The sequence below is a fragment of the Pinus tabuliformis genome, chromosome J (genome assembly GCF_031772625.1).
Source record: "Pinus tabuliformis cultivar Carrire ecotype Pingquan chromosome J, CPIR1, whole genome shotgun sequence".
Taxonomy (NCBI): Eukaryota; Viridiplantae; Streptophyta; class Pinopsida; order Pinales; family Pinaceae; genus Pinus; species Pinus tabuliformis.
The window spans coordinates 117,524,005-117,596,093 of record NC_142295.1 but is presented as its reverse complement, the minus strand read 5'-3'; the positions used below and the strand labels follow the sequence as shown (position 1 = coordinate 117,596,093).

The following is a 72,089-nucleotide window of genomic DNA, read 5'->3' as shown; positions in this document are numbered from 1 at the left end:
AAAATAATTTGTTTTTAGCTTGTAATATGGCTGAAGAAAAGAGTGAAGATGTATGGTTCCTAGACTCTGGTTGCAACAACCATATGACAGGAAACATAGCCCTGTTTTCTATGTTAGATTAGAATGTGAAGTCACAAGTCACACTAGGGACTGATAATAAAGTTTCTGTTATGGGAAAAGGAGAAGTAAATGTCTTTACAAGGAAAGGTGAAAAGAAAACGATAGCAGATGTTTATTATGTTCCTGGAATGAAATGTAATCTCTTAAGTATTGGACAGCTTGTTCAAAATGAGTACAATGTTTTCTTTGTGAATGATGTATGCACCATCATGGATAGAGCATCCAACAAACGATGTATTGCTGAAGTGAAGATGACAAGGAACAGGATGTTCCGTCTCAGAATGAAAGCAGATTTGAAAAATAAAGAAGAAATAGCAGCAGTGACTCAAGAGGCTTTCCAAAGCGAACCAAAAGATGAAAATTGGTTGTGGCACTTGAGATTTGGACATCTCAACCTTGGAAGACTTAACTTATTGAGTAGACAATGAATGGTAAAAGGATTACCATTGATAGAGAAACCAGGCAGCCTTTGTGAAGGTTGTATCTTGGGGAAACAACACAGAGAAAGTTTTCCATCTGGGAAAAGCATAAGGGCCAAAGCACCCTTAGAAATTGTCCACTCAGATTTATGTGGACCGATGCAAACTCCATCACTTGCAGGCAGCCACTATATACTAACATTTATTGATGATTTTACTAGAAAAACTTGGGTTTATTTCTTGAAGAACAAAAGTGAAGTGTTTGAAAAATTTTGCAATTTCAAGGCACTTGTAGAAAACCAAAGCGGGCTGCATATCAAAGTTCTAAGAACTGATAGAGGAGGTCGATATATTTTTTGAGTTAAATATAGAGTTATTCCTTTGATTTTTAAAGGGCACTTCGGTTCGAGGAAAAAATTGGCCTGGAAGCACATGCCGAGAGTCAATCGTTATTTTTCCGACGAGTTGGTTTTGTTATTTGAGCAATACATGTATGAGATTATCAAGTACCAGACTTCTACTAGTGATTTTGGCTGTAATACCGTGATTTCCTAGACTGTTCGGAATGTCATAATACAGTACTTAGTTCTTAATTGGTTTGCTCGGTTATATTGAATAACGAAACTACCCTTCTTGGGTCAATGCATCTATGGAATATAATTATTCTTTCTTATGTTTAATTATGTAATACAGTTTTTCTATTATGCCTTGTTTTTCTAAATTACAATTCCATGCGTGGTAGCAGGGTTTCCATAATTACCAATTGGCGTTTTCTGTTCTTTAATTCCTACTGAATTTCTCTATTGTTTATTAAGTAACAAATGAATGGCTTAATAACTCTCACCTGAGAGGTATTTGCTCGTCTCACCTTGAAATTTAAAATTACAGTCGCTCAATCATATTTCTTTTGTATATGAACTGTGTCGATTACCCAGTGAATACATGTGACAGTAAGTCTCAAACGAGGTTATGGTCACTGGGGTATAAATACCCTGAGCCGTCATGTATCTGTCTTAGAGCCCTAAAGTAAGGTAACTGATTAAATTACTGCTATTGTTTTTCTTTAATTTGCGCTCGGCCACCTATATACCCGGTTTGTTTTCTGAAGTGTGTTGTATGCTATAAACTAACAGAGATGGTGTAGCCACCCTATCTATGGTTTTATCGGACAGTGGGTCAATTCCAACAGCGGTCTTTCCTTGTGAAGGTGGTTTTGGCTTCATTCTCGGCCATAGTTAATTCGTGGAATAATTCCAGAAGTAGTACCCTATGCCTAGGGTTCCAGGAATACTACCCTTCACCAAGGGTTTGGGAAATGGAACCTTGCCTAGGGGCTCTGAGCATAAGTACTGTATACATTATACACCCTTTTACAGTCAGCAATTCAAATTTTACCATCAAGCCTACAATAGAGTTCTCCAACTATTATCTAATTGGCATTGTGAGCAGAACCCCGTTACCTTATTTTTAAATAAATAACTACAGCATTACAATCATCTAATACTGCATGCCTACTCAAAGCTTTAGAGTTTCTTTTTTTAGAACAAAAGAAAACAGAGAACAGTTCGGTCCTTACCTCGGTCACTGTTGCTTGTTAAATACTTGAAAGCTAAGATTACCTCTACGCATCTCTGTTCACCTGCTTTCAATCTGCCACTCGTCCATGAGATTCGTCCTCTGGGACCAGAATCTCCCCCTTGCTTTCTTGCAAGACCACCGTCCCCAAACAAGATGTCCGCACTTAGTGCTAGGTTATCTGGTCATCACCAGACTTACCTAATCTCAGTTGCTTGTTTCCTTCCTCTGTCTGTCCCAACAGCACAGAGCCTTCCCTTTTTCTCCCTCTTCTATTTTCCTCTTTCTCTGTCTGTCCCCATAGCACAGAGCCTCTTTTTCCCCCCTGGAAACCTTTCCAGTCAGGGGAAAAATAACAATTAGGGTTGGGAATCATGGCAACTGTCTTGTCTCCAACTTCCCCCTTGAGAAGTGGCCAGTTTCTTTTTATAAAAAAAAGAAAGAAAGAAAAAAAACCTTTTCTTTTAGCAAAAATCCTCTTTAAAAGAAGAGAACTAATATTATTTAAATTCAAATAATAAGGTTGTTAATCCAGTTCATCATTTACCACAGTAAAATTAATAGTTACATTTAACCTAGGGCATTACATAAAGTAATTTAGTATCCACTATATTTTAAGACTAGGCATAAACTACCATCTCACCCTTCATAAATCTTTATTAATAAAAGTGTATTTATATTTAATGGGATGAAATCTAATTTAAATCTATATCATTCATTAATCTATTAACACTTAAAATTATAATACAAATTATTTAATATAATAATTATTAAAATTATAATACAAATTATTTAATATAATAATTATTATTTTAATTCTTATTTATTGATACTTTGAAAATAAATTAAATGTCTATAATGTTTTTAAATATGAAATAATAATGGGATAATTGGGTGAAAAAATAAAAAAATAAAAATAATATTTAAAAAAAAAACAATTAAATAATTATAATTATTATTAATTAAAAATAACATAACCAACTAAAACAAAAATATATATAAATAAAAAAATAGTATAAGGAACATAAAATGAGACTAAATATTATCATTAATAATGTATGAAATCAAAACATATTGAACATCATCATTAATAATGTTGAAATCAAAATAAAGATTAATATAATTTTATATATATATAATTTAAAATTATTACTTCAAAATTAAAGTAAAGATGTCATTATTTTTCTTATATGATTTTTACTGAAAGACTTTGCTTAACACATTAATAATGTTGAAATCAAAACAAAAATCAATTTAATTTCATAAATATAAAAAACCATAATAAAAAATTAAAATTATTATTTCAAAATTAAAATCAACACATCTCTATCCATTAAAATACAAATAAAATGGTATAAACAACATAAAAAAAGAGTGAATATCCCATTATCTCATTATTTCTCTTATATGATTTCCGTTGGAAGACTTTGCTTAACGCATTAATAATATTGAAATCAAAACAAAAATAAATTTAATTCAATAAATATAAAAAAATAATAAAAAATTAATATTATTACTTTAAAATTAAAATCAACACATCTCTATCAATTAATATACAAATAAAATAGTATAAACAAACATAAAAGAAGAGTGAATGTCCCATTATGTCATTATTTCTTTTATATGATTTCTACTGGAAAATTTTGCTTAATACATTAATAATGTTAAAATCAAAACAAAAATAAATTTAATTCCATAAATATAAAAAACATAATAAAAATTATTACTTCAAAGTTAAAATCAACACATCTTTGTCAATTAAAATACAAACAAAATAGTATAAACAACATAAAGTAACAATTCCATAAATATAAAAAACATAATAAAAATTATTGCTTCAAAATTAAAATCAACACATCTCTATCGATTAAAATACAAACAAAATAGTATAAACAACATAAAGGAACAATGAATATCCCATTAAAAATGTTGAAATCAATCAAAACAAAAATTAATTTAATTCCATAAATATAAAAAAACATGATAAAAAAATTAGAATTATTACTTCGAAATGAAAGTCAACACATCTCTGTCCATTAAAATAACCAGCGGATAGTTGACTAACACTCTGCAAACCAAATTCTTATCCAAACCATCAAATACAGTATGTAACATAAAAGGAATATATAAATCTTGATATTAGATGCCTCTGCCATAACATGAATGCCTTCTTATTATTACAGAAAAGGTTGGTTTTGCATTAACTTGGAATTACAATTTAGCAAAATCTCTCCTTTTATTTATTTATCTATCTTGAAAGAAGTCATCACAGGGAAGTAATCATGTTGAAATTGGCACAACTGGTTAGCTGCGGTAATGAGAGCAGATTGGGAGAGAAGCCGACTGTTGAGTTGTCCAGATCGAAATGGACGAAATTCTCTTGCATCTGATGAGTCCCGATTACAATGGATGCGATTGGAGTCTCGCCTCCAGGAACAAAAGCTAGACACGCCACATTCGGATTGTAGAACAGCTCCATCGAGTTAAATCCAAGCATCCTCCAAATAGTAGGATCGATACCGTTGCCCTGCAAAACAAAGTCGACCGTGGGCACGTTGAGCGCCGGATTAATGCTCCCGAAATAAGGCGGCTCCCCCGTGTGGCTTGCGTTGAAACACACACCAGTCTGACCCACGGGAAGATAGGGCACCTCAAAGGCAACTTGCTTGATTTTCATTTGCGCCGCCATCTTAATGTAGAGCGCCGCGAGAGCGTTGTAGATGGGGTTGGCCAATTGCGTGTAGCGCACCACGGTGCTCAGCTTCGTGCCGCCGTGTCCGCTGGTGTTGATTCGCAGCTTCTCGGCGTCTATCGGCACGTCGACGCCATTGACTTTGATTCCCTGGACACCGATATAATAGCCGTGGGTGGAGTAGAGCATCTTGATGGGGTTCCTGATCAAGGGAGTGCGGACGAGGTCGCCGGAGAGGTCTGTAAGGTCTTCGCCGCCTTTTAATGGAGAGAAGAGGCGCTGGACGTCACCAAAGGAGAGATACCCCTCTGAAAACGCCCGCGGCAGACAAATACCAAACTTGCGACTAAAACCCTGTTTAGCAGAGAGCTGTGCTGGCAGTGCCAGGGTGGACGAGCTCATGGCGGCAACGCCGTCGAACTTCGGAAGCAAATCGGCGGGATCTCTTCGTTCGGTACAGGCGAAGGGTAGTCGGAAGACAGAGTATTTTCGACCGTCTCTAAGGAGAAGCGCCGCCACGTCCTGCCCGAGTTCGTCGCGTAAGTCGGACTCGCCTGGGTCGGGAACGGAGCAGCTGTGGTTGTTACACCCGGGGGCAAGGGGGCCAAGGCAGGTGAAGCAGGCCGAATAGTCATAGGACCTGCACAGCTGCGTGCTGCAGTCTAACGGCCGGTAAGTGGAGGACACGTAGGTATTATTGTAGCATCTTACCCACGTGAAATCTTGCTCGATGTCTAACATTAGTTGCAGGAGCTGCATCGGGGTTCTCTGGCCAATCTTCACCATATAATTCAACGACTGGGAATCTAAGGTGATCGGCGTGATGAGGGCAGTTGGGGATATCGGGGACGCAAATGCTGGCAATTGACATAAGCACACCAGGACCGCTGCAATCAGGACGAGACGGACACTGAACGAAGGCATCGCGTGTAGTCAAGGCCAATTAGAGTTCCTAATAATCATTTGGATGGAAATTTGCGCAATAAATAGGCGAATTGGGGAGGAGGATTCGAGCCCCAACTTGCTGCACATCGTCGAGTTGGGGAGAATGGGTTAGAGCCGTCAACATTGACTTGGTTTGAGTGACATCGAACTCCCCAAAAATAGCCGGGGAATCCTAGGGTCACTTTATCAGAATATACTTGTTCATAAACTAAAGATAATCTTTCTATCCCCCTAGAAAATTGGGATAACTATCTTAAGAAGTTGTATGACTCTCTGGACACCATGGGAACCATCTTAAACACTCCTATTAAGGATGATATTTTTTTCTCTGGAAGATGTTGAGTCTGCAATTAATAAGCCCACTAATGGGAAAACCAAAGATATTGAAAGTTACTAAGTTGAGATCTTTAAAATGGGAAAATCTATCCTCATTCCTTATCTCCACAAGCTTCTCAATTTGGCTGTAAAGTATGGCTTCCCTAAGCTTTGGATGCAAAGCCTTATTGTGCCTATCTTCAAAAATGGGGACAAAAGCGTTCCCTCTAACTACAGGACCATTATGATTAGTCGCACCCTAGCCAAGCTTTATATGCTCATTCTAGAAAAAAAGCTCAGCCTTTGGCTTGAGATCCAGGGTAAAAGAGCTAAACGGCAAGCTAGGTTTAGGAGGCATCACTCGATCGTCGACCACCTTGTCACTTTTAGGATCATCGTAGAGGAATGTCACAATAGTAAAACTTATCTCTTCTATTGTTTTATGGGCTTTAGAAAATATTTCCACACTGTCCCCCGAGATAAGCTCTCGAAGAGGCTTGAAGAGATCATGGTTCCTCTTGAACTGAGGGTTGCTGTGATTCACCTCTACGAGACTGTCATTTCTAAGCTTAAGATCAATGAAGGGTGGTCTAGAGATATTAAATGTAATATCAGGGTTAAGCAAGGATGCCCCCTTTCCCCTACCCTTTTTGGTATTTACATCGATAAACTAGAGGAGTGTCTAGAAACTGTGGGCTGCAAAGGCACTGAGCTCGCTAGTATTATCATTACTCTTCTCCTTTATGATGATGATATCATTCTTCTTGCAAGGAGCCATGATGACCTAGACAAGCAGCTTAAGACTCTTCATGTATACTGCTCCAAGATGGGTATGATAGTTAATACCGATAAGACTAAAGTCATGATCATTAAATCCAAAAAGATCACCCACAGTAGCTTCGTCTATGATAACCATTGTCTTGAGTAAGTTTCTTCTTATAAATATTTGGGTATTGACTTTCCTCATCAGCTCAACTGGAACTATAGCATCGAGAAAAGAATTCTTGGGGGTTGGCAAGCTTATTATGAGCTTGAAAACAATTGTAAGTCAGTCAATCTTTACATTTGTAGTAGAAAAAGGTTCCTCATTGAAACTCTCATCAAACCTATTATCTTATACGATGTGAAGTTTGGGGGTGCAATATATCTAGGGAGTCATGGAGAAAGATTGAGATGATCCAGAAGAAATTCATAACCTATAACATCAAGATCAAGGGAAATACTCCCTATCCTATCCTCTTGATCGAAGCTGGCATGTACCCCATTGAAAGTGCGGCCATATTTAGATATCTCATATAAGAAGAAGCTTCACAATATGGAATCCAAGAGTCTCCCAAAAATTGCTTCTAATTTTAGTTAAAACCCCCACCTATACCTTAAGCACGGGTGGCATCAAGATGCTTAGTCTTGGCTCAACCTTTGGGGGATCAAGGAGGAGATCATCATGGGAAGCAAGGACAATATCAAAGATGTTATTACCCCTAGTTTTAAGAACGAGATGTCAGATGCTAAGGAGTTGGAGGGTAAAAAGAATCTAAGGTACTATAAGGAGGTGATCAACCCCACCCTTCATAACTAGAATTATTTCTCTATATTGACTAGCATTAAGAAGAAAATGAACATCGCTAGGATTAGAACTAACTCTCATGAACTTTGGAGTGAGACCGGATGGTGGTAATTTGTGAGATTTGTGATACTAAGAAGGCGAAAGATGAAAAGCACTTCCTTTTAGATTGTCCGGCTCTTGCCCACATCCGCTCTCAATTCTCTATCATTAGTGACACCTCTAATCTTCTTGACTTATTAAGGCAACCCAACTATAACAATCTTGGAACACATCTTTCCTTTTCTTTGATCATAAAAACTAGATTTTGAAGAATGACAATTAGACTCTCTTTTCTTGAGGTCCAATAAACCACATTGGTCTTATTAGAGATTAATCATCATCATCATCATCATCGATAATAAAAATAATCTTAATTTAAAAAAAGAAAAATTAATATATATAATATTTTATTCACTCTTTGTTAAAATTCATAATATTAACTATAAATTTTTAAACAAAATAATATATATATATATATATATATATATATATATATATATATATATAACTCTTCATTAAAATAATATATTATTTATAAAAAATTAAATAATATTTAATATTGTGTTGATCGAATATTATTAGAAAAATGTTTTATTAATTATCACATTTACATCAACATATTTATATAAAATATTAAATAAATTACATTAACATATTTATTTAAATTATTTAAATATGGATTATTAATAAAATTTTAATGGTAATTGATTTGCAAATTTGATTTTCACCAAAATTCAATTGATATTTTTTTCCATAGTTTGAAAAAAATATGAACATCAAAATCACTTTAACTATTTTTTAATTTGGAAAATGCCAAACTATTTTTTAATTTGAAAAATGCTACTCATGTTAACACATTTTAAAACTTAATAATTATATAAAGTTAATGCAACCATATTTTCAATCACTACGTTAAAAAGCCCATGAGTTCTAGGTTAAATCTTATTGAAATTGAACTTTATCTAATAGTGAATAACTCCAGGGTTTCCACTATTAGATCTAACCCCTTTAGATAAAAACAAAAACAACATTATTATAACATCATATATAAAAAATAATCATTTCAAATCCACACTTTCATATTTTAAGGATTTCTATTAAAATTATATGTGAAATTTGTCTATAAATAATGTTCTCAATTAAAATTTTCTCTTTTCTAAATGGATTTCTTTATTATTTACATTTAAAAATCTATTTCTATATTATTTTTTTTATAAATTATGTTTATGATATATATTTATTAAATTTTTTTATTAATTATAATTTATTTTTAAATTTAAATTTGCTCCATATGTGTTTTTTTTTCCATATTTTTTTATTTTAGGAATGAATACATTTTAACACTAAATTAATTTTAATATTAAATATAAAAACAATATATTAAACTTTTTCAACAAGTTACTAAATCAAATAATAATAACTTACCTAATCTTCTAACACAATATTAAAATATATAACTATATTATTATAATTTCAATTATAAATAAACAATATATTTTTTTTGTTAAGTTACAATTACAAAAAAATATATATATTTCATTTCTTATTTTTTAAGCTTAACATTACTTTTAATTATAGACTCTAATTAAAAGTAACTGTAATTGATTTTTTTAAATATAATTATCTTAAAAAAAATCCAAATAAATTATTTAAAAAAATTAAATTTTATTTATACACAATAATTTTATTATCAAATAATTATATAAACACATTATTTCAAATCAAAGAGATTTAGAATAGTCGGTGAAGGAGCTTGTTGTTAAGTCCCTCCGTCATTTAAGGTCACTGGTTCTAGTCTCGACGATACCAAAAAGTCACTGGTTCTAGTCTCAACGATACCAAAAATCCAGCCTGCCTATGACTTTGACGGCTTAGATGCCTTGAATTGTGGTGTCTCAACGGCTATCAACAAAAAAATAAACACATTATTTATTTTTTATTATATCAATAATAAAAACTGACATAATAAACATTTAAATATAATAAACTTTATTTTAACTTAATTAAAATTATTTTTTTGATAAAATTCGAAATATTTTCCCACCCCTCACAAATTATAAATAATGTCACACTATGCTTACCATAATTGGAAATGACGTGGCACTAAAATTACCAAAGGTTGGTAACTGACACAATGGAATCATCGAGCTTTATGGCCTTTATGTTGGGGATTTTTCTGGTAAAATCCCCAAAACACACAAATAAAATTCAACACAGAGGCAATGCTCTGTTTCTCTATCCACGGGATCTTTAACACAAGGAAGCTAATAAAATTTCTGAGAACAGAGATTTTTCACACCCATAATAAACTTGTATTAATTCATAAAAGGCCTGATTATCTTCCTCTTTCACTCAGAGGGATTTACCAAAAAAAACTTTCACCAAAACAAATTACTCTGTCTCTCTTTTACAAAATGATTTTTTTACACTGCTGTGTAAAATCTTCATTCACATTTTACTGCTGTAAAAAGCATTTTACATATACTGCTGTAAAAATAATTTAACATATGCAGTAAAATTTTTCATTGCATTCACAAAAAAAATTCTTTGCTCACACCATACAAATCTTCATTCGTTCTTCCTTTTTTTTGAGCAACCAACAAAACTCAGGTTTTTATATTTCGCACTGCTGTGCGTTCATCTCCTCCTTGCTTCACACGCTGTTCAATTCATAACTTATGCACTGTTGTGCACTCCTCTCTGTTCTCTTTTGCTGCCCCAGGCTCACATATTACAATGGTCAACACCAAACAAAAAACATATTTCATATACGATACATATGCAACCAAATAAAAAACTTACGTGCTTTTCTTACCCATACCTCCGTAAGTTTAAAAAACAATAAAATTAAAAGTTTCTACCTAAAACTATGACTAAGCATTAAATGCATTAATTAAAAGCCAGCGGTAAAAGTAAGATTAACGTTCTGACAGATTGGAGTGAATCCATATGCGTTGACCTGATCGGACGCAATTCGCACACCAACCTCACACAACTCAAACGACTTTTAATGGCCGGGGAATGGGCGGTTTCATGGTTGTACACTGGACGCGTGTCTCGTGCTGATTGTGTCGGAGCCCTCCTTACGGAAACAACCTTTTGCGAATGGTGGTGCGGGGAAGATACCGGTGGTTTTGATGACGCGCAGATGAAATTACAACTTCAACACTCCCCTTTAATTTCAGCTGCTGGGCATTCAGTCATACCCAAACACTTCCTCAAAAATTCAAAGCTTTTCTGGTCCAGTGGCTTGGTCAAAATGTCTGCAACCTGTTCCTGAGTCCTGCAATGTTCTAGAACAATTTCTCCATTGCTCACCAATTCTCTGATGTAGTGAAACCTTGTATCAATGTGTTTCGTTCTCTTATGAAACACTGAATTCTTTGACAATGCAATAGCTGAGCTATTGTCACAAAAAATCACTGTCGCTTTTGCCTGCTCTTGGCCTAAACTCCTCAACATTCTTCTCATCCAAACTGCTTGACATGCTGCTGCTGTAGCTGCCACATATTCAGCCTCTGCTGTAGACAATGCTACAATGGACTGCTTCTTAGCAGCCCATGAAATGGCTCCTGAACCCATATGAAAAACATAACCGGAAGTGCTTTTCCGATCATCGACACTTCCAACCCAATCACTATCAGTGTATCCAACTAAATCTGAATGTTCTGAGACATTATATAATATGCCAAACATTTTGGTACCTTTGACATACCTTAAAATTCTTTTTGTTGCCTGCCAATGTGCCTCCTTTGGCCTCTCCATGAATCTGGAGATTAAACTAATAGCAAACATAATGTCAGGCCTAGTTGCTGTTAAATACATAAGGCTGCCAACAATACTCTTGTACAAACTAGGATCAAAATCCTTGCTGCTGTCCTCTCTGCTGAGTTTTAATCCCATTACTGTGGGAGTGGTCGCTGCTTTGCATTCTTGCATGTTAAATCTGCCCAGCACTTGATTTACATATCTAGCTTGTGAGATAAAAATTCCTTTTTCATTTTGATCTACTTCTATGCCTAAGAAGTATCTCAAGAAACCCATGTCAGTGATTTCAAATTCCTCTTTCATGACTGATTTAAAATTCTCAATGAGTTGATCATCATTTCCTGTGAAAATAACATCATCAACATATAAGACAACAATTAAAATTTTACCATCCTTTTCTTTGATGTAGACAGTGGGTTCTCCTTCACACTTGTCAAATTCATTATCCAATAGATAGGAATCTATCCTGCTGTACCATGCTCTTGGCGCTTGCTTCAGCCCATAAAGAGCCTTCTTCAACTTGCACACTTTGTGCTCTTCACCTTTCTTCTCATAGCTTAGAGGTTGCTCAACATAAACCTCTTCCTTTAACACTCCATTTAGGAATGCTGACTTCACGTCCATTTGGTAGACTTTCCATTTGTTTTGTGCTGCTATAGACAACACTACTCTCACGATTTCCATTCTTGCAACCGGTGCGAAAGTCTCCTCATAGTCTCTCCCATACTGCTGCTTGTACCCTTTGACAACCAGCATTGCCTTGTGCCTTTCTATCTTGCCTTTAGCATTGCACTTGGTCTTGTAGACCCATTTAACTCCTATGACCTCTTTACCTTTTGGTAGCTCTACCAAATCCCATGTTTTGTTTCTCTCTATGGCATTTATCTTGTCATCCATAGCTTCTATCCATTTCTTATCCTTAATTGCATCTTCGAAATGAATAGGGTCATCAACATGACAATACAAGGCAAACAATGAATTCATTCCTTCATCATAAATATCACTTAAGTTTCTGAATTTCTTACCTATTTCATTCGGTGTGCAAGTGCTTGAAGATGCACTTGAATTTCCACCTTCTGGTGTGCTTGGAGAAGTACTTTCATTTATCCTCAATGGTGTTCCTTGCTGTCCTTGTGTTGGCGCTGCTGTTTGGGGATGTATTTCAGCCACCTCCTCCTCATCTTCATCATGAGACAAACAGCTTTTAACATTCACTGTTTTCTCTATGCTTCCATCCCAAGCTTCCTCCTCAATGAACTGAACATCTCTGCTGACAAAAAACTTCTTGGTGGATGGGATATACAACCTGTAGGCTTTGGATTCCTCACTGTATCCAATGAAAATACATTTCTCCCCTTTGCTGTCCAACTTCCTCCTTAGCTGATCCGGAATGTGTGCATAGGCCACACGTCCAAAAACTCTCATGTGGGTGACTCCTTTCTTTCTCCCACTCCATGCTTCTTCCGACGCTTTGTTCATCACTGCTTTTGTAGGACACCTATTCAAAATATAAACTGCACAATGTACAGCTTCAGCCCAATAATCATTTGGCAAATGCTTTGCCTTCAACATGCTCCTCGCCATATCCATGATGGTCCTGTTCTTCCTTTCAGCAACTCCATTTTGCTGTGGGGTGTACCTAGCTGTAAACTGTTTATGAATTCCATTTTCTCTACAAAATCTTAGGAATTCCTTGGAGATATACTCACCTCCTCTATCAGTTCTCAAAACTTTAATGTGCAGCCCGCTTTGGTTTTCCACAAATGCCTTGAAATTTTGGAATTTCTCAAACACTTCACTTTTGTTTTTAAGGAAATATACCCAAGTTTTTCTTGTAAAATCATCAATGAATGTTAGGAAATATTGGCTGCCTGCTAATGATGGAGCTTGCATCGGTCCACATAAATCTGAGTGAATGATCTCTAAGGGTGCCTTTGCCCTTATGCTCTTCCCTGATGGAAAACTTTCTCTGTGTTGTTTTCCCAAAATGCAACCTTCACAAAGGCTGTCCGGTTTCTCTATCAATGGTAATCCTCTTACCATTCCTTTCCTGCTCAACAAGTTTAGACCTCCAAAATTGAGATGTCCAAATCTCAAGTGCCACAACCAATTTTCATCCTTTGGCACGCTTTGGAAAGCCTCTTGGGTGACTGCTGCAATTTCTCCTTTGTTTTTCAAATCTGCCCTTATCCTGAGAGGGAACATCCTGTTCCTTGTCATCTTCACTTCAGCAATGCATCTTTTGCTGGGTGCTATATCCATGATGGTGCATACATCATTTTTAAAGAAAACATTGTACCCCTTATGGACAAGCTGTCCAATACTCAAGAGGTTACATCTCATTCCAGGGACATAGTAGACATCTGCTATGGTTTTCTTCTCACCCTTCTTTGTAAATATTTTTACCTCTCCTTTTCCCATAACAGAAATTTTGCTATCAGTTCCTAGTGTGACTTCTGATTTCATATTTTTATCAAGGGCAGAAAAGAGAGCTATATTTCCTGTCATATGGTTGCTGCAACCTGAGTCTAAAAACCATATGTCCTCACTGTTTGTTTCAGCCATGTTACAAGCTATCAACACATTATCTTGACTGCTGTTTTCTCTAGTGACATTTGCATTTTGTCTATTACTCATATCATGCTGCTTCTTCCTACATTCACTGGCATAATGCCCATATTTTTTACAATAATAGCATTGGACATTGGATTTTTCATACCTTTGTCCTTGAGCATGATGTTGTCCTCTTTGTTGGCTGTTGCCTTGGCCTTGGTTCTGATTTGGATTGTTGCCTCTTCCTTGAGCATTTGTTGGGCTGTTCCTTCCACCTCTGTTCTGGCTTCTGCCTCTTCCTCTCTTGTTTCCTCTGCCTTAACCTCTTCCTCTTCCAAAAGACATCTGGGTCTTGAAGGCTTGCTCTAGAGATGAGTTTTCATTCCTACTCAACCTCTGCTCATGTGTTATCAGTGATGCATGTAGCTCATCAATTGAAAAATTTGAGAGATCCTTTGTCTCTTCAATGGTGGTGACAATCGCATCAAACTTTGAGGGTAAGACCCTCAATATTTTCTCCACAATCCTCCTTTCTTCAATGGTTTCTCCATGAGTCCTCATCTGTGTGATCAGACCAATTACATGTGTGAAGAATGAGTCAATGTTGTCTGACTCCTTCATGTTCAGATTCTCAAAATCCTTCCTCAGCAATTGTAGTTTTGCTGTCTTCACTCTCTCCATGCCTTGATAGGCTGTCTTGAGAGTTTGCCATGCTTCATTGGATGTCTTAGCTGCTGCTATCCTTGGAAATACACTCTGGTCCACTGCTTGATACAACAATACAATGGCTTTTGCATCCTTCTTCCTATTGCTCTTCAGCAGATCTCTCTCTGCCTGAGTTAAGTTGTTAAATTGATTTTCATCTGCTGGTTCTGCAAACCCAGATTCAACTAATTCCCATAAATCTTGAGAGATAAATAAAGCTCTCATGGTTATTGACCAGTAGTCATAGTTCTTCCCATTAAACTGTGGGAGCTGGGTGTTAAACATACCCATGCTAGTGCTGGTGCTAGCCATTCCTTGCATCCTCAACTATGCTTCAATTTCTTGACTGTGTATTTTAAAACAACTGACTGTTTCTTCAGCAACACAAAAAAAACTTTTGTGAAATACCTGAATCCTTTGTTGAATGAGTCTTCACTTTGCTGGAAAAGATTTACCGCTGCAACAGAACTCCTTTCTTCAGCTTCTTGAACACCTTCAAAGAGCCTAAGCCTGCTCTGATACCATTGTTGGGGATTTTTCTGGTAAAATCCAAAAAACACACAAATAAAACTCAACACAGAGGCAATGCTCTGTTTCTCTATCCACAGGATCTTTAACACAAGGAAGCTAATAAAATTTCTGAGAACAGAGATTTTTCACACCCATAATAAACTTGTATTAATTCATAAAAGGCTTGATTATCTTCCTCTTTCACTCAGAGGAATTTACCAAAAAAACCTTTCACCAAAACAAAATACTCTGTCTCTCTTTTACAAAATGATTTTTACACTGCTGTGTAAAATCTTCATTCACATTTTACTGCTGTAAAAAGCATTTTACATATACTGCTGTAAAAATAATTTTACATATGCAGTAAAATTTTTCATTACATTCACAAAAAAAATTCTTTGCTCACACCATACAAATCTTCATTCGTTCTTCCTTTTTTTTGAGCAACCAACAAAACTCAGGTTTTTATATTTCGCACTGTTGTGCGTTCATCTCCTCCTTGCTTCACACGCTGTTCAATTCATAACTTATGCACTGCTGTGCACTCCTCTCTGTTCTCTTTTGCTGCCCCAGGCTCACATATTACAATGGTCAACACCAAACAAAAAACATATTTCATGTACGATACATATGCAACCAAATAAAAAACTTACGCGCTTTTCTTACCCATACCTCCGTAAGTTTAAAAAAACAATAAAATTAAAAGTTTCTACCTAAAACTATGACTAAGCATTAAATGCATTAATTAAAAGCGAGCGGTAAAAGTAAGATTAACGTTCTGAAAGATTGGAGTGAATCCATATGCGTTGACCTGATCGGACGCAATTCGCACACCAACCTCACACAACTCAAACGCCTTTTAATGGCCGGGTAATGGGCGGTTTCATGGTTGTACACTAGACACGTGTCTCGTCCTGATTGTGTCGGAGCCCTCTTTACGGAAACAACCTTTTGCGAATAGTGGTGCGGGGAAGATACCGGTGATTTTGATGAAGCGCAGATGAAATTACAACTTCAACACTTTACTCAATTGGAGAATATCATGACGATAGCTGAATTAAAAATTGCAATGGGAGGAGATCGCGGCATAGTGAGAGCTGACCCATTTTCTTTGAAATCACACTTCCAATATATCAGTGCCGCGTGTCCCGTATCATGTGGCAATTACGTAACAGAGAATCCCATTACAGAAAACAGAAGCCGTGGTGCATAAAATGAGGAAGAATGAAAGTAGTGGCCACGCCCTCCTCTCAGTTTCCATGCACTTAAGCTTTGCTTTATTTGCTTTCGCCTTCACGAGTGCCCCACAAAGAAAATGGCTGTACGCGTGGATCTGATTCCTCATCGAATCATGGCACCTATGATTTTCGTTGTGAGAGTAACATGAGGCCACTTGTAATATTTTGGGTGAGGGTGACTCCAGCAAGATCATGACAACTTACTGATCGGATACTGTGCAGGTCTAGTGGAATAGCACATTATTTCCTATATAACATTAGTGGCCGTCTGATCCTCAGGCGCTGGATAAAGAATGTACACAATTCCACCTTTTCTTCCGGCGTGGGCTGGAATTCGAACTCGTTTGAATCAATTTGACCATTGATCATGTGTTTATGTTTTGCAAAGGTCAAGGGGGGACTTCCAGAGTCTCAAATACTTAAAAATCAGCGGAATTTCAATATTAAATTCAATATCAACGTTTGCTTTTTTTAAACTTCACATAATAAATATATCATTGCTGAGTTTTGCTGGTTATATTAATAATAAAGATAAAAAGTAATTCTAATAAAATAATATTATTTAAAATTATTATTTTTTTTATTTCAAAATGATATTATTATGTTAAAATTATAATTTTTTTTTCCACTGGAAAAATCCGTAATATTTCATTATAATATGAAAAATTACATATGTAGATGCTTTGAAAGCATATGCCAACTGTTCTGTACCTTTTTTCAAAAATAGCAGTTCAATGCTATATATCTGTCTGTTACATTTACAAAAATTGTGCAAGATAGGTGCCATTTTTGGCAATCCGCAATCTATTGCATGATATATCATGATGTGCAGTCAAAAAACATAAAAACTGTTTTATTATATCGCCCCTTGACCCGCAGTAGGATATGTCGGGTCTATATAAGGCCGGTGGTAGTACTTCTGCTCCTGCTGATCCAAAAATTCTGTGATTTCCCATAATCCATGCTCCATCACCGCGGCCTCCTTGGAAAGCTTGTCAGCAGTCTGGTTATGTTCTCTGTATATATGAGAGATGTGAAATAAATTAAAAGCTTCCTTTAGTATAAATACTTCATCAAGCAGTACATTTAGGGTGTGTGAGTGACATGTGGTAACTCTATTGACCCAGTTAACGACAATCTGTGAATCGCCCAAAATGTTGATGTTGGTGCATTGGTGACTGAGTGCAAAATGTAGCAAATGACGAAGAGAAATGAGCTCAGAGTAATTGTTTGTGCCATCCCCCAATCCAACTTTGATGTGGTAGAAGTGCCTCGAGGATTTGTGGATAATGATGCCCGCTCCGCAGCCATGTTCGTTTGCAGCCCCATCGAAGAAGGCCCATGGCGAGCTCATGTCGATGGTGGGAGGAGGGGTCGATCGTCGCTGTTTTAAGAGAGGAGGATTTGGTAATTCGTTAAAAGCTGTAATGATTCCAGCTTCAACGAGAGGCCACCTGGCCTCCCATCCATCAAAGATCATTCGGTTCCTGACCTTCCAAATAGTCCAGTTAACTATGATCGGAAGGTTTACAGCTTTCGAGCCACTGTGTTTGTTTCCCCAGTCGATCCAAGCGTCGATGAGGTCTGTACCAGACCAATCCCCAGAGAACTGAATATGGAGTTTGATGTTATGCCATAATTGAAGAACAATGGGGCATCTTAAGAATAAGTGTTCGGTGGTCTCTGAGTCTGTTTTGCATAGTACACATCGCGAGGGACCGGATACAGCTCTGCGCTTTAGGTGTTCATCAGTGGGAATGCGATTGCGTAGGACACACCAAGAGAATAATTTTGACCTGGGCGATGCATTTAGCTTCCAAATCTGGTGCCACCATCGATCAAGCACTTCCGGCTTCCTGTGGGAGATGATGACTTTATATCCTTCACGAGGAGAGTATATCCCACTGTCAGCCAACTGCCAGATGAGTTCATCCGGCCCTTCCACAATTCTGATATGGGATTCTGAGAGGGCATCGCAGTATGCTTTCCAAGGTTCGTGCCATCTGATAGGGATGTCTAATTGGGTGCCCGATTTCCAAGCCTGATGTAATATGTCAGAGCCCTCAGTATCAGCGATCTGAGCAAGCACCCTAATGCCTCGGGAGTTTAGGAGGGCAATCAGGTCTGGAGGAAGCCTGTGTCTACCTCCACACCCGCTCCATGGGTCCATACCTATGCGCACTTTGTTTCCACTCTTGATACGCCATACGATATTGCTTCTGAGGAGGGGGAGGGAGTGAAGGAGGGCTTTCCATATGGAAGAGATGCCCGTTCTGTTCCAGCTTGGGAGTCTAGCCCAATCGATGATGTCAAGAGGCCAGATGTACTTATGGTATGTAATGTCAGTCCATAAACTGTGGGAAGTCAACAGCGCCCAACCCATCTTTGCAGCAAGTGCTTTTGCAAAAGATGCCAGATCCTTTAATCCCCATCCCCCCCATTTCTTGGGGAGAGCAATCTTGTTCCAGGAGATCCAAGCAAAGGTGCGCTTCTCTTCCTTTCCAGCCCACAGATATCTGTTGCATAGTCTCTGAATCTTAGAGAGGATGTTCCGGGGTATCCATGCTAGAGCCATCCAAAAAACAGGGGTCGCTTCCAGCACGGATTTGATCAGAGTTAATCTGCCTGCTCTGGAGAGATATCTGAAGTACCAACATGATATTTTCTTCTCAATCTTGGTGACAAGCCACACCCAGTCAGCTATCTTTTGGGCTGTAGGCTTTAGCCAGTATCCAAGGTATTTAAGACCTCGATCCAGAGGTTGAGTGATAAAAGGGAAGGCCCGCATAGCTGATTGAGATTCAGCTGCAGAAGTACCAACCAGAGTGATGGAAGACTTCTCATGGTTTACCACCATCCCTGTGGCATGAGAAAAAAGATTTAGGATTCTGTTGAAGGATGAGGTATCCCTGATGCTTCCATCAAGGAGAATAAGGACATCATCCACGAACAGAAGGTGAGTTAGGAAACAAGCATCTGAGATCTTTAAGCCTCGGATGGTGCCATCCCTCCTTGCGGAAATGATGAGTCGACTGAGCGCTTCAGTTACCAATAGGAACAAGAGGGGGGAAAGGGGGCATCCCTGACGAAGTCCTCTTTCAGAGTGGAAGAAATGGGATGCAGCTCCGTTAATCAGAATACTATAAGTAGGTGAGGTGATGCATGCCATAATCCAAGTGATAAGCTGATGAGGGAAGCCCAGGTGGATGAGAATCATTTTGATGTAGAGCCAGCTGACTCTATCAAACGCTTTTGAGAGGTCAATTTTGAGAAGAATGCTCTTGAGGTGCTTGGACCAAATAGAGTGAATGGCTTCCTGAGCAGAGCCAATGGCTTCATGAATCTGCCTATTTTCCAAGAAAGCGAACTGCTGAGGAGCGATGTGTTTGGATAGGATGGGTCTGATCCTATTGGCAATAATCTTGGATATGATCTTATAGAGAACATTGCAGAGCGAAATGGGACGAAAATCAGCGAAGGATGATGGAGAGTCTGACTTGGGAATGAGAGCGATGAAGGTGGTATTTATGGCATGATAGATCTGTCCAGAAGTTCTGCTCTCCTCCACCACCTTTAAAATGTCTTCACCAATGATGTCATAAAAGGCCAGATAAAATTCAATGGTCCATCCATCAGGACCAGGGCTCTTTTCCTTCTGGAACCATTTTATGGTGTTCTCCAATTCATTCATGGTGACCGGTGCATTGAGATCCTCCAAGTCTTCATTGTTAACGAACCTCGGGAAATGGGAAGCTACACGAATGATCTCAGCAAGGTTGGTTCCCTCAGGGCATTTGAAGATACCTTTGAAATAGGAGGTGCCAAGTCTGGAGAGTTTGTTGAAGGAGTCTGCCAGACCCCCATCAGGATAGGGTAGGTTCCAGATGGTATTTGCCACCCTCCTCCCATTTGCATAATTATGGAAGAATCTAGAGTTTTCATCCCCTGCCTTTAGCCAAGTGGCTCTACTCCTCAGCCTGATCGATTCCTCTCTGAACTTGAGAATGCTGTGCTTCTGCTTTTCTAGATCGACCAGCCTGTTTTTACTTTCCACAGAATTAAAGCCCAGGTTTTGTTCATCCAACAGAGCGTGTATGTCAGCTTCTATCGAGATGAGCAGTTCATCTTCCTTGGCCTTTTTCATCTTAGCCCATTCGATCACAATATGTTTGAGTTCCGTCAGATTTTTGACAAAACCCCTAGCCAAAGAGGATTCTCTGTCAATAGGGTGAGCAACCCAAAAGTCCGTGACCAGTTTAGAGAATTCAGGGTCCTGCAACCAATGATGATTGAATTTGAAAGGAGCTTTTGGTTTAGGTTGGGGGCCCAAAATTTCCATCAGGATGGGAGAGTGATCCGAAATTCCCCCCGAACTCACCCACTGTTTATAGCGTTGGAGATGACGAAGCAGCGGTCCCTTGATCAAAAAACGATCAAGTCTGCGAGCCAAAGCTGCTGACCCGATCCTCCGGTTCCTCCAGGTGGGGAGAGGATGATTCATAGGGATATCGATGAGGTCATGCTGTTCGAGCAGGTTCCTCATGAAGTCTGATATGGGATCTGCTTGAGCAGATGAGCCCCAAGATTCACTATATCCCAAGGAGAAATTTAGGTCGCCACCTATGATCAGGTTTTCCGCTTGCATCAAAGATCGATCAAGGAGGGTGCTCCAGAAACCTTCTCTCTGCTGACAGGGTCCATATATATTGATGATGCGCAGTTGCAGCCCAAGGTCTTTTGAAAAAATGTCAGCTCCCAAATATCCAGGCCCTCCCCAAGAAGAGTCCAATCTGATGGAATAGGGATTTAGTCCAATGGCCATACCACCCGAACGGCCCATAGCATCCAACCCTATGAACTGCCACCTAGGCGCAATCGATTTTAAGGCGAGAGATATGGATTCTGCAGAACCCAGAGTCTCTTGAAGGAGGATGATGTCAGGAGATTCGACCTGAAAAAGTCGTTTTAGGGCTAGCTTTTTGGGGGAGCTAGCTAAACCCCTGCAGTTGAAGGAAAGGCACTTCATGGGGGACCCCGCTGTGGGGGGATTGTAGCTCTAAGGGCCCCGACAATGGTGGATTGACGTCCCGAAGCAACTTCAGCCCCAGCACGCCTAATGGCTTTGTTCAGATTGGATTTTCGACCCCTGGCTGAGGTGTGACCAGGTTCAGGGGGAATAATGCATAACCCCGAGGTACCATCAGATACAGATTGAGAGGGACGGGGCCGAAGAGAATAATGGTGAGGGGGTTTTGATTCAGGATGAGACACATAAGGGCGAGATGGGGACAGGGAGTGATCAATGGTAAGGGAAGGAGGGATAGAGGCAGTAGTAGGAGGGGGCGGCGGAATTGAGCATTGTGCCTTAGATACAGAGATAGAGTTAAAGCAATCAGATGAAAGGGAAAGAGAAAGAGTTGAATGAGGAAGATCAGTACCCGATTTCTGAATTGCTGCAGCTGCTGCTCTTGTCCTTGTCATGGGAGGAGTGAATGTGCCCTCAGCAGAAGACGGTGCATGATGAAGCCCTCCATGAGGATTCGATGAAACCTTCTGAGGCGGGGAGATCTGAGGCGCAGATCTTCGAGGAACAATAGGAGTAACTTTTGGAGGGCTGTCTCCACGATTATTGAGAGGGCAATCCTTATAGAGATGCCCTACCTGGTGGCACCGATTGCACCGAAATGGGACACCCTCATAGTCCAGTATCTGGATGCGCTTGTGCCTTCCCCATTGCAGAGTGATGTCCTCCTCCAACCCTTCCCTGGTGTCAAGATGTACCAGGATGCGAGCCATGGTTCTTCTCCGAGTGTCTACATAAGAGCGGTCATGATCCAAGTACCTCCCCAGAGCGTTTCCAATTTTGATGAAAGCCTCTTCATTCCAATATTGCCTAGGGAGTCCGGGTAGCCTTACCCACAGAGGTCCAGCAGCGATCTGCTCCCTTTCAGGATCGAATAACGGAGTCCATCGCTTCAAGAGTACTGGAGCGGTCTCTATGTGCCAATAGTGCTCAAGTACAATGTTCGTGTGATCTTCTTTCGCGAATTGGAGAGTGAACCATCCCCGTGGGAGAACCTCAACCTCAGGGAGCGTAGGGAGCAGAGAGCCCCAAATCTCCTTAACCCATCGAAGTAAGCGATCTGCCGAGAATGTGCGTCCTCGCACGTGACCAACTAGGACGGTGCATGCGAGCGCCATGGTTTCCTCGAAACTTGTCGAATTCCCAAATGTGACAGTGGTGTCCTTTCTGATAGCCCTAACACATCTTGCCTTGAGCTTCTTTGTTCTCGGGGCGCAAGGGTGGTCTGAAAGGGGGTTTGAGGTGCCCGCCGAGCTAGGCCCCGGAGCACTTGTATTTACCACTGGAGTGCCGAAACATCCGGAGGGCTTTGGCCCAATAGACGCAGAGGGGGTAGCCGGGTTCGTCTGCGGGGGCACATAAACCCTAGGATCCGAGAGCGAGGAAGGAATGACAATCGGAGCGGAAGGTATATCTTCAAGAGTCAGAGCCTCAGGGTATGAAGACGCGAGCAAGGAAGCGGTCCCGGGAGATAACGGCGGAGCCTCAAGACCCTGTTCTGTTGGGGTATTAGGCGTCAAGTAAACCCTAGCCTGTAGTTCCTGAGCAGTATCAGATGTCAAAACCGAAGATGAGAAAATGGGGTCGGTGAACACCGCCTGTCCAGATAGCGGATCCTCGGAATAATCCACGAGGTCCGTTAACGGAAAGTCCTCCATGTCGAAAACTGCTACCGTCGCCGTCGCGCTGTCACCAGTTCCGAAAAACCCTATCTCCCCATGTTAAAATTATAATTATGTATGTTTTGATTAGATAATTTGTTGGAGTGAATTAGGAAAAAATTCGTAATTAAATTGATCAATTACTATTTTAACATTAAGTGTATGTCTAAAACTTGCAAGGGTAAGAGAGCTTACTCCTTAAACTTTATGCAAAAATATATTAATATAAAAAGATAAAAGATAAAAAATATTATTATTATTATTATTAAATTTCTGTAAAATTAAATCAAACATACCCTTGAAATAGTGTAACCTTCACAATTAACTTTAAGTTAAAGTAACCATCACAATTAACTTTCATTCTCAAATTATAGTCATAAAATTTGAAATAAAATTAAATTTCAAAAAATTAACTAACCTATTCCTGAATTAAAATTATAAAATGATATTTAAACTACATTTTTAATATTATAATAAAAATTATCCTAACATATTTTCTCTTTGTGAATAAAGATATGCATTAAACTCCAAAATTATAAAATAATATGTAAAATGCATTTTTAATAATATAATAAAAATTATCATAGCATATTTTGCCTTTTGCGAATAAGGATATGCATTAAACTCTAATAACCCTTTGTGAATAAGCATATGCATTAAACTCTAATAACATATGGGTTAAAATCTAATACAAATTTGAACCATAGCCAACCATGAAACCAGGTTCTTCTCTCTTGCAATATGTTGTGACTAAAAGCATTTTCGGCATAGTGCAATGTGCCATATGGAAATCGACATTGTCGTGATGAAGTAAAGTTTGAGAAAGTATGATGTATCACAAGAATGGAAACTTTGACTTTATGTAATATGTCATGGCCAAAGTAATTTTAAGTGTGATACATTATATCACCATTGTGATACACTGTGTCATAATCAAAATAGCGTTGAGTGTGATATGGCACAAGCAAGTGACCAAAGCAATTTCAAGTGTGGCACATTATGTCACAACCAAATCACATTACCAAAAATTTATTCCCTTGAGATATGGTCTGGTTAAAGGAATTATAGGTGCAATATGTTTTGTTACATGGAAAAAAAAACTTTTCTGCAATGAACTTTGAGAAAGTGTGATTTGTTGCATGAAAGCAAACGTTGAGGTAATACAATATGTGAGGACCAAAGTAATTTTGAGTGCAATATGATCTGTCATGACCAAAGTAATTTTGGGTAAGATATTCGGTGTCACAACCAAACTAATCTTGAGTGAGATATGGTGAAAGCAATTAATGCCATGAAACTTTGTCTATGTGAACTTTATGTATCACAATTTACAAAAACATTGGATTATTTTTTTTGGGTGTCACATTAAAAAAATGTTTTGCTATAACATGATTTTATAAACACATTTAATGTGTCTCGTACTTAAAAAATGTTTTGGTGTGACAAACCAGGATTGTACAAAATTTGACGACGTGTGATGTATCACACAAAAATAAACTTTGGTGCCAATTGATACAAAAAAGGATGTCACAAGAGCATAAATCTCGAGGAGATGTGATATGTATCTCAAAGAAAAACTTTGTGTGATATATATCCCAAGGAAGATATTTTTTGGTTCATATGATTTGTTTTCAGGAAATATTTCAAGGGTTCGAAAGAAAGTGGAAATATTTCCTTTGACATAATGAAGAAAAGTCTGAGAAACTCCAATGTGTTGCATGGATAAAAACTTTGATGAGGTTGACTATGTTTGACTATAACTGAATTTGGTTGATTATAGTGGATTATATTTGATATGTTTCTATTATGGTTGATTGTTGCTCACGATGTTTGAATATGGTTGACTTTGGTTGAATATTGTAGACCTTGGTTACCCATGGTGATTATGCTTGAATATGCTAAGGCATGCTTACTTATAGGTAACCATGCTAAACTATGGATGTCTATGATTGGACATTTTTAACCATGGTTAACTACAACTGTCTACAATTAACTACGATTTACTAGGGTTTGACATATTTGACCGGGGTTAACCGCAATTGTCTACAATTAGCCATGGTTGACAATGTTTAACCATGGTTTACTATGGTTGGCCATGTTCGACTATGCTTAACAATGCTTGGATATGTTAGACCATATTTACACATGGTTGACTATGGTTTCCCATCTTTGAACATGGTTGATTATGTTTGAAAGGGTTTTACTATGATTATCCATGCTTAATTATGGTTAACGGTGGTTCGACCATTGTCAACTATGTTTGAATGTTGTTAACCATGGTTTTCCATGTTTGACTATGATTGAAATGTAACATTCCTTAATGATTATGATGCACCGCAATGTTCATAAGGGGTGGACCATATCTAACTATGGTTAATTTTGGTTTAGCATGCATGACCATATTGATTATGGTTAAACATGGTTGACTTTAATTAAGTATGGTTCACAATGGTTGACTATAGCTCATAATGGCTGATTAATATTAATTGTAATAGATAATGTAGACATGGTTTGGTTATGGTTAACTATGGCTAATGAGGTTTTGAACCTTTGATTTTTTGTCTCTATAATTGTTTCCTCTTAGAACCACGACTTTCATCCACTGGGCTTTCACAATTTGGTAAAAATGAAACAAAAGAAAAAACACTAAGTATGCTCTAATGGGTATGAATGTGGAATTTTGGGGCTAAATATTTGAGTGAGTGAAAGAATCTATCTATATTGCATGATAGTGTCGTGTTGGGAAATATGGTGAATGTGGATCACCCAACTGGACTTGACATGTAAAGATGATCTTTCAAACCCGAAAAAGCCCCATGACAAAGTGAACACTCCCATGTCTAAGTTGAGTCTAGTGCCTAAACTAATAGGGTTGGTGCAAACAAATGGGCAAGGGATGCATAAAATACCCAGTTGGAATCAATCTACAAAGGTGTTCTCTTAGATTCAATGAAGCCTCATAACAAAGAGAATGTCCCATATTTGAGCTGAATCCGTGCATGAGCTATTAGGGCCAGTGTTAAGATATGGATACAAAAGGACAGTTATATTGTTTTCTAACAAAATCAATGGAAATGAAATAACTCAAAAGTCGCAGGAGAACATAAATTAAACATATATGACATAAGGAAACTAAAACCTTGCCTTCTTCCTTTTTTCAATTTTTTTGCATACTCTATATCACATGCAACATTACATATTAAACCTAAAATCCTAAAATGTTTTTTTGTTACAACATATAACATTACTTCAAAATTTTCTTTATCAAAACATAATTTATTACATCAATTTTTTTTCTTATTCAACACATTACACTTTCTAAAACTTCGTTTACAATACACTTTCTCAAACTTTGTTTACAATATACTACACTATACTAAAACTTTGTTTCCTACTGTACAAAAATGGAAAAGCTTTGTTTCTTACTGTACAAAAATGGAAAAGCTTTCTTTGATGGTAACATATTACATATCACATCTAAAATGCATATATATCTATATGATGAATCATTTCAACATATATACCCACTAACTAAGGCCTTTGTGATTTATATTTGCAACATAATGCACATATTTGTATGTGTGACTCTTTGTATGATTATGATTTTATGCCCATTTAGTTTAAGTGTTTCTCATGCATACCAAATATTGTGTGACGTCAGAGAGATAAGTCGCAAACCAATACGAATGTCTGCTGCTTTCATAATTAATATGTGTGCAAAAAGCATAAACAATGATCCCAGAAAAGAAACAATAGATTGAAAATGTTGAGAATAGCTTTGGATGATTTACTTGTTTGGAATGTTTTAAAGTCTAGATAAAACAGCTAACACTCTAATGGAATAATTTTTACTCACACTCTTAATGGTTTAAATAACATTTAAACGAATAAAATAATAAAAATGAAAACCCATACAAAACAACTAAATAAATTACACAAATCGATAAATTGTTCACATAACATTTAAACTAATAACATAATAAAAATTAACCCCATTCAAAACGACTTACACTTACACAAACCTATAGAGAAATACCCCAAAACTTAACAACAAACCAAGCTTGTATCCAAATCATGAAACGGATTACTTAGCATACGAGGAAATACTGAATTATTCATATGACGGAAGATATATCTAAGTACAGGAATGAAGGAGGACACTCAAGGAGTGAAGAAAGATGCTTTTGCATTAACTTGAATGTTAGTACAGAAAAGCATGGTACTGCATTAATTTGGAATTACAAAAGCAAATCTTTCTTATTTATTTTGTTCGGAATTTGTTCATGTTCTGCTGGAATATTGCAATATGTTCTGTCAAATTACTTATTATCTTGAAAGGATTCATGCCAGAGAAGTAGTCATATTGAAATTGGCACAACTTGTTTGCTGAGGTAATGGGAGCAGATTGGAAGAGAAACCAAGTGTTGAGTTGTCCAGATCAAATTGGATAAAATTCTCTTGCATCTGATAAGTCCCTATCACAATTGATGCCACAGGATCCTCGCCCGCGTCAACAAAAGCTAGACACAACGCATTCTATGTGTAGAGCCGTTCCATGGAGTTAGCTCCAAGGATCCTCCAAGTAGCGTTGCCCTCCAAAACGAGGTTGATCATCGGTACGTTGGGTCCAGGAGCTGTGCTCCCTCTAGAAGGGGGCTCCCCAGTACCGGTTGCGTCGAAACACGCACCTTGAATCAAGGGGGCATAGGGCACCACCAATGAAACGCGTTTGATCTTCATGTGGTTCACCATCTTGGTGTAGAGGGCCACGAGAGAGTTGTAGATGGGGGTGGCCAGTTGTGTGTAGCGCACCACGGTGCTCAGCTTCGTGCCGCCGCGTCCCCTGGTGTTGATTCGCAGCTTCTCCGCATCGATCGGCACGTCGACGCCATTGACTTTGATTCCGTGAACACCGATATAAAAGCCGTGGGTGGAGGCGTGGGTAGAGTCAGGGCTGTAGATGGGGTTCCTGATCAAGGGAGTACGGATGAGGTTGCGCGAGAGGTCTGTAGGGGCTCCGCCTTTCAGTGGAGAGAAGACGTTCGGGCCGTCACCAAAGAAGAGATACCCCTCTGAATTCTCTTGTGGCAGACACATGGCAAACTTGTGACTAAAACCTCCCGCAGCGGAGAGCTGAGTTGGTAGAGCCAGCGTGGAGGAGCTCATTCCGGCGACGCCAAAGGCCTCCTGAGGCAAGAGAGTGCGATCAAATTCATACTGGCAGGCGAAGGGCACTAAGGGGAACCTCGCGGGGTGGCCTGATTTCCAACCGTCGCTGCTAAGAAGTGCCGCCACGTCCTGCCCGAGGTTGAGGCCCGGTTCTAGCACAGAGCAGCTATGGTTGTTGCAGCCGAAGGCGCCGAAGCCAAAGCAGGTAAGGCATGCCGAATACTCATACGACGTGCATAATGGTGCACTGCAGTTGAGCGGTTGGTAAGTGGAGGACCTGTATTGATCGTTAGCGCATCTTACCCACATGAAGTCTTGCTCTATGTCTAGCATTAGCTGCAGGATTCGCAGAGGGGTTCTCTGCCCCATCTCCATGGTGTAGTTCATTGTCTGGGGATCGTAGGTGATCGGCGTAACGAGGGCCGTCGGGCGCTTCCGGGAGGCATTTGTGGGCAATTGACAGAAGCATACGATGACGGCGGCAATGAGGACGGGAGGGAGACTAAGCGAAGGCATTGCGTGGATGAAGTGTCAGTGGTAAGTAGTAGGGCTACTGAAATTGTGATGGAGGGAGGTTGCACAATAAATAGGCAGAATCGCGGAGGAGAATTCGATCCCTTGCTGCCTGGAAGTCGTCGAGTTAAAGCCGTCAACATTGACTTGAAACGCCGTAGCTGTTTGGTTTCTGAGAGATAGAAAAGTGTGCGCACAGATGCGTTGCGCGCAGTGACCTCTCAAATTGCTGGTTAATGTGGGAGACTTTATCTAAAATTATATCAAAGTGCATTTTTGCACGTGCTCCAAAAGCCGTTTTTTCCGCCGTTTTTCCAACGCTGCCATGACGCTGGTATGAAGTTGCTTTATAAAATGGGTTATGAAGAAGGAGGAGTCAACATCAATGGCCAAGGTATCTGTTACACAGTAATTTGTCACTGCCTTCCTGTCAGTCACCCTGCTGTGTCAATCACTAAGCTTCATGCCTTCTGAACTAGCCCAGAAACCCATTTTTCTAAAGTTTTATGCATCAACGCGTCTGTTTGAAAAATGTCTGCGATTACTGGCGCTCCATAGTGTATTCAATACGCTGACAGCTCGGAAGGACATCACTTTGCGCCTTTCCCATGTGCTTCCGCGCTGACATGACTGTCCCAGTTATGTAGACGCGGCGACATCGCGTCAGTTTCCTCATTATCCGCGCTGATCCAGTTTGGGCGAATTTGTTCAAACAACCAGCCTTCCAGATAACTCTAGGCTTGGTTGTTAGCTTTGTGAATGTCGACTCCCTTCTATGGCATGACTGTTCGACCCTTTCCAACAACTTCCCTTGAGGATAAGCTCATCCTTCCACCCTTATAGGAGACTCCTTCTCCTATATAAACTCTCACCATTACCATGGGCAGCTAGTTTTTTGGATAGTTAGACATAGCTTGGATTGTATAGAGCTTATAGTGCTCAGATTGCTGCTACTATAGGTATTTGGTGTGCTAGGTGTGGAAGTGATTGATTGCTTAGGGAAGGTTGTTTTGTGTTGCTTGTGTGTGAGAGAGAGTTGTTTGTCTTGGGAGAATCATCCTCAAAGGTGAATGCTTGAGATACATGCTGACTGGCCCCTCCCGAGAAGGTTACCGACGTCAGAACATTTGGTTGTACTCTTCTCTATTCTGATTAATAATAGATGACTGCTATTATTGTTCCATTCTCATTTGTACTTGCAATGGTTAAATGTGAATTACATCTTTTCTGACCGATGTATGGTTGCTTTTACTAGATTTCACGCTTGTGTTTGTTTCCTCTTCGTGTGTGCAGGTATCTATTCGTGGAGATCGCGGAGGATTGTGACCAGCCAAAGTGAAGGAGCGAAGGCAACATCTCTTCGTCAAACAACAGCGTTGGAATCCAAGTAGGTGCTTTTTACCTCTTGTTTAATTGTAATTAGGAACATGCATAGCAGCATTGTTTGATTGTTGCTAGACCCTTGCTGGGCTAGTAGGGATCGCCTCTATCCGTAGAGGGGATTTACCTCTCCAACAATTTGGCGACTCCACTGGGGATCAACCTTTTTGTCTCTTGAGTCCACTTTTGTGTTTGACTTTGATTGGTCTTTTTTCCGAGATTTCGGGATTGTTTCTCTGCTTATAAACTTTCTGGGTACATCTGGGAAGTGTCTTGATTGTTAGAAGGCTTTTTGCTTTTGGTTTGGGAAGTTTTGCTTTGGCCTTGCTTGTTTTTTATCTTCAGCGCGTTTTAATTCCAAACAGTCGCGCTGACATCGCGACCCTGTTCTTTGGTTTTCTTTCCATCGCGCCTGTACGTCTAACAGTCGCGCTGACCTCGTTTTCAGAGACAGCGCGCTTTATTCGTGTCCTTCCGCGCTGACATCGCGCCCCCGCTTCTTTGTATTTCCCGTCATCGCGTCTGTTTGTTTTATTTCCGCGCTGACCTCGTTTTTCTGAGACAGCGCGCTTTATTCCCGTTCTTCCGCGCTGACGTCGCAAAGTTGCTAAAGGGCTCCTCCTGTCAGCGCCGAGTTGCTGAAGGCTACCCACGCTGATCCTGTAAAATTCATTTTTGACCAAATTAGCCCCCTGAACCTTTTGCTTTGACTATCCCTTCTTCTCTCCACCTGCTTTGTGACTTGCTTTTCACTGTCTGGACTCCCAACTGCTTGATTGCGGAGCCTGGCTTCATAGGGTTTCGTTTTTGCTCAGTTCTTGAGTTTGCAAATACCTTCCCTTCTTTTGCTTTCGCTGCTTGGTTCGTGTTGCCATCCTTACTTTTGCAATTGCTGGATTGTGTTGAGTCCCTAATTGACTGGTCGTAACTCTCGTCCGTCGGGTGTTTGCTTTTCTCTATTGATTTCGCACTCTAAGCCCTAGGACATCTAGAGGCCGTGTGTGTGTCAAGCCTACCGTAGGATTTCTGTTTGCTTGCTTGACCAGCTGGTTCTAGACTTGTTTTCGCATTTGTCCAGTGATTGTTGGAGTGTTTTGGATTGTGTTTCCGAGTGGTCTCTTTTCGCTTCCTCCTTGCTTGCAATCTTTGCTTGTTTTGCAGAGCTTAGATCACATAGCTCGTGCATTACTTTGTTTCTTTTGATTTGGAAACTTTGGTTGAGTGTTTCGGGAACTTTGTGTGCTCTCATTAAGTAGTTTACTTGGTGTTCTAGTTCCTCCAAATTATTTTGGATGCTTTATGTCACTGAAAGAAAATCAAACTAGTAGCTTTGCTTTTAAAAAAGGTTGAAAAGGAAAAGAATGTTTCATTGATTTGCATTTTCAAAAGAAAAAGTTTCCCTTCCTCGCTTTTAGCTGCATTAGGCTGTTTGATTGATTGTGTTCGTTTTGTTTGATTGAAATCTCTTTACCCTTCCATAGCTAGAATTCATCGAACAAAATGATTCTCGTTGACATGTAGTTTGCATCTAGGTAATTGTGAGAGAACATATGATAGGACCTGAAATCGAAACTTAATCTCAAGATCAACTATAAAATGAACCGAATGAATCTAAAAGCGCATTGGAACTAAACGCAAATATCTAGAGGTCTAGGTTAGAGACGTGTTCCGGCGTCTTTAAACATAGTCACTGTTGTTTCACATTACGGTTGGGTGATTCCTCCTTCTGTGACTCGATAGTGGTCTAACACGGACTGTGCTCCCACGTACCGTCGTGTATATAGGGAGACCCCACTAGGCTTTTATCCTTTATCCATAGGAAGCCGAGTCTGCCGCCTTACGATTCGCAATGCAGTGAACACAGCATTCACGAAGATTGACCACCCGTACCCTAAAAAGTATTCTGTGGTTTTGCGAAAAGTCTGGCACACCTTTTACCTAGAATCTCCAGAGCAGTCACTTTTGATCCTTTTCGGACTCCCTAAATGAAAAGGTGCCTGTGAGCGTCTTGTCACTTCGTGCTCATTAAACATTCGAAGGAGACTGGAGTCATCTTTTCGTCCTTTTCTCGACTCTTGAAACATGAAAAGGTCAAGTTTGGTTCCTGTGTCTTAAAAGTTTATTCGGCCACGATAACATCACCTGGTTAGATCTTGTGTGCGTTAGCTTGAGTAGGTTTCGTTTTCGTTTGCTATGGCAACTTTTCCGGGATTCACTAACCCAGGTTCCCCCTCTGATGGGAATCCAGGACAATTCCCTCCTCTTGGGAATGTTGGTGCTCCGTATATGGCGACGTTGTCCCTACCAGGGTTAACTGTCGGGTTGCCTGTGTGGTTGTTTTCAACCTCTTTGGTCCCTACCGTATCGGCTGTTAGTCCATCAGTCCCTCCACCTGAACAACGTCATGTTGATCCTAAGGTGGATCTCTCCCCTTCGACGCCTACTTCTATGTCTTCCTCTTGTACTTCGCCTGGTGAAACTCTCGATGTGGGTAACCAGGTGGCTAAGAAGAAGAAGAAGAAGACCAAGAGGAAGAAGTCTCATAAGGGAGAGCTTACACACACAGTCCCCCTCTCAAGTCCAGCTATCCACTCCAGTACACCCGAAGTCGGGTCACCTTCTACTCCTCCGCGGAAGGTTAAGTTTCCTTGTCGATTATGCAGGGAGGACCATCTGCTTCGTGATTGTCCTGGCATTCCCAGGGTATTAGAAGTTTGGTCTCACGATCCGGCCCGCCCTTCATCGTCCACTGATGATCATGGCGATGCTACCTCATCAGTTGGGAATGGTAAGGAGAAAGGGAAGCTTCGAATCCCCTGTCGACTTTGTGAAGGAAAACATCCCCTTCACCTTTGTCCACTCATGGATAAAGCCTCTGCTGTGTTGGAAAGTCTTGCTGCTCCCCCGAATCCATTTCCCGCCGGTTATCAACGTCTTTCTACAATTGTAGATCGCACCCTTGTTGACAAAGAGATTGCTTCAGATTCCTCTCTTGTCCAGGCTCCTCTTCCCGAACCTGGCTGTCCCCAGCCTGTTCCAGACCCGCCGTTGGTCGGAAAAAGTGTTGATTCGAGTTCCCCCCCTCTCGAGCGCTCTATTTCGGAAGAGCAAAATTCTCATGTTCTTCTCGTCTCGGCAAATCCTTCGGAGCCTGATAATGGTGTTCCCACCCCAACCTCTCCCGAGGATTCAGAGTCGGTTCTTTCCGAGCAGGGGGGCAACCATATGGTTCCCCCACCAAGTAGCTCGGTCATTTCCTTTGATTGGAGTCGTTTGACTACCCCTCCCCTTCCATCCCACGTGCCTTTCTGGGTCACCGCCTATGCTTGCAATAAGGCGCTGCCCGGCACTGTGTTCGACGAAGGAGCATCGGTTAGTCTCATGCCCGTTACTACTTGGCGAGCTTTGGGTTCCCCATCGCTTGTACCTGTCGCACCGCATCTCACCGCATTTGATGGAGGAACGAGTCAGCCATTAGGGATCCTCCCGAAGTTTCCTATTACTTTGGGAGGCAAGACCGTCTATATAGATATCTCGGTTACCCAAGGTTCTTTAGACTTCAGTCTTCTCCTTGGTCGTGATTATGTGTATGCCATGGGAGCCCTTGTTTCTTCGCTTTTCCGTGTGGTCTGCTTTCCACACGACGGAAGAATCGTGACATTCGATCAATTATCGTTCGTTCGTCCACAAGCCCCTCCGGCGCACTCGTCCTTCCCTCCTGGCTTTCATCCACAAGTTGCATCTGCCTCGCCGCAAATCAACTATGTGGCCACCTACCCCGTGCCCGTACCCAGTGATGACACCATCGTGCATAGTGTCCTGGGGGCATTAGGTCCTGATTTCCAAGATGTCGGCCTTTCCTCCGGAGCCACTTTCTTGGGGACCTCCACTTCCCGTTCATTATGATGAAGTCTGGATGGAGCATAGTTCTTTTCCTATGTCAAGCTCCTTAAAAAATGAAACTGGGTTTGGTCGGAGCATAGTTCCTTTCCGGTGTCAAGCTCCTTAAAAAATGAAACTAGGCTTGGTCGAGCATAGTTCTTGATCTTGTGTCAAGCTCGTTAAAACATGAAACAAGGGTTATGAGGATAGTTCTTTTACGGTGTCAACCTCATTAAAAAAAATGAAACAACTCCCTTTTCAGATCGAGTCTTTGATTAAGATCTCGTAAAATCCCAGTCGAGTCTTTCCAAGATCTCGAAAGTGAAGCTTCATTCCATCCACTTTGTCGAATGCAATGAAGCTTGGGGGGCATGTACCTCGATTTGCATTATTATGCTGGGGGCATGCGAACTTATAACAAGCATAGTTTTTCGTTTCAAGCTTGTGTAAACATGAAACCGAATCCAAGCAAAGTTCTCCACGGTTCAAGCTTGTGTAAAAATGAACCCATACCCGATTTACATCTCGTGATTGCCATTTTTATCCGTTGAATTCTGCTAGATGAGCCTTGGTTGTTTCATTCCATTGCTACCATCTCTTTGGCCGATCATATGCTCTCACTTGGTTGTTTATCCTTTCCTGAGGAACCGCAGCGATGAGTGGTTTTATTAGCCTGCCTCTTGACCATTACATGTTTTGAGCAGTTCCACCATTACCGGAACCAGTTGCTACCTTTTATACCACTCGTTCCTCTAGGACGAGTCGCCTTTAAGCTCTTTTCTGACTCATAAAATATGAAAAGATTGCCGAGTATTTTTCCCTTTTTGACTCGTTAAAGAGAATAAAAATGGAGGTCTGCTTTCAGCTCTTTTCCGACCGTTTAAAGATGAAAAGATTGCCGAGTTTCCCCTTGACTCGTTAAAAGGAATGAGAGGCGGTCGCCTTTAAAGCTCTTTTTTCGACCGTTTAAACTAAAAAGATTGCCGGGTTTTTGTCGTTTCGAACTCGTTATTGGCTCCAAAACGACGTGCTTCTGACCGCTTTTTTACTTTTTCGGGTCGAAGTCACTACTTACGAAAAGTACTCCTCGATCGTAATGGTTAGGCGGTTCTTTCGAGCATTGTTTTATACTTTTTCGGGCTCGAGAGACACAACTGTACGAAAAAGGACCCCCCTGGAGTCTTCTTTTCTGCTGTCTTTTCAGGCTCTCTAAACAAGAAAAGACACCGAGTTTTTCCTTTGTCAGGCTCGTTAAACACTTGATGACATCGGGCATTGTCGAAATGACATTCTTCAAGCATATGCTACCCCCGTCAAGCTTGTCATCCAAAAATAATCGGGGTACCTGCCAGAAATGGTGGGGAAAATGGAACTGTAATCATAGTCGTGTCGGCAGTATGTCGCTCTTGAACATGGCACTAGTCTGCATTCGTGTCTGGGTGGGGATATCTCATCTCCTTTCACATTAGCCTCCGTGGGTTTGGGTTATCCTGTTTTGACCTCTCATCTGCTCATTGCCCTGTCACCATGACCTCTGCTCATTTGATGTCAAATACTGCCAAATCCGTTATAGTGCCGCCGATATGTTCAAGAGAAGTTGACCTCTGCAATAATACAACCTCATCTGCTATCTCACACAAATCATTTTTCCTCTGTCTCGCGTCGATGATGTGGGAAACATTATGGCCCACCTTCGATCAAGGTCACTTCCTGTCGACTTCAGCTCATTATCCGGGAAGGTGACTTAGAGACTCCCTTCAGGTGCCTTAGAGCCTGCATGCCTCAATGGTAGGTTCTTCGTGTTCGACGCGAGGTTTACATCATTGGCCTCCGATCGAATGATTCCGTGGGTGTTCGACACCAGCTCATTGATTCACATGCCGCGGATTGTACTTATCGTACCTTGAGGGCCATTGTCATTATTGGTGGTACCTCTCGCGTCTGTTAACAGTTTTCATCATTGACTGGCAATCAGACGATGTTCATGCATGTTCGACTTCAACCCATATATTCACATGCTTGAACTTGTACTTTGTTCGGATCAGGGACGGAGCGCAAGACCCTGGATCCCTGTCTGTTGTGGGCCAGGTTGCGATTTTGTGGCTGATCATTACATGACTCATTGATGGATGGTTGCGCCCATACCTGAGTCTTCATGGATGGCTGCGACCATACCTTATCATTATTATGGTCTCTTTAGCTGGGTGGCTGCGTCCATTCCATAGACCTTTTCGCATGTCTTTGTGGATGGCTGCGCCCATGCCTAGACTGCATGTACTTGATTATCAGAGATATTTCGGTCCTTCCTGGTGGTGTTCCAGTTCGGCATGTGTTGTAAAGCATTTCACCCCTCCTACTCTCTCGGTCTTCATGCTTTAGGGGGCATCTGTTACACAGTAATTTGTCACTGCCTTCCTGTCAGTCACCCTGCTGTGTCAATCACTAAGCTTCATGCCTTCTGAACTAGCCCAGAAACCCAATTTTCTAAAGTTTTATGCATCAGCGCGTCTGTTTGAAAAATGTCCGCGATTACTGGCGCTCCATAGTGTATTCAATGCGCTGACAGCTCGGAAGGACATCACTTTTCCGCGCTGGTCGCCAGCGCGCCTTTCCCATGTGCTTCCGCGCTGACATGACTGTCCCAGTTATGTAGACGCGGCGACATCGTGTCAGTTTCCTCATTATCCGCGCTGATCCAGTTTGGGCGAATTTGTTCAAACAACCAGCCTTCCAGATAACTCCAGGCTTGGTTGTTAGCTTTGTGAATGTCGACTCCCTTCTATGGCATGACTGTTCGACCCTTTCCAACAACTTCCCTTGAGGATAAGCTTATCCTTCCACCCTTATAGGAGACTCCTTCTCCTATATAAACTCTCACCATTACCATGGGCAGCTAGTTTTTTGGATAGTTAGACATAGCTTGGATTGTATAGAGCTTATAGTGCTCAGATTGCTGCTACTATAGGTATTTGGTGTGCTAGGTGTGGAAGTGATTGATTGCTTAGGGAAGGTTGTTTTGTGTTGCTTGTGTGTGAGAGAGAGTTGTTTGTCTTGGGAGAATCATCCTCAAAGGTGAATGCTTGAGATACATGCTGACTGGCCCCTCCCGAGAAGGTTACCGACGTCAGAACATTTGGTTGTACTCTTCTCTATTCTGATTAATAATAGATGACTGCTATTATTGTTCCATTCTCATTTGTACTTGCAATGGTTAAATGTGAATTACATCTTTTCTGACCGATGTATGGTTGCTTTTACTAGATTTCACGCTTGTGTTTGTTTCCTCTTCGTGTGTGCAGGTATCTATTCGCGAAGATCGCGGAGGATTGTGACCAGCCAAAGCGAAGGAGCGAAGGCAACATCTCTTCGTCAAACAACAGCGTTGGAATCCAAGTAGGTGCTTTTTACCTCTTGTTTAATTGTAATTAGGAACATGCATAGCAGCATTGTTTGATTGTTGCTAGACCCTTGCTGGGCTAGTAGGGATCGCCTCTATCCGTAGAGGGGATTTACCTCTCCAACAGTATCACCAATCCAATCATGGTACAAGAGAGACCAAAGTATCAAGGGTTGGGATATGGTCAAAGGGAGTTTGGAGAATGCTCTAAATGGTTTGAGGCACAACAATCATCCGAGGATGTGTCACACCAAGATGGTGGTGACAATGTTCATTTGTCTCTCAAGAAAGATGAATTATTGAAGGGACCTTGCATGTCATCATCCACCCCACATCGTAAAAGCTACATCCCAAGGGACATGCATAAATCTCATGGGTGTTTTCTAAATGTTGGTAATTTTGACTATTTGTGGAATATGTATCCTTGTACTTTCTATGATGCATTTGACCATTGTGTGGATGTTTGTGGGCAATGCATGGTAATGGTTAAAATGATGGATCAGATTCTAGGCATCAAGCATGATGAATCTCCTTTGCATGAGAGGACTTCCTTGTCGAAAAGAAAGAGAAAGTTCTTTCGTACCCATTACAAGATGCATCGACATGGAAATGAACAATGTTGGAAATTACATCCAAAGCTTTGTTACAAGAAGGAAAAGAGATAATGCAACCTAATGAAAGGGAAGCAAGAGTTGGAAAAGAGGAATCACAACAATCCTAAAGCAACCTTCAAGGAAAATTTGATGCAAAAAGAGAACCCATAAGCCTAGGAGAGGCAAAGATTGGGTAGACTGTTTGGAAAGTTGCTTTGTAAATTTGTAATTACTTGTTATTATTTACCTGTATGGGTACTTTTGTAAAGTGAACAATAATAGTCACTATGTGCAACAATTATGTTTCATTGACATTATGTTATTGGTTTGTTTATAAGTCCATGCATAAGAGCTTTTGGAATGTATAAGTTGTCATCCAAATTTGTCATACACTCACCGATGCAAGTATTCAAGATGAAACTTGTTTTGAATAGAATATTTGTTTAATATTGTACAAAAAGACTATGGTTTTGTAGGAAAAGCCAATTATGTAATTGAATTTTTGGAACATTGTACTTTTGTTACAAGCTCAGTTTGAGGATGGTAAAGCAAGTTTATATTGCTTTTGATTTCCAAGATGGAGTCAAGTTTGTCTTCAAGATGAAGTTGTTTTAAGCCATGAAAATATGAGATTAAAGAGAATGTTCATATTCCACTCATCAATGTTTTTGTTCCTACATCAGCGATAAGAATTTTTGGCTCGATTCTTAATAGGACAGTAGGTCTTCACGAAGAAGATAGGTGAAGTGCCTTGATTGGAGCTTGAAGGGCACCAATTGAAAAGATAGCATATGGATTGAATTTTTGGGTAATTTTGAGTTTCAACCTCATTTTATTTACTAGGAGAAGTAAACTTTTGGAGTCCAAAAGTTCCTAGTGGGGAGGTGTGATCAGGTGATCAAATTTTAGCTCAAAAATGAAAGTGCCAAAAAAATCTTGAAACTAGTGTTAAGTTAAAGTTCTCATTGTTATGAGTCCAAAGACATTTGGTTCACCTCAATCTGACACTATATGCTCAAGTTATGACATTCTGATCGTTTGGCCCAACAACTAAAAAATGAGAAAGTTTGCTTATTGGGCTATCATACTGCTGACATCATCTAGGATGACTATGAATGTATAGACCAATGAGGTTTTTCCAAGTGGTAGCCTCGTATTAGTCGAATTAGCTCATTTTTTATTGGTTCGTGAGTTTTGTGGTGGACCAATTAAGGTGTGCCACATGGCACCCCACCAGTAGCCAAAATTTTGGTATGGGTCGATAGGTTAGACAGGATTCGAACACCCAAAGTCTCATCCAGCACTCAAGCGCCTTGCCACTACACCATGCCGGTGGTTCTTAACACCAAGGGGATTCAATGCTTTATAAAGTTTCCTTGGCACAATTTTGGAGGAGGGGACGGGTTTTCAGCCTAGACCCTCGATCGCCGCACCACCATACAACCAAGTGCAAATTTTAAGGGGCTCATGACCTTAGCCCGACCCTTGGTCACAGGCTTCCCATGAGACCACAAGCATATTCGGGAAAGCTCCTGCGGAGAGTGGGCTCAATGGAATCTCCAGGTCTAGGTCACCTGAGCACCATAGGATTGTGGCGAAGGTGCTCAGTGGAGTGAGCTTTGTAACGGAACAAAAATCAGGCCATATGGCCTCCAACGTGACCACGATAGATCGCTGCGAGGGGCTTGGCGGTAAGGGCGAGTCGTTGGACCAGTCCTCGGCTCCATGGGTGCCAACATGACCAATGGCCTGACATATAAGGGGCTAGGCCAGCGGGGGTGGGCAGTTAGCCTTGACCGCATGGCCCTTGTGACCAAAATTTCTACCTTTAGGGGTTATTGGGAAATTTAAGTATCCAAAAAATTACACCTTCGGCAGATAAATTTTTCGCCTCCACAACGGAAAATAGAGCGGATTTATAGGACAACTAGACTGGTGGTCTGATTTGTAAGACGGATAATAGAAAAACTACAGGGAGATTTTGTAGAGTCGTATCTTTTTTATTTTTTTGCCTTTTGAAGCTCAGGAAGAGTCTACCTAGGCGTTGTTGGACATTCTGGATCCAATGGTTACCTATATTGTCTTATTTAAGCACATATAAAAGAACTTTTTGCAGGTTCAATTCCATGGGTGTATGGATCAATCATTCTTTTGGAGTAGTTCTTAAAGGTGTTTGAGCATGGAGAAGGACTTGTAGGAGTTTTCTTACCTTCAGAAGTTTATTGCAACAACTATTACTTGTAGGGTTCAACTCTTCTATATTTTTCTCAGTATGCCTTTTTGAGGAAAGTTTTCTATCTGTCCTTCAATGTGCAACTGGAGTGCTTATATGCTCATATATGCTCATTTTTAGATAAAGTACAAGGTCTTTGTAGGAGACAACTTGTGTTGCTGATGTTTTCATGACTGAATGTAGGTTTTCATGATGTTTATGTGAGAGTTCTTTGCAGGAGAATATTCCTTGAAGCGGAAATAGCCACATGTTTTATTAGCAAACTTTTATGTAGTCATTTTCCACTGAATATATGGAGCAACTTAGTTATGTTGGTAGGCCCGAAGATGTAGCCCAGGAGCGGCGAACTCTGTCACCAAATCCTTTGTTCTACTATTCATGAATTTTTGTATGAGTTATGTGTTGCTTATGATTAAGTTTACATGTGAAAATTAACTCATAACTTGAAGAGACCTTTTGGAAAACCTGCTTTGTGTTAACACCCATTTTTCCTTGCAAAGCATCAGAGAACGATCCCTATTTTAGGAAGAGGAAATTTACCTCCTCCTCCATTTTTAGATCAATCAAAGAAAACCATGCCAACTTCGGTTTATTCTAATCCCTCTAGTAATGGATGTATCCAACGTCTTTGTGGTGTTGGATTCTCCTCATTGGGAGAAAGGTTTCTTGATCATTGAGAACGACAAATAATTAAGTGAACCATGGTGAATATATAAGTTTTATTAATTATTTGAGTAAGACACCCCTCTAGCCAACTTGACTTGGACCAAACAGAGCACATTATAAAACCGATTAGAAATAAAACATGCAAACCAACTATAAAAGGTACCTCTTGAAAGCCAAGACACTTGAGGAGATCAATCACCTAAAGGTCCTAGACTAATGGAGGACTAAGAAGTAGTTACTCCAACCTTCTTATACCATCCTTGATCGGCACAAGTGACCATGATGGAGCTAAGCATCACGATAAGAAGAACTAATATGGTGATTGACAACTGCCACGGGTATCATGGGGACTTCCCACACACAATCCCCTACTAGGTAATATCCTTAAAAGATAGGCCACTAAGGCTACCACCTCACAACCAAAAAATGAGAGTGAAACATGTTATTAGAACCATATGCATAAGCAAGGTATGTAAGCCAAAAACATCTTGAAATATTGCTCAAAGAGAGTCCTACACCTCTCAAAGAGATCCATGTTAATGCCCATAATCCAAAAAAAAACATTACCAAGGGAGTGGGGATGTCACTTAACAAGTTCCCAATGTGTCTATGTGCATGAATCCTATGTAAGAGGATATTTCTAGTAAGCATCTAATGTGAAAATGGAATTACACTCACTAGTGAAACAAGTTTCAATTTTGAGAGTGTCCTCTCCAAACCTATTCCAAGGCTTTACACCCCTAAGTTAATGTTAGTGTGTTATAACAAAAAAGTATAGATTAATTTTAATCAACACTTTATTTTTATGGCTTCTTTTTACTTACAAAATGCAACTAATATGGTGTGTATGAGACTCAATACCAGTCCAATATGAAAACTAAGTGAGAAATGCAATTGTATTTCCAATTCAATGAAAACTAGATAAAGGAAGGGTAGAGAGTTATTTATTTTTCCAAGTGACAAGTTAAAACCTTAACCTCTCTCAATGATCTTTTTTTATTAATGAAATTCACATAGGAATCCAATCCACTAAACAACCTACAAATCAAATTAATTACTCTTAAGATGTCAAAGAAAGAGCACCAAAAAGCACTCAAAATATCAAAACTAAGGCTTTGATAGAGAAATGCATGAATTATGGTTTATCAAACTAGAAAAACAACAAGATCACACAAAAAATAAAGTTTCAATATGTAACTCAATGTAGTAATCCAACAAACGTACACCTATAATGATCTATAATGAAAAAAAATCCAAACCCTAAACAAGGGAACAAGACCTAAAAAGCCACTTAATTTGGGTTTCTTTGTAATACCTCTAATTAGAAAGGTCACAAATAGTAACTAGAAAAATTATACTTAGTTCTCAATGCCAAACAACTAGAAAAAAGATCAATCACCAATGAAGGAAATCAACAAGCAAAAACAACCTTGAGCAAAACAAAGAAAAGTTACAAAATGAAGTAGATCTCATAAATGAGAAAGGATGCAAATAAAATCTAGCCTAGATATAATCAATCAAAGATAGAGGCGTACATACATAGGCTTATACAACAAGGTCTAATCCATATCTCACTAAAAAGCTTGACCTACAGAGGTCATTACTCCCTAACAAAGGCGAATTGTATCCTTGTCGATGCGAGACCACTTCTTGGGAGTTATTAGATGTTGCACTTTCCTGGTAACTCATAGATAGAGAATGAATGTATTCCAAAGTAATTCTTTTTTGGAAAATATAGCCTCAGATATAGAAGATACAATCAAGATCCAACCTAAAAAAGACTTAGATACGATCAAAATCGAGAGACAAACGCTCAGATCCAATTAGAAATTAGGGATCACAAATAATGAAGGAGAATAAATGCAATATGCATTTTTACCGAGTGGAGCCACCAATTTTGTTTCATCTGAATTCACACATAAGGAAAGGGATTATTGTACCATGGATCATGCCTCATGATTACCTAAATGGTGGGTGAAATATTCAAATCAATCTCCTTGTTACAATACAATTAACCAACCATACAATTAATAGAAAGAGATAGATAAATGATTACACCTTAGAATCCTCATAGGCTTGTGTTTCTTGCAAACCCCTTTCAACAGTTTGAAACTCTATTCCTATTTAGAGATCCTACTCCAACTCCTCGATTTAAACCCTTACACACAAGCACTAAAAACAAGGACAAGGTTTACATCAACAATAAGCAAGTTAACATGCAACATAAACTAATATAATATATAAACCATCTTTCTCACATATACAAACATGAAATTGAGAGGGAAATCACCTTTTTATTAATAAAATATAAAAGTACATAATGAATTATACCTTGGCCATAATATTTTCTTTCATTTGATCCCTTAGTTCCCTCTTCCCTCAACTTGTAGAAAAAATGGGCTCATTTGAGATGCAAGAGAAAGGTGTTATAATGCTAATTCACTAGCAGTATTGGGCTATCTCTCTTTGGTTTCTCCTTTCAACCTTGAGAGGGTCTCACTAAATAGGTCTCTCCTAGATATGGGAGGATGCATATGGAAACATAAGGTAAAATATAAGTTAGAAAACTTCTACATATACTGACCCTCTACCAACTCATAATAAGATAGGTAGATTTCATCTCCTTGGGAAGGACCACTTGTGGAATTATAACCTCGATCACTACTGGGAAGAAGTCAGGGTGTATACCACATGAAAAAGTGCACACATTGATGGAGTGATGGGTACACAAGGTGCTAGGTTTGTGGGAGTGACAAGATAATAATTAAGCTCAATCAAGGAGGAGAAGGACTATATTTAAGTTATCTTTTGAAGGAGGTTGACTTATGGTTCCTCTTACTAACATAGTGTGGAAAATAGAGTTATAGCAATGAGCATTTTTTTCTATCTTTTGGAAATTTGATGTAAAAGGATGGAACAATCTAATTCTCATGGTTGTGCATAAACTTCTTTGATTAGTTTATATATAGAACATTATGTATAAAAACCCCTACTCTCCTTTGAGATAAGTAATTTTAATTAGTCAGAATCGAAATCAGAAGAGAATTAATACTAGTATTTTATTATATTTCTAGTTTCACTAAATATAAAGTTCCCTTCCATTCCTATTCAATCAATGGTGTGCTAAGTATCTACCATTCTATTGATTTATTAAACTTGTGCCTCGTCTAAGGAGGTAGGTCCCTCTTATTAGCCAGGCACTATCTTAGTGTTAGTCACATTATAGTTGTAGCATTATTTACAATTTAGTTTATTTCTTCAATCACTCTATTTTTTATATTGTTGCAACCCGAAATTTTAACTATTGCAACTCTAATATTTCATATTGTTGCAACTCTATATCACCCGTTGTGTAGTGGTTCCACACCCACTCTGTAAGTTGGTTGAAAGACTACCACAGGTATCAGGGTGTGACAGAGAGGGTTAGAAGAGGGGGGTATTTTATTTAGTAATATAAAAAATAACATTTATGGCACGAAACCACCATCATCGTTGACGTAACGGATGTTGTCCTACGCACACAACCATGTCCTCTGAGGGCTATAAAAAGGGGGTGTCCTAAGTGGATTGATAAGGATCCCTATAACTTTTGGCACTTGAAGGCATTATTATTATAATTATTAGAGGTGATAATATTTCATTTTAGGCAGGCATGAGGAACATGATGCTTTACTTTACCTCTGATATTACTACTCCATGTGGTCGGCGCATAGAATGTTCTGGAGACCATATCGACTAGCTGTTAGCCAATCAAATCCCAAGTGGAAGTCCATTCTTCGATGCTTTCAAAAAACTGCTCATAAATCGGGAACAAGCCACACTCGTTAGCAGGGGTTAAATTTGACGCCCGTATGCCCGTATTTCGCAATTTTCCCCGTAAAATACGTTTTAATTTAAAACCTCCACGTCATACGCAACTGGTCATTCGTTTTCAAAACCGTCATATTGACGGGCATGTTTAAAAATTAAAAGTTTTAAATTTTTTTTTTATAAATTATATATATATAAGTTTATAACCTATGGCAGGTCCGTGTCACCGATTCACCGTATGGCATTTTTAATATAGTGACAGTGATCGGATCTGCGGTGCAGATTTTACATTCAATACATTCAATTCGCATCTAGCTACACGACAAGCAATGCCAGACATTTCACGTATCACACATTATCTTCCGTCCGGTGCCGGAAATAAACAGCGATGACTTCAAATTAGTCGGAAGGGATGATCATTCGGCGCAAAGAGTCGCAGTGCCCACCTTAGATTCAGCTGTAACTTTCGGTCTTATGGTGGGTCACAGGCTTCGATCGCAGTGCTGAACACACATTTAATATGCTCGACATTGCCTTCGCTCCTTCGTCCATGAAAAGCAGAGAAAGCGGCTGCAGATGGGGAGAAAACGGGATTCACAGGGAAGCGGTAAAGACAGAGTGAAGGCCGTCTTGCGACTAGTGCAAAAAGAGGGGCCGCTCTCGACCAAGCAGGTTGCGTTTCCACTGAACATTCTCTCCAATTTTTTTTTAGCAGAATGAGTACTAAATAATATGAGTGTTTTTGAAGATTTCATGAAAATCGCTTAGCAAAACAATGGGAAGCAGTGCAAAGAAGTAATTAAACCGGAGGCAAGATAATTCAACTTAGCTTAATAGGCACTTTTCCACACAGATAAACGTTACAGAAATTTCAGTGTAGGTTCACTGTTGTCAAGAACTTTAGTTAGCGATAAAAAAATGTCCATTGTTGCATTGCTTTCCCGAATTGCTTAATTACTGTTCTTGTCGAGCCTTGAAAATGTCCGTTGTTGGGTTGCGTTGTCGCACTGCTCAATTTCTGCTCTTGATCCTTGAAAATGTCCTTTGTTGCGTTGTTTCCTCGAATTGCTTTTATCTCAGTGTACTCGCCAGTATGCCCATCACTTGTAAGTTGTGAATCTGTGATGTGCAGCGTGCTGTAGCCTGTAAGTTGTGACTCAGACTCTCAGAGTCATCTTCGCTGCTTGTCTGTGTGTAAATTCAAAATTTACACTCGAAGAAGCAATGTTAAAATAACGGATCGAATGTGAGGGGAGAGGTGAGGACAAAAGAAAAAGGTCGAGAGGAAGGGTAACGAGGCATGCGAGATTTTGAATGAATGCATAACGCAGATAGGTATTCCACTTCACTTTCCCACGAGATTTTTTTTGGGAGGCAAGACGAATAGATTCAGTCAAAGTTCTTTGCACCTGCAACTTTTTTTACCAGGCAAGCCAAACAGATTCGGTCAAATTTCCTTGCACCTAGCTTTCTTTCTCTCAGTTTTGTCAGTGTATCATTGATTAGAGAGCCACACCCAGTGCCCTCCAGAATAGGTTAAAATCTCTCCAAGTGAAGCCTTGAAATTTTCAAGTCTGATTATCTGTCCTTGTAATCTCGGCATTTATAGTATGTCCATAATTTAGGTGTACACTATGTACTAAATACTTGCATGTTCTAATTTATACATGGTTAAAATTGTAATTTCAAGCATATCGTTCACTTAAAAAAACCCTAAACTTCGAGTGCAATTATTGCGGAAATAGCAAAAAATTGAAGGAATTACAGGTGCAATTTTAAAATTTTGGACAAATTATTGATCAACTAATGAAAAAAATTCTTCAAAATTCACCGATGAAGCATTTCTAGAATTTGCAAAAGTTAAAATAGATATTTAAGTTTTTAACAGTGTTTTCATGTTACTCAGCGAAACTGTCCTTATAGAGCCGAATTTGTATATAAGATAAAAATGGTTTCAATGCAGTTTGATTTGCTCACCTATAAGCCTGTAAACAACCATAAATGGATTTGTTTGCTTCTGAGATTTCGTTGAACATCCACTACTGGAAATTGTGGATTTACCGTCCACAATCTTTACATTCGGTGTTGTCGACCTTCTCAATGTCCACTCATTCCTTCCATGATTAGAAAAACACACCAGTATTTTTATTTTGCATGCAAATTTATCAGTATCATGTACACGTGTGGTCAGGGTTTATTGATTTCTGTGTGTCCAGAAGCTGACATGAACTTCTGTCACTGTAAATTGGTAGTGACTCAAATGGAAAACATGATAGCTGTGAGTGAATTATTTTTGTCAAATTTATTGCAACAATATTAACATTCATTATTTTCATGTGAAAGTAATTATGAATATATATTTTTTCACTTCATAATATTATTTTTTGTTGTTTCTATATATATTTCCCATCTATTTTATCAGTATTTCCATTTTAAACAAAAAAACTCAGAACATTTGAACAATCTGGAAAATTTGCAGAAAAATTTGATCAGCAGGTCTCAAAACAAAGTGTAGCAATGAGACTTGAGCCGAATTGTACAACAAAAAATGAAAAATTTGAACAATTATGAGTACAATTTGAAATTAGATGAAACGTGTACAAATAAATTTTAAAAGTCATATGATGGTCAGTTTAAAAATAAAAACGTCATAAAAAAATTCCTTGATGGGTAGGGTCACCAGTCAAATTTAACCCCTGCTCGTTAGTTGGTTTTAAAAGTCATATGATGGGCAGTTTAAAAATAAAAACGTCATAAAAAAATTCCTTGATGGGTAGGGTCACCAGTCAAATTTAACCCCTGCTCGTTAGTTGGTATGTCTAAACGACGACGCTTGGAGACGAACCCAACATTGTCTACGGACGAGCAATCTGCGATGAAAATGCTCGAATCCCAAACAATATGGAAACGAAACTATTTAATTCCAATGTACTTAACAAGTGGCGAAATAAATAATTTTTAAATTAAATTTATTATTTTTTATTTGACACTAAAAGTCCATTCAAATATTTTTCATATCATATTTTAAATGATATAAATCCATTCCAATATTTTTCATATCATTTTTTAATGATATATAAGAAGAAAAATATTATCTCTAAATTCCTCAAACCCCATTGTAATATATACCATATTATACCATGCCTAACGCTTAAATATACCTTCACGCTAGAAATAATGAAACCCAATAAGCTGGCATTGATAACCATTGGGAACTCTATGCAGCGCAAGCGAGCACCATTGGGAGTTCTGTAGCTTGTAACTTACTTATCGATTGCCAGCCAGAGGTGATAAAGGTCATGCGGATGACGTATCCAATCAATTAGACGTCATGATTTTCTAGAATCATTCTTCTCACATATTACCAGGAGGCTGGATCAACCCGCTTATATTAGAAGTTTTAAATAGTTTCTCTACAGTTATATATGTATGAAGGAAGTTTCCTGGGCAAATATATAAAGCAAATGACAATTCTCTATGTATGAAGGAAGTTTCCTGGGCAAATATACAAGGCAAATTGCAGCGTGCATACGGGGAAGAGAAAACTGCCCTACTTCCTGCTTCTTTTTCTTGTCGAAAGTCATCGCAATTGTGCCGCAAAAATCTCTCGAGAAGATTCACTTCTTTCGGTCCGATTCAAAGGAGAATCATCCGGCGCATATGGAGTAGGTCTCCATTCACTGAAAAACGTCATTTGATGTTATTTAAAAAAGGCGCAGTCTAAACATGTAGCTGTTTAGACGGCTTCTTTTAAGAGAGGAGTGGAAAAATAGATCAACGATCTCACATTAAGCAGCAATTTGAGGGTCTCTGCGTGCAACACTTCTGTGAGCACATGTCTGACACTCTTTGAAAGTTTGGATCTCGCTTCGACCAATGTAGGTACAGCGTTTGAGGTCAATGCTGACGACTTCAACTCCAAGATATCCCACCGGCTAGTGGTTGAATCCTTGCAATGAATCATACGATTGAAGTTTCTCGAAAGTTGCAATTATATAAACCAATGGCGTTGTCTAGGGAGGTGATAATTTGGCTAGTACAGTGATTTTTTTATATCAGAATTTTCTTTTTAAGAAATTTTGGGTTTTAATTGTTTTTAAGTGAGAAATAAATTCAATATCATCTTTCCAAAAAAATTCTATTAAAATCAAACTTGAATTTCCATTATTTTCCCAGCCAAAAAGTTGCCTGTTTAGACCGTTTAGACTACGCTTGAAAGAGGTTGCCTTTGGCAACTATATGAAGCACATGGTGGCACACATACCGAGAGTGGACATAATTCTAGGAAAACTCAGTAATTTGAGGTGTGTCTGCGGGCAACCTCTCTGTGCTCATGTGCCTCCCAAGCGTTTCGATCTAGTATGCATCAATACCGCTACAGCGTTTGAATTAAATGACGATGACTTTAACTCACCGATGTCCACCAGCCAAGGACCACTGTGCCTATTTATTGTGCAACATCCATGCATCCCCATATCAGCAGCTCTAGTTCCTGCTCTCACCTTTCATCAACGCAATGCCTTCGCTCAGTCTCCGTTTCATCCTCATTGCTGCCATCATCGTGTGCTTCTCTCATTTGCCAGCCAATGCGTCGAGGAGGCATCCGAAGTTTCTCTTCATGCCTCTCCATCAATACGATGACACGCTGGTTTACACAGTGAAGATGGGGCAGAGAACCCCTATGCAGGACCTGCAACTGTTGGTAGATATCGAACAAGACTACACGTGGGTAAGATGCTACAACAATAGCTATGTATCCTCTACTTACAGCCCGGTCGACTGCAGTACGCGGCTGTGCAAGTCGTATGAGTATTCGGCATGCTACACGTGCACTGGCCCCCGCGCCCCGGGCTGTAACAACCATAGCTGCTCCGTGCCTGAGCCAGGCGTCCAACTCGGGCAGGATGAAGCGGCGCTTTTCCGCAGCGACGGTCGGCATTACCCTGTCCTCCGCCTGCCCTTCGCCTGCGCCGAACAAGGAAATCCTTCCGATTTGCTTCCCGGAATGGATGGCGTGGCCGGGATGACCTCGTCTACGCTGGCACTCCCAGCTCAGCTCTCTGCCGCGTGGCGTTTAAGTCGCAAATTTGGTATGTGTCTGTCACAGGAGGGTTCAATTTTAGATGGGCATCTCTTCTTTGGTGACAGCCCGCTCGTCTTCTCTCCGCTAAAAGGTGGACACCCAAGAGACCTCTCTCGCCACCTCATCCACACTCCCTTGATTAGGAACCCAATCAAGATCCCAAACTCCGCCCACGCCTCTACCCACGGTTTTTATATCGATGTTCAGGGAATCAAAGTGAACGGCGTCGACGTGCCGATCAACGCGGAGAAGCTGCGAATAGGCGCTGGCGGACGCGGCGGCACCAAGCTGAGCACCGTGGTAACCTACACGCAACTGGCCACGCCCATCTACAACTCCCTCGTGGCCGTTTACACGCAGGTGGCGAAGCAAATGAATATCAACCGCGTTGACTTAATAGAGCCATTTCCCCCGCCATTGGGTTTTGGTGTGTGTTTCGGTTCCCCTGGTATGAGGGTGCCTCCTGAGGAGAGCTCTGATCCAGGATACCACGTTCCGTCGATCGACCTTGTTTTGCGGGGCAACACTACCTGGAGGATCCTTGGAGCTAACTCCATGGAGCGGGACTCCACTGAGAATGTGTTTTGTCTAGCTTTTGTCGATGCAGGCGAGGATCCGGTGGCATCCATTGTGATCGGAACGTTTCAGATGCAAGAGACTCTCCTGCAATTCGATCTAGGCACTTCAACACTGGGTTTCTCTTCTAATCTGTTCTCATTACCTCAGCCAACACGTTGTAACAACTTCAACGTGACCACTGCTCTTTGATCAATCCCTTCCAAGATAATAAGTTCTTCCAACAGAAGATGGACATAATAAATGACAAGCCAGATTTTGCTTTTGTATTTCGATGTTAATGCAATACCATGCTTGCACGTTCTACAGCTAAGTAGGTGGTCTATTGTGATTCCAATTGTGGTCAACATGGAATTTCCTACATGAGGTATGGATTAGTCCCATCAATTTTTTTTTATTGTTATTTGGTGAATGCTATAGGTTCATACTGGGTGTTAACAATTATTAGATTCAAGGAAACCTTTCAAAGGCATATGAGTACTATGAAAAATCCATACTTGCAAGCCCTGACGATGGGGAAGTACTTGCTCTATATGAAAGAATAATGTGGAAAGTTCACAAAGATGTTTTCATGCCAAGTCTTATTTTGATCAAGTTGTGTAGGTGAATGTTGATGACTCATGAGCAAGTTATATTCCTTGCTTTCCCTCTGTTATGGAAAATCTAGATTTTAATTGCATTAGGGGTATGATAGGCGTGATAATCTGGAATTGGATAATTTGGTTAACCAGTTGGGTGTCTTATTTGGCAGCTTGTTTTTGCCTCTTATGCCCACTTTCTATGGGATTCAGAAAAAGGTGAAGAAGGGAACAAATATTATGAGATGAAGCAAGGGAAGGTTGGCCCCGTGATCACCTATAACTCTGCAATAGTGGCAATTTGAAACATAAGTAACCTGTTGCATCTTCTGTAATTAGTTATTTATGTCAAGAACATGTTTGTACAATGACCTTCGTATGGAGGAACAGATGAATGGAATGAGACACCAAGGGTTAAAGGAGGCAAGAGAATGGATACTGGTTAGAAATAAGGTAAGTTGGAAACGAGTTGTTAGAAGCCATTTGAGCCATTACATCGATTGGAATGGAATCATTTCTTTTCATTCCTTGCTGTGTGACAACAATCGATACCCTTGGGTCCAATTATTAAAAGTGTACGGATTTGAACCTAGTGATATTTTGAGCAAAGAAATGATGCATTAACCCTTGCCCTAGTCCAGGGGCTGCTTTGATGAAATGAATCAGCAACACGACTGTGCTCGTTTAGGCTGTTACCATTGACCACAGGGAGAGATACAACAAACCACTAGATGGCTGTGGTGCTTCTCGTGAAGTAATTTTTGTACTAAAAGCATTCATATAAATGAATTTATTTTCTTCGTCTGCGTAGTTAATGAGTCTATATTAGGACCTATTTCTGATACACAAAACATTTCCGAAATGCAGAGTTGTATGTATTTCAAAGTTTTCTTTTGCCGGAAAGATTATAATTAAGATGAGAGCGGAAAGGACTTAATGATGCTATTTCTCTTCAACTTTGTTTTTTGCATAAATGTTAGTTGAAGAAATTGATAAAATTGCGCAGATCTTGATGAACTGAAGCTACCTTAAAAGAGTTAATTACTGTTAATATACTATTCCATTGTAATAAAGGCTGAAGCTACCTTAAAAGAGTTAATTACTGTTAATATACTATTCCATTGTAATAAAGGCCGAATGCAGGCAAGGCAAGGTACATCCAGTCAATCAAATTCAAAAGCGGTTCAGTTTCCAAATTCCAAACCTGACTGCAATTAACCTTAACCATGTTAGACGGCAAGGGCTAACCAGCCATATATTGAGTCATAAATGCCCTTGCCATCTATGTATGTGGTGCATGTCAGTGGGATGGCATACATAACTCCGGCGGGCGACCTCGCGTTTCCGGTGACATACGCGGGACCCACCAACGAGGGCCCGCCCGCCCCGTCTCGTTTTTGACTCCGGCGGCCAGCATGTGTTTCCGGTGGAGTATGCGGAGGAGTAGTCGGAGAATGTGTTTCAGGCCGCGTGGGGATGAGCATTGACGCAGATAATTAATTACGTACATTTCTCCGCAGTCCGTCGTTTTACTCGCTGCTCCCAACACCAATCATGAAGCCGCGCGATTCACCGATTTGAATTTGAATTGATTTATCGCGCCAATTTCATTTTCATTTGCAGTCAATATCCGAGGATTGAATCGTGGAGTTTGGGTTGTTTTGTTACAGTGTTGTGGAATCGAGTTTGTTTGAGGTTAAGGAATGGGATGCAATGGACAAAACCTTTATGGGGCACCAGGGCTCTTCTTCCTCAATCACTTTGGATGGGTATGAAGGGTAATTCCCCATGGATATTTCTACGCGGTTATGGATTGCTTCTGCGAGAAGACATGGAGCCACACTCCGCAGTACAAGATCGGATACTGCCAGCAGTGTCCAGAGAAGGTGTCATGGCCCGTGGAATTAGGGCAACGACCCTCTCCATACTTCAACGCTGGAATGTTTGTTTTTGAGCCGAGTCAGCTGACATTCGACTGCCTTTTGGAAACTCTGATGGCTACTGTGCCAACGCCCTTCGCAGAACAGGTCTGGATCTGTTCTCATTTCAGTGAGGATCATGCACATTTTTGTTTGGTTTACCAGATCTAATTTTGACTAAATTGTGGTATATGTTTTGTAGGATTTCTTGAATATGTATTTTGAGAAGATATACAAGCCCATTCCTCTGGTGTACAATCTGGTTCTAGCCATGATGTGGCGGCATCCCGAGAACGTGGACTTGGACACTGTCAAAGTTGTTCACTACTGTGCTGCTGTAAGCTTTCTTTTCACTGCAAATTTGGGTTCGATAGAAACAATATGATTTATATATGAAAGACGAGATAGGTGTTCTGAGCGTACAGGGTTATATTAATGGATGAATGTGGATGTGCAGGGATCGAAGCCGTGGAGGTACAGTGGGGAGGAGGAAAATATGGAGAGGGAAGATATAAAGACGCTGGTGCAGAAATGGTGGGACATATACAATGACCCCTCGTTGGATCACTCGGGATCATGCGACATAATTCCAGATCCAATTTCAGAGTCGGATGGAAAATCAAATGATCTGCAACGAGTGGCTGCTAATTCATTCTTTGCTGCTGCGATGCCAACAAACCCCAACTTAATGCCTGCACCGCCTGCAGCTTAAGAGATTTCAAATTTGCAGAAGTCGCCTGTAGCATAAGATATTTATATATGTATATTTTAATCCACCGGCATAGACGGGGACAATTTGTATATCATACAGAAGATCATACTGTATGTCCTCAAAGATGAGGATATTGCTGTTGCGCTTACAGTTATTGGTTGTAAATTAATCGAATTTATTTAATATTTGTAAATATACAAATTGACATTTGTATGACTGGACGTACATGGTTACTCTTTCGTTTTCTGTAATTCAAAAAATATTTAATTTTCATTTAATTCTGCATCGATATGAAAATATTTACACGCATGCAATGTGACGTAATTATGAATTATTATAAAATTTAGTAAACCCTGATGGCTAGTAAAAGCCAAACTTCACTGGTATCTTTCATCATTAGTCATCAGCAATGTTATATAGTTTTTTTGGGTAGGAAAAAGGTGTAATTTTATATATATATATATATATATATATGCATTTAAATATGATGATTTATTAGGATTCTAGAAAGAGGGGTTATATAGTCATCGTTTTCCAAAATAACTATAATAAAACTAAATATAAATATCAAAACAATGTTGGTACGTGTAATTGTTATATGAGATAAGTATGAATAAATGGAGATATACTAAAAAGTCTTACAAAATGTTGTTGAAGTATGTGAACTTAAAGAAAATTGTTATATTTAATCAGTTTTATTAATGAATGGTTTATGATAAAATTGATAGAGCTGATCATTTTGTTGTTGTTTTTTGATCTATGAGGTCCCAAAATCCAATCATAATTTTTTTTAGAAAGACTATCTACTCTATTCTCAATTGTAAACATAAACAACAATTTTGAGGATAAGAGTTGTGCATAGTTTGTTGGAACTTGCTCCCAAACCCATTTTTAGAGAAAATAAATGAGTTTCCAAAATATGTAATACAAATCCTCCCCCACATCCAAAAGTGTCTCCTTGCGAAGTCCCATCAAAGAATTCCCAAGGATGAGATCTATCAACGACTGTTGGATTTAGGATTCTATTGTTATTATCTCTTTGGTCCTTCAAGAGAAGGTCATAAACAACTAAAATTTGTGTCACAAAAACTTCAATGGGAAAGATGTCATCTTCAAAGATAGCTCTATTTCTTGCAAGCCAAACTCCCCAAACTATTAAAAGAGGCAATACTTGATACAATTTGTTCTCCCTCAATGAGTCCACTGAATACATACCTCCATTAACTCTTCACCTAACCAAATACCTGCAAATATGAACTTTTTCATAACATATTTCCAAACACCTTTAAAATAAGGACACAGTAAGAATAAATGATTGAGAGATTCTTGAATCATCAACTTTGCATAGGACACATTTGTTTGGGCCTTGAAAACATCTCCTTGTTAAATTCTCCCAAGTTGGGAACTTTAATTTTCCATAAAAGTTCCCACCAGTCCTCATGAACATCCTACAATCTATCAGATATAAGAAAAGCATATCCAAATTTTAGCGTATAAACCCCTTAGGAATCATGGGACCAAACCAACTCATCCTCCTCTTGAGCTAATATGAGATGTGTTGCAGGTAAACTGCCAATGTATCTAATCTAGAAATGATGAAGATGCATGGGTATGCCTAAATGATCTTTCAAAACCCAACCTCGATTCCATAGATTTGTTTGTGCTAGATCTACAATTTGACTCAAGTAAGCGAGGTCATTACCATGTAGATATTCAATCAAATGTTCAAGAAGTCTGTGATCAATATGAATTCCAATCCAAGGATTGATCAACCTTTAAATGTGATCCATCACCCACTTTCCAAGCTAGGCTTGAATCAATCAATAAAAATTACGAGAGAACAACTTTCCAAATGATAAAAACATTGCTTTTCAATTTATTGGGTAAGCAAATCTAGTCCTCTCACTGCATAGGGTGTATATATTAGATATACACCACTTTCGTCCAATGAGAGTGAGTTTTTAGTAATTTCCAACCAACTTTAGTTGCTAAAGCTTTTGAAAAAAAATGTAAGTCCTTTAAACCCTAACCTCCAAAATCTTTAGGAGCAACTATTATTATCTGGATTACCCATGGAAGAATAGATTGATCTGATAAACCTGACCATAAAAGATTACAACGTTTTTTTTATCTTGTTTAATATGCCTTTTGGAATCCAGGAAAGCCACATCCAAGAAACTAATATTGCCTCAAGGACTGATTTAATAAGAAAAAGTCTTCCAGCTCTAGAAAGCCATCTTAAGCTCCAATTTTTAAGCCTTTTTTCAATTTTTTCTATTAACCAAAATCCTTCTGCAAATTTATATGAGTTAGGTTTTAACTTAAATCCAAAATATTTCAATCCCACAACAATCTCATCTGTGACAAAGGGAAACATACCTTGATAAAAATCCATATCTTCAACATTCAACCCACAAATAGATAAAGTAGATTTTGTTATGTTAATCTTAATACCTTTAACAACTTCAAAAGAGCAAGTGCATATTTGATGGTTGTAGAATATCTTCTTGTAACATCACAAAAGATGAGAATGTTATCTACAAATAGTAAATTTGAAGTGAGAAGCCCAAAAAATACACATAATTGTTGGAAATAATACTGAGAGGGGGGGGTGAATCAGTATTATTAATTTCTTTTCAATAAATTATCCAGATTTATGCTTTAAATTATTCTTCCAAAATTGATAATTAACTTGTATGTCAGTACCATAAAATGATGAACAAGAACAGTTAAAAACAGATTGTCACACAACGGAACACCTGATATAAGGTGGAAACCCAATGTGGGTGAAAACCACCTGCTGCAATATGTCTCTGTCTTCTTTCAAATAGAATTTCTTTTACAATGAATTTTTACTGGTGCAGTCCTTTACCAGTACGCAGGCTGCAACCTGCAGAGGGCTACAACCCTCTCTCGTTTTCCAGTCTCTCCTGGAAGGAGCTACAACCCCCTACTTCGTTCAAGGACCACGTTTCATTAATTTTCAGACTGGATCCAAGAAGATCAAATGGTCATCAAGTATAAACAAATCTTCAGAATTACCCAGGCATTAGATCAATATATATTTTCTTTATACAACATATCTTTCAAAATCACCCAAGCGCCAACCCAAGCACTATATCAAAATATAAATAAATGCTCGATCTGGTCACCCATTAAAACAGAGGTTGTTTATGCCGAAATCAGAACACAATGCAGAAGATATACATATAACAGTGCACCCGGAGGCTAGGCACAAGACAAACCCAATATGCGCACCCAGAACCTGAACTGCAATACACCTGAAGCAATGCGATTTCTCTCGAAGAAATGTCTGAACTTCAAGCCTGCGATCCTTTGCTCTGTTCTACGCGCATTCTCCTTGATCAGTAATTGCTCCTTAACCGATCACAAGAATGCCAATCAATTCTCCCTTAAGATCTTCAATTCATAATCAATGCGTTGCCAAAGGATCTCTTTTCTTCTTATATAGTCATGATTTTGATAAAACCATGAGTCGAAACCAGAGGATCCGAAATCCTGTGGCGCAACTGTTTTGACCGATCTCTTAAGAAAAAGGCTTAAGCGGGAAAACGATGAAAACGGTCCAAACAAAAAAAGGCGGACTTTAAACTGAATGAACCCATAATAATACTATATCGGGTCCGCTTCTCATCGCTACCAGCGCATGCCCATATCATGGCCTATTCCCGACGTCCGATCCGATGGATCGGATGCGACATGCCCATTAACCAGCCTTTATATATATATCGGGTCCGCTGTTTTCATCGCTATCGGAAATTTGAAGTGGAAGGCTTTTATAAACTGTGCGATCACCGCGGATGCGATGTTATTATAAAATCCCTTTAAAGCTTCCATCGGGTCCGCCACCTCTTATCGCAATCGGAGGATTGGGGTGGACGACCCTATATACATTGCGACATTCTGCGAATGCGATATTATTATAAACCACATTTGAAATGCCATCGGGTCCATATGTTATCGCAATGGATTACCACGAATGCGATGTTAATATATGCTGCCTTTAATGCTTCCATCGGGTCCGCCACCTCTTATCGCAATCGGAGGATTGGGGTGGGCAACCCTTTATGCATTGCGATATACTGCGGATGCAATATTATTATAAACCAAAAGCGATATGCCGTCGGGTCCAATGCATACATGCTATTGATTATTATGTAATACATACATACATATATATATATATATATATATATATATATATATATATATATATATATATATATATATATATATATATATATATCTATATATATATATATATATATATATATATATGGGTTTTAAGTGCCCAAACACCTCCCGATAGTATTAATGAATGCATATATGGGATTTGATCGCCCGAACAACTCCCGATAGAGTTAAACCATGCATCCAAGGGTTATATAGGCCCGATTCCTCCCGATAACTGCTTCTTTGGCATATATAAGTGAGATGTTCGTCTATGAGAGGGTTGCCATCAAGTACAACGCATGCATCACAATGCCAACAATAATCCTTTCAAAGAACCACTTCTTTTAGCCTCCCAAGAATTTGACTTAATCCTTTAGTGACCAATAAAAATAGAAGAGGTGATAATTGACATCAAACTTGCCGAAAGACCTCTTTGAGCATGAAAGAAAGGTGAGGTTGATCATGGGTTGATCAATTTATCAGAACAATGAAGGAAATAAAGGTTATGTAGCTCATAATCCAGTTTACAATTGGAATACTAAACCCCAGATGTGTAAGTAAGAGACAAATATAGATCCAACTTACTCGATCATATACTTTTGAAAGGTAAATCTTTAGAATTGCACCTTTGATATTCCTTAATTTTAGACTATGTAGTCCTTCCTCGGCTACTCCAATAGCTTCATGGATCTGACACCCTTCAAGGAAGCTAAACTACTCTTTTGATATCGCTTTAGATAAGATTGGCTTTAAATGATGGGCAATGACCTTATATACACAATCACATAGAGATATGTGTTGAAACTCGTCAAAAGTAGTAGGGTTGTCTACTTTTGGAATTTAAGCGATAAAAGTACTATTAAATGAATATAGAACCAACCCTGTAGTTCATAATTTTTCCACAACACAAAGAATATCATCTCCAATTAGTTCATAAAAAGCAATGAAAATTTTCACTCACCACTTGTCAAGACCAAGACTCTTGTCCTTTTGAAAAATTGAGAACACCTCTTTTAATTCTTCAGATGTCATTTCCTCCATTATAGGCGCATTCTTTACATTATTTGAAAAACTAGGAAAAAAGAAGGCAATCACACAACTTCTGTTATCATTGCTTATCGAGGTTATTTAAACAAGGATTCAAAATGAGACTTTCCCATATTTGCAAGATCTTCAAACAAAGAGGCTCTATTACCTTCTAGGTCATGCAGTTCCCATATAGTATTTGTAGATTTCTTGCCTTTTGCAACATTATGAATTTTTTTTGTATTGTCATCTCTTGCCATAAGCCAAACAATACTACTCTTAAGTCTCCAAGTAGCTTCTTGTTCATACAATTTTTTTTTTTTTCTAGATTCCAGCTGAACAAGTCTATCCTTTGTATTCTCCGTGAGATAACCCTCAGAAGCTTCATCAATGATAAGGATGAGACTATCTTCTATTGCTCTTAATTCTTCAATGTACCTTTGACAGGACATCATTGCATGGTCAGTCCATATTGCTTCTATAAATCAATTTAGCAACTTCAAAATAGATTCTGACTGAGAAGGACAGTGCCACAAAATTTGGCAAGATGGGAATTTGGAAATTCATTATAGAGTATAACAAATGATTGTGCGAGTTTGATATTTTTTTACAATCAATTAGGAATATGTGGTGAGGACTTCATTTTTTTTCTTAAATTAATTAAATTTAATATAACAAGGGTATTGTTTTTTATGTGAAAATATATGTAAAGTTGGAGATAATCGTAATTGGTATAAAATATAGTTATATGTTTTTTTTTTTTTAAAGATATTCTTTGGATTATGAGAACATAACATTTAAGTGTAACAAATGATATTTTTTAGGATATTTATAATTTGCTTGATGCTATGTTTTAGATAATTTTTTATTAGGAAAAAAAGAAACCAAATCAAAATCAAAGAGATAATTTTGTCTAAATGAATTGAATTTAGATATTAGCTTTAGTCAAAATGAGGTAAATTATTGGGGAATCCACTTCTTTCTTGAGTGATAAAGTTGAAGATATATATAGAGGACTTTCCTCCTCAAGGGGGTTGTAGCTATTGCTCCATTAGTGGAACAAAAATGCATCATGAAACTATTACATCTTATTTAAATACGAAAATGGATCTTTTTAAGGACTTTGATCGCTCGCCTTCTAAGAGGGCTTCCCTCTGTGGATCAATATCTTATTACATTCATCCATAAAGGAGCATTTAAAATTGTGAAAATAAAGTCAATGAATTGTAAGTATTGGGAAGGGGGTGTAGGGTATTGGGTTTGGGGGGTGTTGGGGGGGGGAGAGGAGGCGGGGTGGTTATTGGTATTGGCAGAATAAAAGAGCATCTCTAGTAAAAATAAGGGGTATTTTTACTTGGAGCGATTCATATTGTGGAGCAATACCTTATTAAAGGGACATTTAAAATTGCGAAAAATAAAGTCAACATAATGGTATTGGGGGGTGATGTAGGGTATCAAGGGGTGTATAGATATTAGAGGTTGATGTAGGGTATCGAGGGGTGTATAGATATTGGAGGGTGATGTAGAGAATTAAGGGGTCTATAGGTATTGGGGAGTGATATAGGGCATCGATGGGTGTATATGTTTGGGGGTATAAAAGGGGTTATATAGTAAAATGTAGCATCCAAAGCATAACCACCTCCAAGCATAATGTAGCATCCCCATTTAATGCTCTGCATGCAAAGCATTAAACCCATAGCTATGGGTATGATGTTTTAGTGTTCCATCAAACCCATAGCCAGGAATTCTCATAATTTTTTCTTCCCATAAGAAATGAATCACTGTGTTCAAATAATTATTGGGTTCCATCATATTGGCATTCATCAGATCTATGCTTCCACCATCTGACATAAACTTAATTCGTTCAATAGTGTACCAAATCGATACTTAACATTCTTCCATAACTTAGATTGCATATCTAGCCACACCTATGAGGTGACCAACCAACTGATCGTCTGCTAGATGTTTTTCATGTCGATGCTTTAAATTTGACGCATTAACACATCAGCAAAGCGGGAGGGGAGGTTTTGCCATTGTGCACCTGTTACAAGGGAGAAAATTTAAGACTTTAAAATTTATAACAAAAGTTGATTAATAAGGCCAAAAAACTTGTGTTTTCTACCATGAATATCATTTAGACTCTAGCATATTTATTGGGGCTATTATGTCAATGATTTGACAAGCTTAAATTGACATAATTAAATAATCCAATATAGAAGATGAGGGTGGAGCCATGGAATGAACATCATTCTGCCTTTGCTTAGCCAAATCACTAATGACTCATCTAAGATCAACGATTTCTGATTCAAGAGAAGAATTATATGGTTTTTCGTGTTTCAATTTGTCGAGCCAAGGAATATGAGTCGTGAATCATATTGATATTGCATTGATGAAAATAGACTTATATAACATACAAGAGTGACCCTTTATTTCATCTTCCAAGGTCGATTCCTTTTATAACTACTCATATTTCCTTTTATTTACATATTTACAAGTTATCTAACCAATCCCAAAGGATTAGGTGTATAACATTCCCCCCCTAATTTGAAGGGGTGTTTGTGAGTCGACATGATTTTATATCAATTTAGTGTTTGTAAACTTTGAAGCACACTAAAGTATGTAATATGAGTTAAGTTAGATTATTTGTCACTTCTAAATCAAAACTAACAACTCAATTCAAGAATCATGAAACAAAACTCTTAACATATTCACACAAGCTTGTAATGAAATCACTCTTACTTGATTTAAGAATACTTCAAACTAGGCATATACTATGATCTCTCACACAAATCCAACTTCTCTATGCAATCATCTCAAAAATTCCAAGTTTTCACTCAAATGATGGGAAAATGATCAAAGGGGTTTTCAATCAAAAAGGATAACTAATGCACTAGGGCCTTCCTTCTTGGTGGAGGCAAGTGGACATTCTGACAATCTTTTACTCAACTTAGTTAATATAGAGCCAATACTAGTTATAGGGATGAGAATGCACTACAACCTTCCTCATCTATGAGAGTGAAGATGAGTGGTTGCTCATAGTCTTCTACTCATCTCTTTAACTAGCATGTACTTGAATCATCATTCTATTCTAGAAGAGAAGTAAATGAAAGCAAAGAACTATGGTGTTTGAAAGGTTTAAGGTAAAAAGACAATTTTCAAGAGGTTGGGGCCTTCTTCTCTTAGAAAATTGGTGAATGGCACTCTCACTGCCTTGATTACTTTTATCAATTAGGCTAATTTTCAAACAACAGCTCGCATATAATAATAAAAAATAAAAAATGATACTGAAATCTATGGCTATGCAAAAATATAAATTCATTGATGCACTGGAATTATCACGTAGCTCTTCAAACGTAACTATGATATCTATGAGAATCAAGCCAAATATAACAAGCCAATGAAGCCAATATATATTTAACATAATGAAACCTTACTCATCAAAAAATGCTAATAAAATCTAAGCATGTTCAATCAATATATAATATGATAACTAATTTCTAATTAAAATTTAAATACCTAATATGGTTCCTCTCTTTTCGACCTCATCAAAATGAATACTTTCAAGTGTTTTGGTGAGCCATTTTGGGGGACCTTTTTGAGATGGTCTAGGTTTCTTCAGTGATCGCTATGGGGTTGCATCAATATTGAACCTTCCAATCCTCTCAATCACATCACTTAAAAGAGTCCTCTTGATCAATTACATTTATTAGATTAAATTTAAATTAGATATTTAAATTTTAATTAAAATTTCCTTATAAAGTAACTTATAATTAAAAATTCCTTATAACATCACTTATAAACGTATAGTTCATTTTTACTAAAACTATTTACTAATACAAAATTAATCAATTATTATTTAAAATTTTTGAAAAATTAAAATAAAATAAATACAAATGTTTATCTACAATTTAAAAATAAAAAATAAAACAAACTATTAAATAATAATAGTAATAATTTTTATTAATTTTATTTTTATAATTAAAATAATATCATTTACATAAAATAATTTTATAATTTACTATGAATCCACTTTATCATCTCCACAAAACATAATTAAAAATTAAATTAAATATGATGGTTAGTTTTTTATTTCCCAAAATATATATATATATATATATATATATATATATATAAGCCACCTATTTTAGAATAAAATAAAAAACAACTAATTGTTAGCTTTTTATACCTCAAATAAAATTTTAAAACAGTGAAATGTACCAAACAAACCACTAATTTAAAAATAAAAAACAATTCATGGAGAGGCTTACAAAATTAGCAGAACTTTCAAAATCAGCAGGTTTAATTATTGGCTTCCCTTTAAGTCCGACTTTACTAACTTTGACTTGAGGGTAACTCAATTATAAATTTCAAAATATTTCCTAATTGAATTGACAAGAATGAAATTGGACTATTTTATTTGCATTTTAAATATACAATTAAAAAAAAATCTCAAATTTTATCACTTGTTATAACAGATTGGCCCCGTCGTTTTAATAATAAGAATACTAAATAATATTACAAATCCACATAAATATCTTGATCAAAAGGATTACCTCTCACGTAAATTTATTCCTTCTCATATAAAAATTCAAATGATTTTGTAGACATTGTCGACTACTTTCTTATAAGTTAAGCGACAATGTATGGGACAGACTAGAAGGTGGATTGCACAGTGGAAGTGCTAAGGCCTTCTCAGGAAAAAACCTGAAAAAATCTCTGTAGATTCCTTGCCAATGTGGGCTTCAACCAAACTACACACAAAGCTCTTGAATAAATTGGATTTCACACAACTAAACATTTTTGGGTTCTTAATATACTCTTCAAAATCTTCCTCACCCATACTCGGCACCCTCTCGCACACTTTAAACTCTCAATCTCAAAAGCTCCACACTTATTTACCGTTTTTCTAAGCTCATCTGCATTCGGAAAATACCATGGAATATTTTAAAAGTCTCTCAAATCTCTTCCAATAATCCCCTGCAATCGATATCACAACACCAAAAGATTAATACCATTAATATTTTCATTCTCAGTCCACATTGTTAACTATAAATGATTTGATAAGAATTTAAGACTTATTTTTTGTCATCTTCCCTGTGTCACCAATTCATCTCATGCATCTAGAGCTGGAAGACTTTTTCTTATTAAATCAGTCCTTGAGGCAATATTAGTTTCTTGGATGTGGCTTTCCTGGATTCCAAAAGGCATATTAAATAAGATAAAAAAAACGTTGTAATCTTTTATGGTCAGGTTTATCAGATCAATCTATTCTTCCATGGGTAATCCAGATAATAATAGTTGCTCCTAAAGATTTTGGAGGTTAGGGTTTAAAGGACTTACATTTTTTTTCAAAAGCTTTAGCAACTAAAGTTGGTTGGAAATTACTAAAAACTCACTCTCATTGGATGAAAGTGGTGTATATCTAATATTTACACCCTATGCAGTGAGAGGACTAGATTTGCTTACCCAATAAATTGAAAAGCAATGTTTTTATCATTTGGAAAGTTGTTCTCTCGTAATTTTTATTGATTGATTCAAGCCTAGCTTGGAAAGTGGGTGATGGATCACATTTAAAGGTTTATCAATCCTTGGATTGGAATTCATATTGATCACAGACTTCTTGAACATTTGATTGAATATCTACATGGTAATGACCTCGCTTACTTGAGTCAAATTGTAGATCTAGCACAAACAAATCTATGGAATCGAGGTTGGGTTTTGAAAGATCATTTAGGCATACCCATGCATCTTCATCATTTCTAGATTAGATACATTGGCAGTTTACCTGCAACACATCTCATATTAGCTCAAGAGGAGGATGAGTTGGTTTGGTCCCATGATTCCTAAGGGGTTTATACGCTAAAATTTGGATATGCTTTTCTTATATCTGATAGATTGTAGGATGTTCATGAGGACTGGTGGGAACTTTTATGGAAAATTAAAGTTCCCAACTTGGGAGAATTTAACAAGGAGATGTTTTCAAGGCCCAAACAAATGTGTCCTATGCAAAGTTGATGATTCAAGAATCTCTCAATCATTTATTCTTACTGTGTCCTTATTTTAAAGGTGTTTGGAAATATGTTATGAAAAAGTTCATATTTGCAGGTATTTGGTTAGGTGAAGAGTTAATGGAGGTATGTATTCAGTGGACTCATTGAGGGAGAACAAATTGTATCAAGTATTGCCTCTTTTAATAGTTTGGGGAGTTTGGCTTGCAAGAAATAGAGCTATCTTTGAAGATGACATCTTTCCCATTGAAGTTTTTGCGACACAAATTTTAGTTGTTTATGACCTTCTCTTGAAGGACCAAAGAGATAATAACAATAGAATCCTAAATCCAACAGTCGTTGATAGATCTCATCCTTGGGAATTCTTTGATGGGACTTCGCAAGGAGACACTTTTGGATGTGGGGGAGGATTTGTATTACATATTTTGGAAACTCATTTATTTTCTCTAAAAATGGGTTTGGGAGCAAGTTCCAACAAACTATGCACAACTCTTATCCTCAAAATTGTTGTTTATGTTTACAATTGAGAATAGAGTAGATAGTCTTTCTAAAAAAAATTATGATTGGATTTTGGGACCTCATAGATCAAAAAACAACAACAAAATGATCAGCTCTATCAATTTTATCATAAACCATTCATTAATAAAACTGATTAAATATAACAATTTTCTTTAAGTTCACATACTTCAACAACATTTTGTAAGACTTTTTAGTATATCTCCATTTATTCATACTTATCTCATATAACAATTACACGTACCAACATTGTTTTGATATTTATATTTAGTTTTATTATAGTTATTTTGGAAAACGATGACTATATAACCCCTCTTTCTAGAATCCTAATAAATCATCATATTTAAATGCATATATATATATATATATATATATATATATATATATATATATATATATATATATATATATATATATATATATATATATATATATATATATATATATATATAATTACACCTTTTTCCTACCCAAAAAAACTATATAACATTGCTGATGACTAATGATGAAAGATACCAGTGAAGTTTGGCTTTTACTAGCCATCAGGGTTTACTAAATTTTATAATAATTCATAATTACGTCACATTGCATGCGTGTAAATATTTTCATATCGATGCAGAATTAAATGAAAATTAAATATTTTTTGAATTACAGAAAACGAAAGAGTAACCATGTACGTCCAGTCATACAAATGTCAATTTGTATATTTACAAATATTAAATAAATTCGATTAATTTACAACCAATAACTGTAAGCGCAACAGCAATATCCTCATCTTTGAGGACATACAGTATGATCTTCTGTATGATATACAAATTGTCCCCGTCTATGCCGGTGGATTAAAATATACATATATAAATATCTTATGCTACAGGCGACTTCTGCAAATTTGAAATCTCTTAAGCTGCAGGCGGTGCAGGCATTAAGTTGGGATTTGTTGCCGTCGCAGCAGCAAAGAATGAATTAGCAGCCACTCGTTGCAGATCATTTGATTTTCCATCCAACTCTGAAATTGGATCTGGAATTATGTCGCATGATCCCGAGTGATCCAACGAGGGGTCATTGTATATGTCCCACCATTTCTGCACCAGCGTCTTTATATCTTCCCTCTCCATATTTTCCTCCTCCCCACTGTACCTCCACGGCTTCGATCCCTGCACATCCACATTCATCCATTAATATAACCCTGTACGCTCAGAACACCTATCTCGTCTTTCATATATAAATCATATTGTTTCTATCGAACCCAAATTTGCAGTGAAAAGAAAGCTTACAGCAGCACAGTAGTGAACAACTTTGACAGTGTCCAAGTCCACGTTCTCGGGATGCCGCCACATCATGGCTAGAACCAGATTGTACACCAGAGTAATGGGCTTGTATATCTTCTCAAAATACATATTCAAGAAATCCTACAAAACATATACCACAATTTAGTCAAAATTAGATCTGGTAAACCAAACAAAAATGTGCATGATCCTCACTGAAATGAGAACAGATCCAGACTTGTTCTGCGAAGGGCGTTGGCACAGTAGCCATCAGAGTTTCCAAAAGGCAGTCGAATGTCAGCTGACTCGGCTCAAAAACAAACATTCCAGCGTTGAAGTATGGAGAGGGCCGTTGCCCTAATTCCACGGGCCATGACACCTTCTCTGGACACTGCTGGCAGTATCCGATCTTGTACTGCGGAGTGTGGCTCCATGTCTTCTCGCAGAAGCAATCCATAACCGCGTAGAAATATCCATGGGGAATTACCCTTCATACCCATCCAAAGTGATTGAGGAAGAAGAGCCCTGGTGCCCCATAAAGGTTTTGTCCATTGCATCCCATTCCTTAACCTCAAACAAACTCGATTCCACAACACTGTAACAAAACAACCCAAACTCCACGATTCAATCCTCGGATATTGACTGCAAATGAAAATGAAATTGGCGCGATAAATCAATTCAAATTCAAATCGGTGAATCGCGCGGCTTCATGATTGGTGTTGATAGCAGCGAGTAAAACGACGGACTGCGGAGAAATGTACGTAATTAATTATCTGCGTCAATGCTCATCCCCACGCGGCCTGAAACACATTCTCCGACTACTCCTCCGCATACACCACCGGAAACACATGCTGGCCGCCGGAGTCAAAAACGAGACGGGGCGGGCGGGCCCTCGTTGGTGGGTCCCGCGTATGTCACCGGAAACGCGAGGTCGCCTGCCGGAGTTATGTATGCCATCCCACTGACATGCACCACATACATAGATGGCAAGGGCATTTATGACTCAATATATGGCTGGTTAGCCCTTGCCATGTTAGACTCCGCTGGACATGAGCAGGGCATTTAATGTACACTCTTTCAATGCCCACCTCGTGTTCAGTGCGCACTGCGCATAGTGGTCTAATGTTATTTTCGATGCCCTCTTTGCGTTCAGTGCGCAGGGTGGTCTGACGTATGAGTTCTCTCGAAAAAAGAAAGAAAGATGATTCGGATCTAAGAATTAACTCCTTGAATATGGATGACCAGGGCATTTAATGTAGACCCTTTCAATGCCCACTTACCGTTCAGTTCCCAGACAGCATCCAATGCGCAGACTGGTGTGATGTTTTTGTTTTTTAGAGGAAAAACAAATGAGCCATACTTTTAATTGAGGATTACATGAATTAGCTTATGAGAGAATGAAAATATCTGAATTTTCTTTAATAGGTTTGATGCATGATTTGTTTCTAAGCATACAATTAACTTTTAAAATATGGAATACAAGTTCGTTTTTTGGAATCTCCAACCCGCAAGACACAGTGGTGTTAAATGTGTTGAAATTATAATTTCCCCTTCCATGTTATTAATTCGGGAAAACCGCCAATCTCTTATCGCAACGCTTTTCACCGAGCAGCGGTATTCTCCGGAGGCGCAGATTCATCGTTTGACACGTGGCTGGCAGTTTTGCAAAAGTGGTTTTTCTGGAGCATAAAATTCGTGTGGATTGAACGAGCGATAACCGTCTGATTGAATGGGCATTAAAAAAAACCATTGTTATGTTTTAGTTTTTGTTGTTGTTCATTTTGCATATGAAATGTAAAGAGAAGCTCGCCGCAGTGAATGTAAGGAAGTTTTTACAGTAGGTTGAAGTAATTGTTGTTCGTTGAAAATGCAATGAAATGCATATCCGCAGTGAATGTAAGGAAGTTTTTACAGTAGGTTGAAGTAATTGTTGTTCGTTGAAAATGCAATGAATGCATATCCGCAGCAGCGTGTGAATGAAGAAAAATTTATACAGTAATGTATTTTTGAGAGACAGAGTTTTTATTTTGTAATGCAGCGGCGTGAATGAAACAATAAAGTTATTTTTTTACAGCAGTAGATGTAATAAATTTTTACACACAGCGGTGTAAAATTTCAAAGGAGACACAGTAATTTTTCTTGTGTGGAACTGAATCGTTCCTGGTGAAATCCCTCTGTGAGAGGAAGAATATTGTATCAGCAGTTTTATTAATGAATAGAAATCTTTTATGTGTGTGGAAAATCTCAGTCCTCTGAAAACAATTTTTTTTGCTTCCCTGTGTTAAGATCCTGTGTTAAAACAGAACATTATCCTCTGTTCAAGTTATTTTTGTTTTGGAATTAAACAGAAAATTCCCAACATGGTATCAGAGCTTGTCCAAGCTCTTTGAAGGTGTCAAAGAAGCTGAAGGAAGGATTTCTTGCTGCAGCAGCTTCTCCAACAGAGTGAAGACTCAGTCAAGGTATTTCTCAAGTTAGTTTCTGTGTTACTGTCCTCATAGTCAGTGATTTTAAATACACAGTCAAGTATTTTGAAGCATAGTTAAGAGTGCAAGGATGGCTGGAGCCAGCATTAGCATGGGTATCTTTAATACTCAGCTCCCACAATTTAATGGGAAAAACTATGACTATTGGGCAATAACTATGAAAGCACTGTTTGCTTCACAAGACTTATGGGAATTTGTTAAAGATGGTTTTGAAGAAACAGCAGATGAAGATGAGTTTAATAACCTAACTCAGGCAGAGAAAGATCTGTTGAAGATTTATAAGAAGAAGGATTCAAAATCCCTATACTTTTTGTATCAAGCAGTGCATGAGAGTGTGTTTCCAAGGATAGCAACAACCAAGACATCTAAAGAAGCATGGCAAACTCTCAAGATAGCCTATTGAGGCATGGAGAAAGTGAAGACAGTGAAACTACAGTTGCTGAGAAGAGATTTTGAGAATTTATGCATGAAGGAGTCTGATAATATTGACTCATTATTCACACATGTGATTGCTCTGGTCATACAGATAAGGTCTCATGGAGAGATTCTTGAAGAAAGGAGGATTGTGGAGAAACTATTGAGGATCCTACCCTCAAGGTTTGATGTGATTGTCACCACCATAGAAGAGACAAAGGTTCTCACAAAATTCTCAGTTGATGAACTACATGCATCACTGATAACACATGAGCAGAGATTGAGTAGAAATGAAAACTCATCTCTAGAACAAGTCTTTAAGACCCAGATGTCCTTTGGAAGAGGAAGAGGTCAAGGCAGAGGAAACAAGAGAGGAAGAGGCAGAAGCGAAAACAGAGGTGGAAGAAACAGTCCAGCAAATGCTCAAGGAAGAGGCAGCAATCCAAATCAGAACCAAGGCCAACGCAGCAGCCAACAAAGTCGACAACATCATGCTCAAGGACAAAGGTATGATAAATCCAATGTCCAAAGTCATTATTGTAAAAAATATGGGCATTATGCAAATGAATGTAGGAAGAAGCATCATGATATGAGCAATAGAACTAGTGCAAATTTCACTAGAGAAAATATCAGCCAAAATAATTTGTTTTTAGCTTGTAATATGGCTGAAGAAAAGAGTAAAGATGTATGCTTCCTAGACTCTGGTTGCAACAACCATATGACAGGAAACATAGCCCTGTTTTCTATGTTAGATTAGAATGTGAAGTCACAAGTCACACTAGGGACTGATAATAAAGTTTCTATTATGGGAAAAGGAGAAGTAAATGTCTTTACAAGGAAAGGTGAAAAGAAAACGATAGCAGATGTTTATTATGTTCCTGGAATGAAATGTAATCTCTTAAGTATTGGACAGCTTGTTCAAAATGAGTACAATGTTTTCTTTGTGAATGATGTATGCACCATCATGGATAGAGCATCCAGCAAACGATGTATTGCTGAAGTGAAGATGACAAGGAACAGGATGTTCCGTCTCAGAATGAAAGCAGATTTGAAAAATAAAGAAGAAATAGCAGCAGTGACTCAAGAGGCTTTCCAAAGCGAACCAAAAGATGAAAATTGGTTGTGGCACTTGAGATTTGGACATCTCAACCTTGGAAGACTTAACTTATTGAGTAGAAAATGAATGGTAAAAGGATTACCATTGATAGAGAAACCAGACAGCCTTTGTGAAGGTTGTATCTTGGGGAAACAACACAGAGAAAGTTTTCCATCTGGGAAAAGCATAAGGGTCAAAGCACCCTTAGAAATTGTCCACTCAGATTTATGTGGACCGATGCAAACTCCATCACTTGCAGGCAGCCACTATATACTAACATTTATTGATGATTTTACTAGAAAAACTTGGGTTTATTTCTTGAAGAACAAAAGTGAAGTGTTTGAAAATTTTTGCAATTTCAAGGCACTTGTAGAAAACCAAAGCGGGCTGCATATCAAAGTTCTAAGAACTGATAGAGGAGGTGGGTATATTTTTTGAGTTAAATATAGAGTTATTCCTTTGATTTTTAAAGGGCACTTCGGTTCGGGGAAAAAATTGGCCTGGAAGCACATGCCGAGAGTCAACCGTTATTTTTCCGACGAGTTGGTTTTGTTATTTGAGCAATACATGTATGAGATTATCAAGTACCAGACTTCTACTAGTGATTTTGGCTGTAATACCGTGATTTCCTAGACTGTTCGGAATGTCATAATATAGTACTTAGTTCTTAATTGGTTTGCTCGGTTATATTGAATAACGAAACTACCCTTCCTGGGTCAATGCATCTATGGAATATAATTATTCTTTCTTATGTTTAATTATGTAATACAGTTTTGCTATTATGCCTTATTTTTCTAAATTACAATTCCATGCATGGTAGCAGGGTTTCCATAATTACCAATTGGCGTTTTTTGTTCTTTAATTCCTACTGAATTTCTCTATTGTTTATTAAGTAACAAATGAATGGCTTAATAACTCTCACCTGAGAGGTATTTGCTCGTCTCACCTTGAAATTTAAAATTACAGTCGCTCAATCATATTTCTTTTGTAGATGAACTGTGTCGATTACCCAGTGAATACATGTGACAGTAAGTCTCAAACGAGGTTATGGTCACTGGGGTATAAATACCCTGAGCCGTCATGTATCTGTCTTAGAGCCCTAAAGTAAGGTAACTGATTAAATCACTGCTATTGTTTTTCTTTAATTTGCGCTCGGCCACCTATATACCCGGTTTGTTTTCTAAAGTGTGTTGTATGTTATAAACTAACAGAGATGGTGTAGCCACCCTATCTATGGTTTTATCGGACAGTGGGTCAATTCCAACAGCGGTCTTTCCTTGTGAAGGTGGTTTTGGCTTCATTCTCGGCCACAGTTAATTCGTGGAATAATTCCAGAAGTAGTACCCTATGCCTAGGGTTCCAGGAATACTACCCTTCACCAAG

The 72,089-nt window shown here is 38.6% G+C and overlaps 4 protein-coding genes and 1 pseudogene across 4 annotated transcripts; 2 read left to right on the top strand and 3 right to left on the bottom strand.

The window, feature by feature from the left end:
* Window positions 1-4,380: 4,380 nt before the first annotated feature.
* Window positions 4,381-5,730, bottom strand: LOC149225832 (putative aspartic proteinase GIP2). The gene has a single exon (XM_089380033.1). The coding sequence runs from the start codon at window positions 5,728-5,730 to the stop codon at window positions 4,381-4,383; it is 1,350 nt and encodes a 449-aa protein (XP_089236159.1).
* Window positions 5,731-27,531: 21,801 nt separating this feature from the next.
* LOC149225831 (putative aspartic proteinase GIP2) lies at window positions 27,532-28,875 on the bottom strand (annotated as a pseudogene).
* A 20,963-nt stretch (window positions 28,876-49,838) lies between these two features.
* Window positions 49,839-50,684, top strand: LOC149225830 (putative aspartic proteinase GIP2). Its single transcript, XM_089380032.1, has one exon. The coding sequence runs from the start codon at window positions 49,839-49,841 to the stop codon at window positions 50,682-50,684; it is 846 nt and encodes a 281-aa protein (XP_089236158.1).
* A 2,173-nt stretch (window positions 50,685-52,857) lies between these two features.
* LOC149225829 (galactinol synthase 2-like) lies at window positions 52,858-53,921 on the top strand. Its single transcript, XM_089375152.1, has 3 exons — window positions 52,858-53,097; window positions 53,192-53,326; window positions 53,447-53,921. Exons 1-3 carry the CDS (start codon window positions 52,879-52,881, stop codon window positions 53,699-53,701), a joined length of 609 nt encoding a protein of 202 aa, XP_089231278.1. The 5' UTR covers window positions 52,858-52,878; the 3' UTR covers window positions 53,702-53,921.
* Window positions 53,922-66,124: 12,203 nt separating this feature from the next.
* Window positions 66,125-66,805, bottom strand: LOC149225828 (galactinol synthase 2-like). Its single transcript, XM_089375151.1, has 2 exons — window positions 66,720-66,805; window positions 66,125-66,599 (listed from the first exon to the last, which is right to left on the bottom strand). Exons 1-2 carry the CDS (start codon window positions 66,783-66,785, stop codon window positions 66,345-66,347), a joined length of 321 nt encoding a protein of 106 aa, XP_089231277.1. The 5' UTR covers window positions 66,786-66,805; the 3' UTR covers window positions 66,125-66,344.
* Window positions 66,806-72,089: the final 5,284 nt, after the last annotated feature.

Excerpts from the sequence above, each read along its gene's own strand:
- LOC149225829 (XM_089375152.1), top strand. The coding sequence starts at position 52,879 with ATGGATTGCTTCTGCGAGAAGACATGGAGCCACACTCCGCAGTACAAG. Across the intron at positions 53,098-53,191 it reads CAACGCCCTTCGCAGAACAG|GATTTCTTGAATATGTATTT; the intron begins GTCTGGATCTGT and ends TATGTTTTGTAG. Across the intron at positions 53,327-53,446 it reads TTGTTCACTACTGTGCTGCT|GGATCGAAGCCGTGGAGGTA; the intron begins GTAAGCTTTCTT and ends GTGGATGTGCAG.
- LOC149225830 (XM_089380032.1), top strand. The coding sequence starts at position 49,839 with ATGGATGGCGTGGCCGGGATGACCTCGTCTACGCTGGCACTCCCAGCT.
- LOC149225832 (XM_089380033.1), bottom strand. The coding sequence starts at position 5,730 with ATGCCTTCGTTCAGTGTCCGTCTCGTCCTGATTGCAGCGGTCCTGGTG.
- LOC149225828 (XM_089375151.1), bottom strand. The coding sequence starts at position 66,785 with ATGATGTGGCGGCATCCCGAGAACGTGGACTTGGACACTGTCAAAGTT. Across the intron at positions 66,600-66,719 it reads TTGTTCACTACTGTGCTGCT|GGATCGAAGCCGTGGAGGTA; the intron begins GTAAGCTTTCTT and ends GTGGATGTGCAG.